This window comes from Rhinoderma darwinii, chromosome 2 (assembly GCF_050947455.1).
Source record: "Rhinoderma darwinii isolate aRhiDar2 chromosome 2, aRhiDar2.hap1, whole genome shotgun sequence".
Classification (NCBI taxonomy): domain Eukaryota; kingdom Metazoa; phylum Chordata; class Amphibia; order Anura; family Rhinodermatidae; genus Rhinoderma; species Rhinoderma darwinii.
In genome coordinates, this window is record NC_134688.1 from 35,399,967 (window position 1) to 35,472,055 (window position 72,089).

Below are 72,089 nucleotides of genomic sequence, written 5' to 3' on the forward strand. Positions count from 1 at the left end.
ATTTAGGTTTAGCTAATTTTTTCTCATTTCCAGAAGGACTGAAGGAGAAAAAGCACCACAAAATTTGTAAAGCAATTTCTCCCGAGTAAAACAATACCCCACATGTGGTAATAAACGGCTGTTTGGACACACGGCAGGGCTTAGAAGGGAAAAAGCGCTATTTGGCTTTTTGAGATCACATTAAGCAGGAATGATTTGCGGAGGCCAGGTCACATTTGCAAAGCCCCTGAGGGGACAAAACAATGAAAACGCCCAAAAAGGGACTCCATTTAGGAAACTACACCTCTTGAGGAAATTATCTAGGGGTGTAGTGAGCATTTTGACCCCACAGATGTTTCATAGAATTTATTAGAATTAGGCAGTGAAAATAAAAACAGTCCTTTTTCTTCAATAAGACGTAGCTTTAGCGCAAATTTTTTTCATTTTCTCAACAAATAAAGGAAAAAAAGAACCCAACATTTGTAAAGCTATTTCTCCCGAGTACGGCAATACCCCATATGTGGTCATAAACTGCTGTTTGGGCAAACCGCAGGGCTCAGATGGGAAGGACCGCCATTTGGAGTGCAGATGTTGCTGGATTGGTTTCTGGGCACCTGTGGGCCCAAAACAGTGGAAACCCCCCAGAAGTGACCCCATTTTGGAAACTACACCCCTCAATGCATTTACCAAGGGGTGTAGTAAGCATTTTAACCCTGCAGGTGTTTTGTAGAAATTAGTGTGCGCTCAATGTTGCAGAGTGAAAATGGGATTTTTTTCCATAGATATGCCAATATGTGGTGCCCGGCTTGTGCCACCATAACAAGACAGCTCTCTAATTATTATGCGGTGTTTCCCGGTTTTAGAAACACCCTACATGTGGCCCTAATCTTTTGTCTGGACATATGACAGGGCTCAGAAGTGAAGAGTACCATGCGGAGTGGAGGCCTAATTTGGCGATTTACAAAGTATTGGTTCACAACTGCAGAGGCTCAGATGTGAAATAATAAAAAGAAACCCCTGATAAGTGACCCCACTATGGAACTGCACCCCTCAAGGCATTAATTAAGGGGTGTAGTGAGAATTTTCACCCCACAGGTCTTTTCCATAAATGAATGCGCTGCGGATGGTGCAAATTAAAAATTTATATTTTTCCCTAGATATGCCATTCAGTGGCAAATATGTCATGCCCAGCTTATGACGCTGGAGACACACACCCCAAAAATTGTTAAAAGGGTTCTCCCGGGTATGACGATGCCATATATGTTGAAGGAAACTGCTGTTTGGGGACGCTGTAGGGTTCAGGGCCGAGGGAGCACCATTTGGCTTTTGGAGAGCGGATTTTGCTTGGTACTATATTTGTTTGAGTATTGCTGGTGTTTTATAATGTGGGGGTACATGTAAGCGGGGCGGAGTATATAAGGGGCATAGTCAGGTGGTATAAAAAAATAAAAATAATCCATAGATGTGTGTTACGCTGTGAAGCAATCCTTTCTGCACAGGCCGGTGTCGCACTGATAAATGGTGTCATTTCTTATCCCCCTTTTGGTCCACACTCCGCGCCTTTGTAGTTTGGGGAATTTTGCTGGGAAGTGTTGTCCTGGTATAATACGGGCACCGTCGCTTCCAGCGGTTATGTTTGGGCCCTCCCCTTCCTGGTTCCCTAATTTTAGGTCCTTGATAAATCGCCTCTTGAAACAGAAGAAATGTTCCCCTCGGGCACAACTGCATATTTTTTTATTTCCTGACTTATTGGAGCCATAACTAATTTTATTTTTCATAGACGTAGCGGTATGAGGGCTGGTTTGTTGCGGGACGAGCTGTAGTTATTATTGGTACCATTTTGGGGTACATGCAACTTTTTGATCACCTTTTATCCTATTTTTTGGGATGCTAGGTAAACAAAAAACCGCAATTCTGCCACAGCTTTTTTTTTTTTTTTTTTTATACAGCGTTCACCACGCGTTATAAACTACATGTTAACTTTATTCTGCGGGTCAGTACGATTCCGGCGATACCTAATTTATAGCACTTTTTTATATTTTACAACTTTTTGCACAATAAAATTACTTTTGTAAAAAGAATGTCTTTTTTCTGTCGCCAAGTTGTGAGAACCATAACTTTTAAATTTTTTTGTCGACGGAGTTGTATGAGGGCTTGTTTTTTGCGGGACGAGCTATAGTTTTTATAGGTACTATTTTTGGATACGGGCGACTTTTTGATCACTTTTTATTGTAATATTTGTAGGGCAAAGTGACCAAAAAACAGAAACTCTGGTAAAGTTTTTTACGGGTTTTTTTTACGCTGTTCACCGCGTGCAATAAATAATATAATATTTTGATACCTCCGGTCGTTACGGTCGTGGCGATACCAAATACATATGGTTTATTATTATTTTTCAATAATAAAGGACTTGATAAGAGTAAAAGGGGGATTGTGTTTTATTTGATTACTTGAAACTTTTATTGTTTTCAAACTTTTATTTTTTGCACTTTTTTTTACACTTTTTTATACTTTTTTTACACTTTTTCTCAAGTCCCACTAGGGGACTTGAAGGTCCAACGGTCAGATTTTTTTTTTTCTAATACATTGCACTACCTATGTAGTGCAATGTATTAGATCTGTCAGTCATTCACTGACAGCAAGCCGTTTAGGCTTCGCCTCCCGGCGGGGCCTAAATCGGCTTCCGTAATGGCAGAGCAGGAGACCATTGTGTCTCCTGTTGCCATAACAGCAGTCGCCAGTCCCGATTGCCTATCAGGGCTGGCGATCTGCTAGTAACCGCTACGATGCAGCAATCGCTTTCGATTGCTGCATCGAAGGGGTTAATGGCAGGGATCGGAGCTAGCTCCGGTTCCTGCCATTACAGGTGGATGTCAGCTGTACAGTACAGCTGACCTCCACCGCTGATGACGCCGGATCAGCTCCTGACCCGGTGCCATCTTGCCGGCAGCTACGGAAGCCGATCAGGCTCCGCCGCCGGGCGGATCTTGACCGGCTTCGGTGCTAGGCAGACCGAGAGGCCAGTATTAGGCCTCCGGTTGCCATTGCAGCCACCGGAACACCGGCAATTTCATTGCTGGGGCTCCGATGAGCTGCAAACACCTTAAGTGTAGCGATCGCGTTTGAGCGCTGCACTTAAGGGGTTAATGGCGGGGATCGAAGCTAATTTCGGTCCCCGCCGTTACAGTCGGATGTCAGCTGTAAGATACAGCTGAGATCCGACGATGATGGCACCGACTCAGCTTCTGAGCCGGTGCCAAACGTTTGACGTACATGTACGGCATTTTGCGGGAAGTCAATGCTTTCCATGACGTACATGTACGTCAAATGTCGGGAAGGGGTTAAATATTTAGGTATCTCTTTGACACCATCACACAAATCTTTATACCAAGCCAATTATGAACCCCTCTTATAAAGTATACAAGCAGAAATGACCAGACTACACAAAACAGAAGTTTCATGGATAGGTAGAATTGCAGCTTTCAAAATGCTGTTATTACCCAAGCTTCTATACATGTTTTGAACGGTTCCAATCGTTATTCCAAAAAGTTTTTTCAAATGTATTCAAAAAGCCATGCTAGGATATATATGGTCGTACAATAAACCACGTATCACAGCACATACCCTGATCAGAGACAAGAGAATGGGAGGTCTTGGGATTCCAGACATCTACAATTACTACGCATCCACGTTGATAGCCCTACTGGGCCCAAGTTGGAGGGAGGACCTCATGACTCATTGGGTTCAGATAGAATCGTCCTACGTCTACCCGTCCAGTCTGAAGGCACTTTTGTTTCTGGAGTTTTGGAATCTTAACATACCCCACAACATTTCTCCCTTAACTAGAGCGGCTTTGGACTGCTGGTCCTATATCCATAAAAATGTGGTTGACTGTTGTCCTCTGCCAAAGTCATATATTCCTATTGACATCCTAGAACTAGCGATACCTGATCTAAACTTAACAAATTGGAAGATAGGAGGATTATCTAAGATGTCACAGATATATAGCAGCTCAGGCCTTGGATCCTTTGAATATTTGAAAAATATGTTCTCTCTTCCACAATCTGATTTTTTTAAATATCTACCGATCAGACACTTTCTAGCTACGTTACATGAGGTACATCCAATATGCAACCTCGCACTGTTTGCTACGATTAACAAATCCACCAAGTTGCTGAAGGGGGTACTAAATACTTTGAGAGTTAATACAGAATTCTACAAAACGCGTAACATGCGAGCATGGGAAAGATCTCTAGATATAAACTTCAGCGAAACAGAATGGAAAAAAGCGTATAAACTAATTCACAGTACCTTTCAGTGTAGCTCGCAGGTGGAGGCCGCTATGAAAACTAACTTGCAATGGTATTACACCCCTGATAAGTTACACATAATTTTCCCAAACGTACAAGATACATGTTGGAGAGGATGTGATAACTAAGGTACGCTTCTTCATATACTATGGGAATGTCCTAGAATAACAAACTACTGGCAAGGTGTGTTTAACCTGCTGGAATCACTGATTGATATTAGGATCCCGCAATCCCCTCATCTAGCTTTACTCTTTCTCCGTATGGATATTGTGCCTGCAAAATTTAGAGGGCTAACTTGCAAAATCTTGGCTATGGCTAAACTGGTAGTGACAAGATATTGGAAGAGTCCAGAATCACCAAGCCTAAAATAATTAATAACTTTAATAAATACCTCTTATGCATTTGAAAAAATTATAGCGTATGGAAACTTTTCATATCCTAAATTTACTGAAATTTGGCAGTGTTGGTTGACAAACCCTTTATGTATTAAAATATAGGCCTAATAACGATAACAAAGAAATAATAATGAAACGAATAAAAAGTAAAAACAAAGTATATATTTGGTAATGAATAGATTTATTAATAAAACAAGTCTGCGGAAAAAGATATAAAATGTTATACTACTGCTTTTCTTTTCTGTAATGTTTCTTTTGTAATGTTGCTGTAAAGTTGTAATGTTGATGTAAATTCTTGTCTTCTTTTACCTTTGAAAACAATAAAAATGATTAAACCGAAATGTCCGTTGGGACATGTTTGATTGCTTTCCTAACTAGGAGCAATAGGCTGCTACCTAAACTCAGAGGCGTAGCTAGGTTCTCCAGCACCCGGGGCAAAGATTCAGTTTGGCGCCCCCCCCAACCTCTTTCCCAACATCTCCTTCTCCCTCGCTGTGTTTGTTTTCTCTACCAATCGACGTGTCATTTCTTTTTATGTAACGCGAGCATAAAATTATTTGTATATTTCACAAGCAATATGGTTCTATACACAACACAAGAACCAAGCTTACTACATATATACAGCCCCAGCACAAATACAGCTCAATTTAGTGCAACCCCTGCCGTATAGGTTTGTACGGCGTAAAACTACAGCTCCCAGCATGGCCCAAACAATGGTAAGGATATGCTGGGAGATGTCGTTTTACAAAAAATAAATCCTATCATAATCATATCACCCATCATCTCGCTGCAGATCATACAGGGACTACAATACTGATTAGAGGCAGAATGAACATTTACATTAAGTGACTCACCGGTGACGTCTCAGATTCTAGTTCTTTTTCTCCATTTGGTCCAGATCTCTATGATGACTTCTGCCGGTCCATTTCTGCAGTTTGCCGCTCACATGTCTTCAGCTTCTCACTTTTCCAACATTTCTGCACCTATAAATAAATATAAAGTTATCATTATACCACACACTACGCCCCTAAATATAATAGCGCCATACACTGCACCTCTAATTATAATAGCACCATACACCGTGTCCCACACACACACTGTGCCCCCTGTAGATAGTGCCTGCCATAGAGCCCCCTGTAGATAGTGCCCCCATATAGCCCACCCCTGTATATAGTGTCCCACAAATAACTCCCCCTATAGTGCTCTACAGATAGCCCACCCCTGTATATAGCCCCCTGTAGATATAGCCCACCCCTGTATATAGAGCTCTACAGATAGCCCAACCATGTATGTAGCCCCCCTGTAGATATAGCCCACCCCTGTATATAGTGCTCCACATATAGTCCACCCCTGTATATAGTGTTTCAGATAGCCCACCCCTGTATATAGCCCCCCTGTACATATAGTCCACCCCTGTATATAGTGCTCCACTAGATAGTCCACCCCTGTATATAGTGCTCCACAGATAGCCCACCCCTGTATATACTATAAACAAGGGTGGGCTATCTGTGGAGCACTATATACAGGGGTGGACTATATGTACAAGGGGGCTATATACAGGGGTGGGATTTCTGTGGAGCACTATAGGGGGAGCTATTTGTGGGATACTATATACAGGAGTGGGCTATATCTACAGGGGGACTATATACAGGGGTGGGCTATATCTACAGGGGGACTATATCTACAGGGGGACTATATCTACAGGGGGACCATATCTACAGGGGGACCATATCTACAGGGGGACCATATCTACAGGGCTGGGCTATACACAGGGGGGCTATATCTACAGGGGTGAGCTATACATAGGGGGGCTATATACAGGGGGAATATATCTACAGGGCTGGGCTATATCTACAGGGCGACTATATCTACAGGGGGGCTATATACAGGGGTGGACTATCTATGGAGCACCATATACAGGGGTGGGCTATATCTACAGGGGGGCTTTATACTATATAGCCCACCCCTGTATATGGTGCTCTATAGACAGCCCACTCCAGCATATAGCCCCGCTGTAGATATAGTCCCCCTTTATATAGCCCCCCTGTGGATATAGTCCCCCTGTATATAGCCCCCCTGTAGATATAGTCCCCCTGTATATAGCCCCCCTGTATATAGCCCAGCAGATATAGTCCCCCTGTATATAGCCCAGCCCTGTAGATATAGTCCCCCTGTATATAGCCCCCCTGTAGATATAGTCCCCCTGTATATAGCCCCCCTGTATATAGCCCAGCAGATATAGTCCCCCTGTATATAGCCCAGCCCTGTAGATATAGTCCCCCTGTATATAGCCACCCTGTAGATATAGTCCCCCTGTATATAGCCCAACCCTGTAGATATAGTCCCCCTGTATATAGCCCAGCCCTGTAGATATAGTCCCCCTTTATATAGCCCCCCTGTAGATATAGTCCCCCTGTATATAGCCCCCCTGTAGATATAGTCCCCCTGTATATAGCCCAGCCCTGTAGATATAGTCCCCCTGTATATAGCCCAGCCCTGTAGATATAGTCCCCCTGTATATAGCCCCCCTGTAGATATAGTCCCCCTGTATATAGCCCAGCAGATATATTCCCCCTGTATGTAGCCCAGCCCTGTAGATATAGTCCCCCTGTATATAGCCCAGCAGATATAGCCCCCCTGTATATAGCCCCCCTGTAGATATAGTCCCCCTATATATAGCCCTCCTGTAGATATAGTCCCACTATATATAGCCCAGCAGATATAGTCCCCCTGTATATAGCCCAGCCGATATAGTCCCCCTGTATATAGCCACGCTATAGATATAGTCCCCCTGTATATAGCCCAGCAGATATAGTCCCCCTGTATATAGCCCCCCTGTATATAGCCCAGCCCTGTAGATATAGTCCCCCTGTATATAGCCCAGCCCTGTAGATAAAGTCCCCCTGTATATAGCCCAGCCCTGTAGATATAGTCCCCCTGTATATAGCCCAGCCCTGTAGATATAGTCCCCCTGTATAGAGCCCAGCCCTGTAGATATAGTCGCCCTGTATATAGCCCCCCTATAAATATAGTCCCCCTGTATATAGCCCCCCTGTAGATATAGTCCCCCTGTATATAGCCCAGCCCTGTAGATATAGTCCCCCTGTATATAGCCCAGCCCTGTAGATATAGTCCCCCTGTAGATAGACACCCCCCGTCGATAAAGTCCCCCGTGTAGACAAAGTCCCCCCCGCAGATACAGACACACTTCTATTACAATTAAAAAAAAAATTCAAACTCACCTTATTCCCGCTCCCACGCCGTCCGGCAGCCATGGAGACCTGCTCTCTTCTGCGCAGGTCTCCAGGGGGTTGAACGCAGCGTCTATGAAAGGCGCTGATTGGCTGGGCAGGATGACTTTCCCTGTCAGTCAGTCAGAGCCTTTCATTGACGGAAGCGTTACTGGTACAAAAGGTACCAGTCGCTTCATTCATGGAAAGGCGCTGAATGGCCGGGCACGGAACGTGCCTGGTCATTCATTGCTTAATTGTACCTGTGTCCTTGCGACATGCCCCGCTTGACCCCCTAGCTACGCCCCTGCCTAAGCCAGCTCAAAAAATTTGTGTTTTTATAGAACGAGTGGGCTTCCCTGAGACTAAACCTAACAAGGGCGAGGGTTCCTAACACTAAACCGAACTAGATTTTATTTGAACTTCCCTGAGACTAAATCTAACTACGGCGACTATTCTCTGACACTAAACCTAACTAGATTATTCTGAGCTTCCCTAACACTAAACCTAACTACGGTGACGGGTGCCTGACACTAAACCTATCTAGATTATTCCGAGCTTCCCTGACGCTAAACCTAACTACTGTGATGGACCCCTAACGCTAGATCTAACTATGGTGATGGATTCCTGATGCTATACCTAACTATGCTTTTTGATGGTTCCCTGACACTAACTAACACTAATACTAAACTAACTAGATAAATTGTCTAAATTAACAGGTTTTTTTTTAGTTTTTTTTTAGTTTTATATATTTTTTTATTTTATATGTTTTATAAAGAAAAAAATAATCCCCAGGGACCAAGAAATTGGTCCTGAAGACTAAGAAGTGGTCAGTGATAGGAGATCACTGACCAAAAATGTGGGGGGAACACAAGGAGGAAGGGTAAAGGACTGGGTAGTGGATTGGGGAGGTGGGAAGCAGAAAAAAGTTGTCTTTTTTTCACTTTTTTTCACTCTTTTTCTTCTCTCCCTCTACTCACAACCGCTCTGAACGCCTCGCTATCTCCATCTCAGGGCGGGTGCGGCAGGATGTGATGTCAGGGAGAGGAAGTGAAGAGACCGATCGCCACTATTGGACAGTTACTCACTGACTGACCAATAGTGGCGATTGTGGAGGCGGGACCATCGCAATAGGTCCCGGCGTATTGAGCTGTGATAGCCTGCTGTCGGAAACAGCATCTGTCACAGCTCGTGCACGCGCCGGTGGAAAATGGCGATGCATTTTCCCTGCGACATAATATTCCGTCGCTGAGCGCGAACGGGGCGGTCAGCGCGACGGAATATTACGTTGCTGAGCTCGAAGGGGTTAAATACATTGAATACACAGTGTCAAGAAACTTTAATTTCACTTTTTCAATGGTTTTCAGTGACTTAAGTGATAAATTATCACGCTGCAGCAAGTTATCAGAGTCAGGATAAGGATTGCTATATCTGTACATGACTCCAAACAAAGAAACAAGAAGTTCATCTGCTCACCAGGCCGTCCATGTGTCCAATAAACTCTCGGTGGGCGGATAATTGTCCGGTAACTTTATCCATTAAAATGGAGACGATCCAGAACTTAGGCTACATTCACACGACAGTGAAAAAAAATGGCCATTAAAAACTGATCAACTGTCAGTTTTTCATGGCCGTTTTGCATCATTGTGTCTGCAAATTTTTATACACTTCCAGTCCGTCTGTCCGTTTTTAATGGCCGTTTGACATCCATTTTGCATCCGTTTTTCATGGCCGTTAAAAAAACTGATGAATTTCATTTGTCTGGCTTCTTTTGTCCCAACCCCCTGAAAACACCCAAACAAAGGTCATTGTCATGATTGTTTCACAGCCCCCCTGTAGATGATGCCACACAGCCCCCCAGTAGATGATGGCACACGAACCCCCTGTATATGATGCCACACAGACCCCCTGTAGATGATGAAACACAGACCCCCTGTATATGATGCCACACAGACCCCCGGGGGTAGATGATGAAACACAGACCCCCTGTAGATGATGGCACACAGACCCCCTGTAGATGATGGCACACAGACCCCCTGTAGATGATGGCTCACAGCCTCCCTGTAGATGATGTCACACAGCCCCCCTATAGACGATGGCACACAGCCCCCCTGTAGATGATGGCACACAGCCCCCCTGTAGATGATGGCACACCGCCCCATGTAGATGATGGCACACAGCCCCCTTGTAGACGATGGCACACAGCCCCCTGTAGACGATGGCACACAGCCCCCCTGTAGATGATGACACAGACACCTCTCCGGAGAAAGCACCACACCCCCCTCCCTGTGGTAATCTTCCGGGACTCTCTCTCTAAATTCAGGACCGTGCCGAAAAATTTGCTACAGTAGACAACAATGTCCCCTGTACTAGCGCCATGCTACCATAGTAGTGAGCGCAACAATATCCGTAATTTTTGTCCGCCTGAATGCCCTACATACTCACCGATGCATGACCGTCTACGTCACGAGTGATCTCTAGTCTCACTGGTTCTGCGAAGGCGACGCGAGGACGTCATCTCGTCACCTTCGCAGAACCCATGAGACTAGAGACCACACCTGTAGAGGAAGGCGCTGCATCGGTGAGTATGTGTCATTGCGCTGCCGATTACCAGCAAGGGAGCCAATAGTTCCCTTGGCTCTTGAATCCCCAAATCACAGAACCGTTTTTAACGGCTGTTACATGTATTGACGGCCGTTAAAAATTGATCCATTGACTTCTATGGGGGCCGTCTGGCCGTGAAAGCGGCCAAATATAGGACATGTTCTATTTTTGACGGCCAATATTCACAGGTGGTTAAAAAAAGGCCGTTTGAATATACCCATAGAACATCATTGCTCTGAAAGCGGACGTTTTTTACTGTTGTGTGAATGTAGCCTAAAACGAAATTCAATAAAATGTATCCTTTATTAGTTCAGATGTTGCCGTCTTTACCTTGACTTTTAACGCATTAAATAAACAATCCCTTATCTTGACTTTTTCAATGGCTTTTGTTGTGTGATATCACGCTGCAACAAATGATATTTTATTTCACATATAGCGAAAAGTAGTAATCCAAAAATAGGTTTTTAACGTTTCGGTCTATACATTCAACCTTCTTTAGACACGGATATGCGGCGCTTGTGACCTCGGTCGCTGTTGGGTAATGGCACCATTATTTTTGGATTACTACTTTTCGCTATATGTGAAATCAAATATCACTTATTGCATAATACCTTGGAGTGCTGAGTTCCCATTTTTTACACATTGGCGTGGAAGCCTACTCACGCACACTTGAAACACGGAGTGCTGCGGTATCAAGAAAGTATCACGCTGCAACAAGTTATCAGAGTCAAGTTAAAGATGGCTACATCTGTATTACAGTATAAAATCCATCTAGTAACAGATTACACGTTTCATACATTACATGTTCTTAGTCGTAGCCCCTATAACCACACATGTATCTTTCTTCCATGTTTATAAACAGCAGTCCCATGTAACGCCTATATCCAGTGTATGCACAGACAGTCTATCCAGGCAGTAGGAAATAATTAGATGATGTAACAGATACTGCAGCCGCTTATGATGTCACTGATGATGTCATAGACAGTACTAGCCGTTAGGTTCTATGTGCAGCTGGATTACATATTTTTTACAATTTCTGCCAATGACGTCTGGACCGGGACTGTGATTGACTGTGTGATTGACAGGTAAGATGCAGCATTTTATCATTAATTCTACATGTTACTGGACACATGAAATATATACGCTCTAGAATTCTCATATAAGGCCAGATTCACACTGGACATTACTGCAGCAATTTCTAACCACACCATCACCTCACCACAACTATATGATTGTAGAAGGATTTTTTTCTGGTGATTGTCGGGGGTTGTTTTTTTTTTTTAGACAAACAGTTCAAGTTCCAGTAAAATGTTTCTATTAATGCAAGTAACAACTGAACATTTTACATTCAGATTTCAAGGTTTCATATTTTCTCATTAAAGTTACAACTTAGTACAACAGAGTATGTTCACACAGCCTATTTTCAGCCGTTTTCCTGGCCGTAAACACCCCGAAAAACAGCCGAAAATACGGAGGCTGGACGCCTCCAAACATCTGCCCATTGATTTCAATGGGAAAAACTGTTTTGTTTTTTTCCGATGGTGCATTTTACGTGGGCGTTTGATAAAGCGGCGCATAAAAAACACCCTGTAAAAAGAAGTGCATTTCACTCCTTCGGCCATTTTTGGAGCCGTTTTTCATTGTCTCAATAGAAAAACAGCTCCAAGAACGTTGGTAAAAACGCCTCAAAAAATGTTTGTGGTTTAAAAAATGGCTGAAAAGCAGAGGCTGTTTTCCCTTGAAAAGAGCTCTGTATTTTAGAGACGTTTTTTAGTTAAGTGTGTGAACATACCCTTACCATTGTCTGAGAATTGCAGCTGTCAGTAATGTGGAATGTGACTTCTCAGTCGTTTTCAATATGATGTCTAATTTAATTTAATTAAATAGTCTTAAAAAGCTACCGTATATTATCCTAATAAGGCTCAGCAGTAGCCAGGGCCGGCCTTAGGGGTGTGCGACCTGTGCCATTACATAGGGCGCATCCCTCCAGCAGGTGGAACGGGGCGCTGCGCTGGCTCCCTTCCACTGCTTGTGTTTTAGAAGCGGCCGGGCAACTCAGCAGCTGCCTTTCCGCCTGGGTGCTTCTCTCACTGACATCGCGTTTCTAGCAGCGAAAATCGGGATTCCTCTAGGAGATGGGGGCATTGGGGATTGGCATTTGTAAATTGCCCACATTGTGACCCCCCCTAACGTCAGTCATGGACACCTGGGCCTGGGTGTGACTGCAACCTCTTCACCCCTATAGTTATGTTCCCTGGGTTTACACTAACATTACAAAATGTTTTCAATGTCTGACTCGTCCTGTGATAGAAAATGAAAGGTGTGAAAGTAAATATATTATTATTCATTCTAGATATGGGGTTATTTTATGTTTATTCCATTATGTATTTTACAGACATTTATGACATCTGAATATGTGGCACCAGTGACAGCCGACATGCTAGGACATACACTGTATATATGTAAGTATTATAGCAAATGACAACCTATAGAAATTCTATAATGTGATGTCATCCAGAATGTTCCTATAGAGACACATGACAAGACTGTGGGAACAAATTCCCCAATGTTGTTCATCCAGGGCCTGTCTTAGGGGTGTGCGACCTGTGCGGTTACACTGGGTGCATCACCTGTCACTAATGAATGGGGCACCACTGGTCTTGATGTCTGGGGCACCCATTGCTTGAACACTCAATCCCACTCTTCATGTAAAAAAAAGTAAAGGGCACTGCTCAGGATGCAGATACAATTCCTTGATAATGGATTACATTACAGTGTGGCAGACAATACTTGTCTGGCAGTGTTATTTGGGCACTGTATGATTGCAGTATTTGAGTACTATATTCTACGCCATAAAGCTGAATTCAGACGCTGCAGATTTGCTGCACGGCAAAATTCACAAGTGTTACAGGTGAATAGTTACAGTCTCAAAAACTCATCCACATGTAGCAAAAGTAAACGCTGGGAATTTTGCTGCAGCTTTATATGATTATTATTATAGAAATGCTCCATAAAGAAGATATTATGGTATTAGTAATATATAAGGGACTTGTTATTTATGTAATTTCCTAATACACATTTGGCTTATGGGGGAGCACACAGCGCACACAGAGTGTCTACATTACCAGTACTGCAGTCTGTGCGCCACCATACAGGTCCGTCCACATGAAGTTGCTGTGTACATGAGCCCTAATGTACATTTCCTTCATTGTTGGGTGGTCTATACTGAGCACACGTCTGTCTGGAGAAATAAAACGACACAATTATTGTTTTTTCCAGAACACCTTAAGATCGGCTGCCTGCTGCCAGGGGGACTCTCTGAAGCAATATTTCATCTATGCAAGGTGCGTCTCTTATTAGTTACTATATGCAGTATCCACCAATACCCTCCACAGTTAGAATGACACTTTTTGTATGTCCTGGGTCAGAATGCCCCTTTTGTATGGCCCCACAGTAATGAAGCCCCCTTTTCTAAGCCCCGACTCAGTCCTTTTATCCCCCATATTAATAGTGCCCCCTTTGCTCCTATAAAATAAAAAAATATACTCACCTAATAGACGACCAACCGGGTCAGACATTTCGCTTCCTCCCTGCGCCGTTATTGTTTGTCCAATTTCAGGGGCGTATGGAGGCCCAGAGCTGTGGGCCACCCCAAATCCCTGGACCCCAGCCGGTCATCCTATTTACCCCTTTGGTAATTTTACACTGGTTGGGGACTGGACTCTGTTCTAGATAGAAATGTTGCCATTGATTGAGATTTGTCCTAATACTGTTAGGGATCTGCCAGGTACTTCATCTAGCTATACTCCTGGGATTAATCAATCCACACCTGAGGCCAGACCTGTTCGACTGACACCATCTCCCACCAACCAGGGTGGCAGGCTCAGGAGTGGGAGAGCCTATCGCGGCCTGGTCTCTCGGAGTTAGCTCCGCCCCCTGCCCTTTATTACCTGCCCTGTGCTCTCCCTCAGTGCTTGTAATTCTTTTGGATTCCTGGCCCCACTGCTGCTTGCTCCAGCCTGCTTCTGCCGTGCTTCTGCCTTGCTGCAGTTCTGCTTTACCTGCTTTGCTTGCCCTGGCTTGCTTCTGTCTCCGTGCCCGCTCGGGTGTACTCACTTCGTCCTGGTCCTGACTGTTCGTTCGCCGCCCCGTTTCCTCGTGGCGTTCCGTGGCTACTGCCCCTTCCCTTGCGTGTTCCCCGTTTGTCTTCCTGTGCACTTAGCCAGCGTAGGGACCGCCGCCCAGTTGTACCTCGTCGCCTAGGGCGGGTCGTTGCAAGTAGGCAGGGACAGGGCGGTGGGTAGATTAGGGCTCACTTTCCCTTCACCTCCTTCCTGCCATTACATAATTACAAGCCCTTACCTAGTCTACCCTTTCTCCTACGCTGACGCTATCATGGACCCCCTTGAGACCCTGACCCAGCAGATGCAGGGCCTCTCCCTACAGGTCCAGGCCCTGGCCCAAAGGGTCAATCAGGGTGACGCTGCTTTAGTAGTACCCCTCACCTCACCTCTAGAACCCGACCTCAAGTTACCTGACCGGTTTTCAGGGGACCGTAAGACGTTTCTCTCCTTCCGGGAGAGTTGCAGACTGTATTTCCGCCTAAAGCCCCACTCCTCAGGTTCCGAGAACCAGCGGGTGGGTATCATCATATCCCGACTCCAGGAAGGGCCCCAAGAGTGGGCCTTCTCCTTGGCTCCTGACGCCCCTGAACTTTCCTCTGTTGATCGTTTTTTCTCTGCCCTCGGACTCATTTACGACGAGACTGACAGGACTGCTTTAGCCGAGAGTCAGCTGGTGACCTTACGTCAGGGTAGGAGACCGGTTGAGGAATACTGTTCTGATTTTAGGAAGTGGTGCGTAGCTTCTCAGTGGAACGATCCGGCCCTAAGGTGCCAGTTTAGGTTAGGATTATCTGACGCCCCGAAGGATCTGCTGGTTAGCTACCCCTCGCCTGACTCCCTTGACCAGGTTATGGCCCTAGCAGTACGACTTGACCGACGTCTCAGGAAACGTCAGCTAGAACGCTTCAGTGTGCTCCCCTCTGACTTTTCTGCGATTCCCCCCGAGGTCCCGTCTCCTCGCCCCTCCACGGAGGACTCGGAGGTACCTATGCAACTCGGGGCCTCCATGTCCCCTCGACAACGTAGGGAGTTTCGCAGAATGAATGGTCTCTGCTTCTACTGTGGGGACGACAAGCATCTACTGAACACCTGTCCCAGGCGCAAGAATAAGAAGCCGGAAAACTTCCGCGCCTAAGTGATCATCGGGGAGGTCACTTGGGCGCACAGGTATTTCCCGTTAATGTGAAACGCAATAAAATTTTGCTTCCCTTTCAGGTCTCGTTTGCTGGCCGGTCTGCCACGGGCAGTGCTTTCGTGGATTCTGGCTCATCTGCTAATATCATGTCTGTGGAATTTGCTATGTCTCTAAAGATGCCTTGTATTGATTTACCTTATCCTATCCCTGTAGTAGGAATCGACTCAACCCCCCTTGCTAATGGTTATTTTACTCAGCATACCCCTGTTTTTGAACTCCTGGTTGGCTCCATGCATTTGGAGCAGTGCTCTGTACTGGTGATGCAGGGATTATCGTCTGATCTGGTATTAGGTCTTCCTTGGTTGCAGTTGCATAATCCCACGTTTGATTGGAATACTGGGGATCTCACCAAATGGGGTAATGAATGTCTGATGTCATGTCTTTCTGTTAACTCTATTTCTCCCCGGGAGGAGGTAAACACGCTTCCTGAGTTTGTTCAGGACTTCGCCGATGTGTTTTCCAAGGAGGCCTCTGAGGTGTTGCCCCCCCATAGAGATTACGATTGCGCCATCGATTTGGTGCCTGGTGCCAAGCTTCCTAAGGGTAGGATATTTAATCTTTCATGTCCTGAACGTGAAGCGATGAGGGTATATATCCAAGAATGCCTGGCCAAGGGTTTCATTCGCCCCTCGACTTCTCCTGTAGGTGCTGGCTTCTTCTTCGTGGGGAAGAAGGATGGTGGTCTTAGGCCGTGCATTGATTATCGTAACCTGAATAAGGTCACCTTAAGGAACCAGTACCCACTTCCTTTGATTCCGGATCTTTTTAATCAGGTTCAGGGAGCCCAGTGGTTTTCTAAGTTCGATCTACGGGGGGCATATAACCTTATCCGCATCAAAGAGGGGGATGAGTGGAAAACTGCGTTCAACACACCCGAGGGTCATTTCGAATACCTGGTCATGCCCTTTGGGTTGTGTAATGCCCCTGCTGTCTTCCAGAATTTTATTAATGAAATCCTGAGAGATTACCTGGGGATATTTCTTGTTGTGTACCTTGATGACATACTGGTGTTTTCCAAGGACTGGTCCTCCCACGTGGAGCATGTCAGGAAGGTGCTCCAGGTCCTTCGGGAGAATAATCTGTTTGCTAAGACTGAAAAATGTGTCTTTGGGGTACAGGAGATACCATTTTTAGGGCAAATCCTCACTCCTCATGAATTCCGCATGGACCCTGCCAAGGTTCAAGCTGTGGCGGAATGGGTCCAACCTGCCTCCCTTAAGGCGTTACAGTGTTTTTTAGGGTTCGCCAACTATTACAGGAGATTTATTGCCAACTTCTCGGTCGTCGCTAAGCCTCTTACGGACCTCACCCGCAAGGGTGACGATGTCCTCCATTGGCCCCCTGAGGCCGTCCAGGCCTTTGAGACTCTCAAGAAGTGCTTTATCTCGGCCCCCGTGCTGATTCAGCCCAACCAAGAGGAGCCATTTATTGTGGAGGTTGACGCTTCCGAGGTGGGAGTGGGGGCCGTCTTGTCCCAGGGTACCAGCTCCCTCACCCATCTCCGCCCCTCTGCTTACTTCTCTAGGAAGTTTTCGCCCACGGAGAGTAACTATGATATTGGCAACCGCGAACTTCTAGCCATTAAATGGGCGTTTGAGGAGTGGCGGCACTTCCTGGAGGGGGCCAGACACCAGGTAACGGTCCTTACGGATCACAAGAATCTGGTTTTCCTAGAATCGGCCCGGAGGCTTAATCCTAGACAAGCTCGGTGGGCACTATTCTTTACCAGATTTAATTTCTTGGTTACCTATAGGGCTGGGTCCAAGAATATTAAGGCTGACGCTCTGTCACGTAGTTTCATGGCCAATCCTCCTTCCGAGAAGGATCCCGCTTGTATTTTGCCCCCTGGTATAATCGTCTCTGCCACGGATTCTGATTTAGCTTCTGATATCGCGGCTGATCAGGGTGCAGCTCCCGGGAACGTCCCTGGGGACAAACTGTTTGTTCCCCTGCAATACCGGCTGAGGGTACTCAGGGAAAACCATGACTCCGCTCTATCTGGTCATCCTGGCATCTTGGGCACCAAACACCTCATTACCAGAAACTATTGGTGGCCTGGGTTGCCTAAAGATGTTAGGGCTTACGTCGCCGCTTGTGAGGTTTGCGCTAGGTCCAAAACCCCTAGGTCCCGACCTGCGGGCCTACTACGTTCCTTGCCCATTCCCCAGAGACCTTGGACCCATATCTCCATGGATTTTATCACCGATTTGCCTCCATCTCAGGGCAAGTCGGTGGTGTGGGTGGTAGTCGACCGCTTCAGCAAGATGTGCCACTTTGTGCCCCTTAAGAAGCTACCTAACGCCAAGACGTTATCTTCTTTGTTCGTGAAACACATCCTGCGTCTCCATGGGGCCCCAGTCAATATCGTTTCTGACAGAGGGGTACAATTTGTTTCCTTATTTTGGAGAGCCTTTTGTAAAAAGTTGGAGATTGATCTGTCCTTCTCCTCCGCCTTCCATCCCGAAACTAATGGCCAAACGGAAAGGACCAACCAATCCCTGGAACAATATTTAAGGTGTTTCATCTCGGACTGTCAATTCGATTGGGTCTCATTCCTTCCCCTTGCTGAATTTTCCCTGAATAACCGGGTCAGTAACTCGTCAGGGGTCTCCCCGTTTTTCTGTAATTTCGGGTTTAACCCAAGGTTCTCCTCCGTCTCCCCTGGTTGTTCCAATAATCCTGAGGTAGAGGAGGTTCATCGGGAACTGTGCACTGTCTGGGCCCAGGTTCAGAAGAACCTAGAGGCGTCCCAGAGCGCACAAAAGATTCAGGCGGATAGTAGACGTTCTGCTAACCCCCGGTTTGTCGTCGGGGATTTGGTCTGGTTGTCGTCCAGGAACTTGCGCCTTAAGGTCCCGTCCAGGAAGTTTGCTCCCCGATTCATTGGACCTTATAAGATCATTGAAGTCCTCAACCCTGTATCCTTCCATCTGGAGCTCCCCCCATCCTTTCGCATACATGACGTCTTCCATGCCTCCCTCCTTAAACGCTGCTCCCCGTCCTGGTCCCCCTCGAGGATACCTCCTGTTCCCGTTCTCACCCCTGAGGGGGTGGAATTCGAGGTGGCCAAGATTATGGACAGTAGGATGGTCCAGGGCTCCCTCCAGTACCTGGTCCATTGGAAAGGATACGGGCCGGAGGAGAGGACTTGGGTACCTGCCCGTGATGTTCACGCTGGGGTATTGATCAGGAGGTTCCACCTCCTCTTCCCCACTAAACCGGGTCCCCTTAGTAAGGGTCCGGTGGCCCCTCATAAAAGGGGGAGTACTGTTAGGGATCTGCCAGGTACTTCATCTAGCTATACTCCTGGGATTAATCAATCCACACCTGAGGCCAGACCTGTTCGACTGACACCATCTCCCACCAACCAGGGTGGCAGGCTCAGGAGTGGGAGAGCCTATCGCGGCCTGGTCTCTCGGAGTTAGCTCCGCCCCCTGCCCTTTATTACCTGCCCTGTGCTCTCCCTCAGTGCTTGTAATTCTTTTGGATTCCTGGCCCCACTGCTGCTTGCTCCAGCCTGCTTCTGCCGTGCTTCTGCCTTGCTGCAGTTCTGCTTTACCTGCTTTGCTTGCCCTGGCTTGCTTCTGTCTCCGTGCCCGCTCGGGTGTACTCACTTCGTCCTGGTCCTGACTGTTCGTTCGCCGCCCCGTTTCCTCGTGGCGTTCCGTGGCTACTGCCCCTTCCCTTGCGTGTTCCCCGTTTGTCTTCCTGTGCACTTAGCCAGCGTAGGGACCGCCGCCCAGTTGTACCTCGTCGCCTAGGGCGGGTCGTTGCAAGTAGGCAGGGACAGGGCGGTGGGTAGATTAGGGCTCACTTTCCCTTCACCTCCTTCCTGCCATTACAAATACATTGTCTTTCTTTCTCCTAGAATTAATTCCTCATAAGAGTTAATGATAACCACACGTCCCAGGAGGGCAGATCAAAGATTAAGCAGAGCCCTCCACCTCACATCACATAACGTTCTACATTCAGTCGGATGTATTCAGTAGGAGAGTCCAAGGTCAGTGTATTTTATTAACTGCATCTCTAAATTATCACATAGTGTGTATTACTGGTCAATACTGAAGAGGGCACTACCACCATAGATGGCCTGGGCACCCTCAACTTACACTGCCGATCCGGCATTTAGGGCCCAAACCTATAATATAAAAAACAGAAAGATACAATCCCTAGTTTATTGACTGGGTGATGTTATTTGGGCACTGTATGATTAAATTATTTGGACACTACATGGTGCATCATAAGGGGGAGGACGTCACAGATACTGCACATGTCACCAATAAACCTAAGGCCGGCCCTGGATGTGACACAATAGCTGCCACGTGACATGCCATCCACACGGACATGACCGCTGTGGCCTAGCAACTAAAGACAACAGAACCACCAGCGCAGGAGCCACAGGGAATTTAAAAAATGAGTAGGGACAATTTGTTATTTTTAGCCATATGCGGCTTAGACTAACTTTTATGAAACTGTCAGAAAACCCCTTTAATAATTATTTTGTCTGTTGAATCCAGAAATCCAATTTACCATTTTCTACTCTCTCTACTCCAGTCCAAACGACTCCACAAAAGACAAATTAGAAGTTTTCCATTAAGGATAAGATTATATAGAAGAATAACAATAAGCTCCTGGTCCCTGATACAAAATCTATACCAGGGTCCTCCAACTATTATGTGCCATTATACTGCTGGTGTTATTTGTGTGGCAGAGGGGCATTGGACTCGCCCTGTGATAGAAAATGAAATGTGTGAAAGTAAATATATTATTATTCATTATAGATATGGGGTTATTTTATGTATGTGCATTAAACCCATTATGTATTTTACAGACATTTATAACATCTGAATATGTGGCACCAGTGACAGCCGACATGCTAGAAGATCCACTGTATATATGTAAGTATTATAGCAAATAACAACCTATAGAAATTCTATAATGTGATGTCATCCAGAATGTTCCTATAGAGACACATGACAAGACTGTGGGAACAATCTCCCTGATGTTTTCAATAGGCTGAACATATATTTGTTGATATGATGAACCATACTAAGCGCACGTCATAATATCTTCACAGTTTATACTTTTTGTTCCAGAATTTCTTGAGATCGGCTGCCTGCTGCCAGGGGGACTCTCTGAAGTAATATTTCATCTATATGTGGTATGTCCATCATTAGTTACTATATACAGTATCCACCAGTAGCTCTGTACATTGAAAAAGTAATGAGCGGGCAAAATGCCAAGAAAGGCGTAGCAGTGGGGAACCTTGGATAGTTGGTAGGAATAGGCATAATGTAAGTTAGGGGTATCTTTGTCCAAAATGCTGGCCACATGGCTCGGTTTGGGACTGAACGTAGGTGTAAGGTAATTGGGTGAGGGAGTGTAGGGGGATTTTAGACAGCTTTGGTCTGCCAAGAACATTTGCGATGTGTCAAGGCCTGGATGCAATAGACAAGGACTTAAGTGAGTTTCATTACACAGTCATAATCTGCAGGCATAGGTGATAATGGACACTGGCAGAATGTTTTTATATTTACAGCACTCAAGCGGAAAGCAATGGAAGGTGCCAGTATATTGCCACGTATAGAGCCCCCACAAATCATGCAGCACAAGGACCTGGACTTGGGGTGTACTGGATTGTTTGGAGCAAATGGCATCAAGGAAGCAAGGCAGGTATCCTCAATGGTATCATTCTAGCAAAAATTTGAGGGAACATGGCACGATGATGGGCCAAGTGCCAGGATCCTTGCGCAGGGATCCAGGGTCGATGAAGGCAGCAATATCCCAGTGGGGCCTTATAATCTCAACATGGGAGAGGGACACCTTGGGGTTGCCAAAATGTTTAGAACACGGGGTACTGGCACAATGTTTGGAATTACAGGAGCAGCGCATCTGGATGTAAAGAGAAGCAGAAGAAGGCAACAGTAGCTGGTTGAGTCTGATTCTGATCTGTCAGATGATAATAAGTGGTCTGATGTTGGGGATAGATGGGCAAATGGGCAAGACGTTTAAGATGCTGAAAAAAATGTTTACGCAGGATAAAGTAAAAAGGTAAAAGCGAGGAGGCGTGATACCGAAAGCCAATCCTTTACTGGAAAGAGGGGGTAAAGTTTGAGGCCAGGAAACATGTTTATTGATTTCTACCTACACACACTTGTCCCAGGAAATGTTGGGAAACATAAGGGAGGAAAGGCTTGTCTAGTTTTCGTGATGTCTATGGAAGATTTTGTTTAGTATTGCAGTGTTATGGTGGTGGAGCAGGACCCCCTTATTGATCAGGTGCCAATAAAAAGGGATGGTGCCTGTGAAGCAGGCTGGTAAGTATAAAAAAAAATACATCTGTCGCATCTAAAAGAGGCATCAGTAAACGATGAAATAGACAAGGAGTTGAGTGAGTTGCATCATTAATGCAGAATCTGCAGGCACGGATGACAATGGATACTTGCAGAATGTTTTTTGTGCCTACAGGACTCAAGTGAGAAGCAGTGGAAAGGACACGGATATCGCCACGGATAGGGCGTCCACGAGTCATGCAGCACAAGGAACTGGACTTCTGATGTAATTGACTGTTTGGAGGAGATGGCGTACATTTGCGAAGAATGTAGTTGGCTTTCGAAGCGCGTAAGCAGTCTTGTATCATCACTTCAACATGCCGTGTGGTTTATAAAATGTTTTTCTAATAAAGTCATCACATTGTCATGAGGATTGCTGGACCGTATTTTCTTCTGTTTACTGTATATTTATTGGACAGTGCTAACGCCATACAGCCCTCCCTGTAGAGAACGCCATACAGCCCTCCTGTAGAGAACGCCATACAGTCCCCCTGCAGAGAACGCCATACAGCCCCCCTGTAGAGAACGCCATACAGCACCCCTTGTAGAGAACGCCATACAGCCCCCACTGTAGAGAACGCCATACAGCCCCCCCTGTAGGGAACGCCATACATCCCCCCCTGTAGAGAACGCCATAGAGCCCCCACTGTAGGGAACGCCATACAGCCCCCCCTGTAGGGAACGCCATACAGCCCCCCCCTGTAGGGAATGCCATACAGCTTTCCCCCCCCCTGTAGTGAACGCCATACAGCGTTCCGCCTCCCAAAAAAATGCGTCCTACAGTGTGTCCTACAAAATACATGTATCCCCTATCCACAGGATAGGGTATACATGTGTGATCGCTGGCAGCGAAAGCTGCTTCTATCCTCTCCTCAGGGTCCCCGGCAGTCACTGACAGCCGGAGACCCGACATTCAGCAGCCCGATCGCGCGGGCAGTAAGTTAAAACCGGAGTCGTAAAAAGTCTATGGCTCGGGTTTTAAGGACCCTGTCCGCTGGCCGTAAAAATACAGCCAGCGGTCGGGAACCAGTTAATGGCAGAGCGGGGAGATACCTCCCTGCTCTGCCGTAGTGTTCAGTGGAGTCCCGCTGTAGCAGCCATAGCGGCTGCCAGCGGAGCCTCCGGCCATGGTGGGGGCCCGTGCCGGCGGGCGACATGGGCCCCCTCATGCCGCGGGCCCCGTAGCAGCGGTAGTTACGCCACTGCTCAGTACATATATACAACACCAAAAAAAATCTCAGTGTTATGACTGCGGACCTCTGTCGCTCACCCTGTGATGAACGGCCGCGACCGCAACTTCCTGGCCACCTCCCCAGAGACCACGGCTGGCGCGGCCTTCCCTTCCTGGAGTGTGCGAGGAGTGCCTTAAAGGGCCAGCGTGCGCACTTCCTAAAAGTTTTCTATCCTACCCCAGTGAACCCTGGATTATAAAAAGGTCTCTGCCCTTCCACTACTTGCTTGAGCGTTATTTGTACTTTTCCCATGTTTGTATTGCAAAGGGTCCCTTAGTATTTTCCTGCTTGTTCCCAGAGTTCCCGTTCCCTGCATCCTATTTCCTGTATCCCTTGCTGTTTCCTAACTGTGCCTGCCTTTTATCAGAGTCGTGTGGTTCCGCCGGCTGGATATGCCACGTCTGTGAGTCATCTACCATTCCTGGTGCCATCTGCTTCGTCTGGCGCAACCTGCCACACCTAGCCCTATCTGAGCCGGAGCCCACGGCCTAGTGGGTCCACATACGGATGTAGCCATCTTTAACTTGACTCTGATAACTTGTTGCAGCGTGATATCACACAAAAATAACCATTGAGAAGTCATTGAAAAGGTCAAGATAAGGGATCTTTCCACTGTGTATTTAATGCGTTATTAGTCAAGCTAAAGTCAGCTACATATGTTCCCTAGATTGTGACAGTACGCTCAGACCATGGAACCCGCTGGCCAGCCTAAGACCACAGTTCAGGTCATACAGACGTATATGCGTGACCTATATGCACGTCAGCAATTACTAAGGGGTGGACCCCAATAGTATAAATTGTATCTATATGCACGTCAGGATCAACTCCTCGCGGCTGTAAACTCCATCATCGCCCGACTGGATGAACTCCCTGTTCCTTCCCCAGAGACTGCTGCCGTTCCACCTCTACCTGAGGAACCAATGCAGGTAGACAGAGTCAAGTTGTCCAAGCAGGAGAAACAGCACTGACGCTCTTCAGGTCTGTGTTTGTATTGCGGCCTTAAAGGCCCTTTCGTGAGCCGATGTCCACAAAAGCCGGGAAACTCCAGCTCCTAGAGAGGCAACTCTAGGTGGGATGATGCCAAACATCAAAACCTCTTCCAAATTATCTATTCCTGTGACCATCATCTCGGGAGAGACATCACACTTCTCCTCTGCCTTATTTTGACTCCAGGGCAGCTGCAGATTTCATCCAGCAGGATTTAGTAGACCGACTACATCTACCCACAGTTCTTCTAGAGAGATCCCTTGCTGTTGCTTCTGTAAATGGACTACCATTGCCCGATCCTATTGTGGCTATCATGAAACCACTTACGTTACAAATCGGAGTCCTTCACTCAGAACAGATCAACTTCCTCGTCCTGCCTAAAGCCATCAACCCGGTTCTGCTGGGTCTGCCTTGGCTTCGTCTACATGCCCAGGTCCTTCACTTGAGTTCTGGAGAGGTCCCCCAATGGGGGCCAAGATGCCTTAGCCGCTGCCTGCAACAGGTCCGCCCTGTTTTGCCTCCACTGCCTCAGTCACTCTCCGATCTACCATCTCATTAAGCCAGTTTTGAGGACATCTTCAGTAAGAGCAGGTAGATTAAAACAGTGGGAACCAGGTGGGATCCACTGTAAAAAAGAGACACCATCCAGGCGCAATACTTTTTTGAGAAAAAAAATATATATAATTAATTGTCTAAAACAATAGATCATAATAAAACATACATAAAAAAGAGAGATAGAGGGTCTCTTGAGGTACAACGCATTTAGTGGAAACAGAACCACTTTATCAAGTAAACATGAGACTAGAGATGAGCGAACCGGGACAACCGAACCCGGTTTCGGTCCGAACTTCCGGAAAAGTTCGGTTCGCAGCGAATCCGAACTTCACCGGGTTCGGCCGAACCCGTTTTGACCGAACCCGGTCAAAAATATTATACAAATCGGCAGCCACTTATCTCTATCAATCACTGATAGAGAAAAGAGGCTGCTGATTAAAAATAAAATAAAAAGCATTTCATACGTACCTGGTCGTTGTCTTCTTTTCTGACGCGGCAGCCTGTGATTGGCTGCAGAGGGCTGCATCGTCATCAAGGAATGTCGGGCCGGATGTCGCGAGGGATGCGTCACCAAGGCAACGGCCAGGAGATCGGACTGGAGGAAGCAGGGAGTTCCCGGTAAGTATGAACGTCTTTTTTTTTTTACAGGTTACTCTATATTGTGATCGGTAGTCACTGTCCAGGGTGCTGAAACAGTTACTGCCGATCAGTTAACTCTTTCAGCACCCTGGAGAGTGACTATTTACTGACGTCGCATAGCAACGCTGCCGTAATGACGGGTGCACACATGTAGCCACCCGTCATTACGGGGCCTCATGCACACGACCGTAAAAACACCCGTTATTACGGGTTGTAATTACGACCCGAAATAGCGTGCCCATAGACTTCTGTTAGCCACGGGTACCGTCCCGTTTTCTCACGGGAAGATGCCCGTGCCGTTAAAAAGATAGAACATGTTCTATTTTTTTATTTTACGGGCCGTGCTCGTAATTACGACTCGTAATTACGAGCACGGCCGGCCACGGGCAGCCGGCCGCTTTTGCGAGCCGTGCTGTCATTATAAGGGTATGTTCACACGACAGCGTCCGTTACGGCTGAAATTACGGGGATGTTTCCACCTGAAAACATCCCCGTAATTTCAGCCGTTACGGCATATGCAGGCGCTTGAACGCCGCGTCCATTACGCACTAATTACGGACGTAATTCGGGCGTTTTTGCCCCGAGTTACGCCCGAAAATAGCGCCTCGATAGCGCTGACAAACATCTGCCCATTGAAAGCAATGGGCAGACGTTTGTCTGTTCACACAATGCGTATATTTACGCGCCGCTGTCAAATGACGGTACGTAAATAGACGCCCGCGTCAAAGAAGTGACCGGTCACTTCTTTGGCCGTAATTGGAGCCGTTATTCATTGACTCCAATGAATAGCAGCGCCAATTACGTCCGTAATGGACGCGGCGTTCAAGTGCCTGCACATGCCGTTACGGCTGAAATTACGGGGATGTTTTCAGGCGGAAACATCCCCGTAATTTCAGCCGTTACGGACGCTGTCGTGTGAACATATCCTATTATAGCAGCACGGCCCGCAAAATAGAAAAATAGAACATGTTCTATTTTTTTAACGGCACGGGCACCTTCCCGTGAGAAAACGGGAAGGTACCCGTGGGTAACAGAAGTCTATGAGCCCATTATTGCGGGTCGTAATTACGACCCGCAATAACGGGTGTTTTTACGGTCGTGTGCATAATGGGAGCACGGCTTGGAAAAACTACCGGCTGCCTGTGGCCGGCCGTGCTCATCTCCTGAAATACTCTGTGCTGCCTTAAACTCTGTGGACAGGTCAGGATCATGTTTCTTTTAAATGCTGCTAGGGAACCCGCTCAATCCACTATATAAGGCTGCGCTACAGTGCAGCATTTAAAAGAAACAGGATCCTGACATGTCCAAAGAGTTTAAGGCAGCACAGAGTATTTCAGGAGATGAGCGTGCAGATTCAGTGCTGCTGTGAACTCTGCTCTTACCATTACGTAGCTCTCAGTCTGTTACCTCTCCTCCACTCCTGTCCTCAAGAACACCTTCACATGATTGGCAAGTCACCACGTAATGGTAAGAGCAGAGTTCACAGCAGCACAGAGTATTTCAGGAGATGAGCGTGCGGCTCTTGTGCGCGGTGGTGACTTGCCAATCATGTGAAGGTGTTCTTGAGGACTGGAGTGGAGGAGAGGTAACAGACTGAGAGCTACGTAATGGTAAGAGCAGAGTTCACAGCAGCACAGAATATTTCAGGAGAGGAGCGTGCAGATTCTGTGCTGCTGTGAACTCTGCTCTTACCATTACGTAGCTCAGTCTGTTACCTCTCCTCCACTCCTGTCCTCAATAACACCTTCACAAGATTGGCAAGTCACCACCCCGCACAAGATCCGCACGCTCATCTCCTGAAATACTCTGTGCTGCTGTGAACTCTGCTCTTAGCATTACGTGGTGACTTGCCAATCATGTGAAGGTGTTCTTGAGGACAGGAGTGGAGGAGAGGTAACAGACTGAGAGCTACGTAATGGTAAGAGCAGAGTTCACAGCAGCACTGAATCTGCACGCTCATCTCCTGAAATACTCTGTGCTGCCTTAAACTCTATGGACAGGTCAGGATCCTGTTTCTTTTAAATGCTGCACTATAGCGCAGCCTTATATAGTGGATCGAGCGGGTTCCCCAGCAGCATTTAAAAGAAACAGTGTGTGTGTTTGGGTATGTGTCTTTGTCTGTTTTTGTTTTTATATGTGTGTTTGTGTATATGTGTATTTATGTGTGTTTGTGTATATATGGGTGTGTTTGTTTATATGTGTTTTTGTATATGTTTGTGTATATGTGTGTGTATATATGGGTGTATGTGTATATGTTTGTGTGTAGATGTTTGTGTGTGTTTTTGTGTGTGTTTGTGTATATGTGTGTATATGGGTGTGTGTTTATGTATATATGGGTGTGTTTGTGTATATGTGTTTGTGTATATGTGTGTGTATATATGGGTGTATTTGTGTATATGTTTGTGTGTAGATGTTTGTGTATGTGTGTTTTTGTATATGTGTGTGTTTGTGTATATGGGTGTGTGTTTATGTGTGTGTGTTTGTGTATATATGGGTGTTTGTTTATATGTGTGTATATGTGTGTTTGTGTGTGTGTTTGTGTATGGTTGTTTGTTTGTGTGTGCGTGTATATATGTGTGTAGGAGAGTAGAAGTATTGGTATTGTTCACATTGATAACTGTTTTTTTATGTTGTTGCAGATTTTGATGTACCGATTGGACTACATCTTCGATTCGTTGGACTACTGCGTAGATCTACGTTTTTTCAAATTTTAATAAAATGGTTAACGAGGGTTTTGTTGGGGATTTCTTATTTCAATAAAAAAGAATTGTCTTTGTGTTTTCTTTTAAACTTTATTAGTGCCTAGATAATGGCAGTTGGCTGATTGACAGCGTCCATTATTAAGGCGGTACTTCGTGTTAGCCGGTGCAGAGGCTAGCACTAACCACCCATTATTAACCCGGTACCCACCACCACCAGGGGTGCCGGGAAGAGCTTGGTACGATCCAGTACCCGACCATCTGTTGTGATGGTCGGGTACTGGGGCGGCCGTAGGCTGGTATTATGAGGCTGGGAAGGGCCAAAAACAGTGGACCTTCCCACCCAGGGGCGTAGCTAAAGGCTCATGGGCCCCGATGCAAGAATTCTCACTGGGCCCCCCCCCCCGCAAACTTCTCATGGCCGACGGTCCGCAGCTTTCAGCTGCATCGCTGGGTCTCCTAAGTGACCCAACAATGCAGCACTAGCAGCCGAGGGCTTCACTAAGGCCGGGTTTACACACCCTATTTACAGACGTAATTCGGGTGTTTTAGCATTGAATTACGTCCGAAAATGCGGCTCAAAAGCGTCGGCAAACAACTGCCCATTCATTTGAATGGGACTTACGATGTTCTGTGCCGACGGTCATTTTTTTTTACGCGCCGCTGTCAAAAGGCGGCGCGTAAAAAAGACGCCCGCGTCAAAGAAGTGCCTGTCACTTCTTCAGACGTAAATGGAGCCGTTTTCCATGGACTCCATGGAAAAACAGCTAAAATTACGTCCGTAATGGATGCGGCGTTCAAGCGCCTGCACATGCCATTACGGCTGAAATTACGTTGCTGTTTTCTCCTGAAAACATCCCCGTAATTTCAGCCGTAACGGACGCTGCCGTGTGAACATACCCTCAGGGCTTAAAATGTCTGGGGAAATAGCCCCAATACATATGTGTCCGCCCAAAAAAAAAGTGTGTGTATATGAGACAGCATAGCATATCTATAGCACTACGACCCTATAAACTATGGATAGGATTAGATACATTGGCTCAGCAGACAGTATCACACATGATAGGATTAGATACAGTGGCTGAGCAGACAGTATCACACATGATTGGATTAGATACACAGCTCAGCAGACAGTATCACACATGATTGGATTAGATACAGGGCCCAGCTCGCTGACATTGCGGCTCCAGCGCTGGACCCAGGACAGGTAAGAATAATAATTTTGCTTCTTTATGTGTTACTGATTATTTTTGTGTTTGTGTTTTTTTACAGGTTCGGTTGTTGGACTTCGGATACGAGGACTTCTATGATGGCGTTTTTTTTATTCTCAATAAAATGGTTAATGAGGGTTGTGTTTTTTTATTTCAATAAAATATTTTTTCTATGTGCTTGTATCTTTTTAAACTTTATTATCACCGCCTTAGTAATGGCCGCTGGCTGATTGACAACCTCCATTACTAAGGCGGGGCTTAATGTTAGCAGGTGCAGAGGCTACACTAACCCCCATTATTACCTCGGTACCCACCGCCACCAGGGGTACTGGGAAGAGCCGGGTACGAATCAGTACCCGACCATCTGTAGTGACGGGCAGGCAGCGGGGTGGCCGCAGGCTGGTAGTATTAGGCTGGGGAAGGCCAAAAACAGTGGCCCTTCCCACCCTTGTAATGCTGCCTGCTGCTGCTGTGTTGCATCTGGCTGGTTATGAAAATTGGGGGGGACCCCCCATCGTTCTTTCCAATTATTTATTTATTTTTTTAAATGACGTGGGGTCCCCCCCATTTTCCATAACCAGCCAGATACAATAAAGCAGCAGCAGCCTAGCATCACCACTGTTTTTGGCCTTTCCCCTCCTGATAATACCAGCTACAGATGGTCAGGTACTGGATCATACCTGGCTCTTCCCAGCACCCCTGGTGGCGGTTGGTACCGGGGTAATAAAGGGGGTTAGTGTTCGCCTCTGCACCGGCTAACACTAAGCCCCGCCTTAGCAATGGATGCTGTCAATCAGCCGGCGGCCATTACTAAGGCGGTAGTAATATAGTTTAAAAACAAAACACAAAGACATAGAAAAAATATTTTATTGAAATAAAAAAAAAACCCACACAACCCTCATTAACCATTTTATTGATAATAAAAAAAAAGCCGTCATCGAAGTAGTCCTGGAATCCGCCGTAGTCCAACGACCGAACCTGTAAGAAAACACACAAAAAATGATTAGTAACACATGTGTTAGGCTTAGATACAGGGCCCATGTGTGATACTGTCTGTGGGACCTTGTATCTAAGCCTACCACAACGTAGGCTTAGATACAGGGTCCAGCAGACAGTAATCTTATACAGTATAAGATTACTGTGTGCTGGGGCCCTGTATCTAAACCTACAGTGTGGTAGGCTTATATACAGGGCCCATCAGACAGGATCACACATGGGCCATGTATCTAAGCCTACCATGTGATTGGCTTAGATACAGGGCCCAGCAGACAGGATCACGCACGGGCCATGTATCTAAGCCTACCATGTGATTGGCTTAGATACAGGGCCCAGCAGACAGGATCACACAATCTGTGATCCTGTCTCATGGGCCCCCTAAGCCTGATACATCGTAGGCTTAGGGGTTGTGCAGTCCCTAAACATTGATGGCCTATCCACAGGATAGGCCATCAATAGCTGATGTGTCGCCCGGGACCCGCAAATCAGCTGTTTTGAAGGGGCCGCAGCACAGCACTCACTACTCGCCCACACTGTGAATCGCCGACACCGATTCACAGTGTGACCGGAATGAAGGGGAGCAGCTCTCGTACGAGTGCTGCGGCCCCTTCAAAACAGCTGATTGGCGGGTCCCGTGAGTCAGACCCCGCCAGTCAGGGCTATCTGACCTTCCTCTTCGGCCGCGGCGGGAGTTCTGTCGTCTCGATGCTGTGCGCGGCGCATAGCGCTGTGACGTCATGCGCTGCACACAGCGCTTGACGTCAGGACCTCCGCTGCCATCCGGAACCAGGAAGGTAAGTACAGTATGTTACTATAGTAACAGGGGCCCGTGGCCCGAGTTACTATAGTAACTTTTTATTGATCTGGTGCGGGGGGCCGTGGGCCCCCCTGGCTTTGGGGCCCAGTCGCAATTGCGACCGCTGCGACCCCTATAGCTACGCCAGTGTTCCCACCCTTGTAATGCTAGGCTGCTGCTGCTGTGTTGTATCGGGCTGGTTATAAAAATGGGGGGGACCCCCACGTAGTTGTTTTTTTTGAATTTAACAAATTTAACAATAGACGTTGGGTCCCCCACATTTTTAATAACCAGCCATATACAAGGCCGCAGCAGTCTGGCATTACATGGGTGGGAAGGGCCACTGGTTTTGTCCATTCCCAGGCTAATAACACTGTGTTGTATGTGGCTGGTTATGATAAATTGGGTGGAACCCCATGTATTTTTAAAAAAAAATTAAAAATAAATAAATAATTAAAAAAAATGACGTGGGGTCCCCCCCACTTTTATAACCAGCCAGATACAACACAGCAGCAGCAGCCTAGCATTACAAGGGTGGGAAGGTCCACTGTTTTTGGCCCTTCCCAGCCTCATAATACCAGCCTGCGGCCGCCCCAGAGCCCGACCATCACAACAGATGGTCGGGTACTGGATCGTACCTGGCTCTTCCCGGCACCCCTGGTGGTGGTGGGTACCGGGGTAATAATGCTGGTTAGTGTTAGCCTCTGCACCGGCTAACACTAAGCCTCGCCTTAGTAATGGATGTTGTCACTCAGACAGCGGCCATTACTAAAGTGATAGTAATAAAATTTGAAAAGAAAAAGACAAAGATATAGATAAAATATTTTATTGAAATAAAGCACCCCCAACACAACCCTCATTAACCATTTTATTGTAGAAAAAAAAACTGTCATCGAAGTAGTCCTCGAAAACCGACGTAGTCCAAACACCAAACCTGTAAAAAAAAAAAAATGAAATAAAACATGTCGTAGGCTTAGATTCAGTTTAATGTGTGATACTGACTGTTATACCATGTATAGAAGCCTGCCGCGAAGTTGACTTAGATACAGGGCGCCAGCAGACAGTATCATACATGGCCATACAGACATATATACAAACAAACATAAATGCAAACATACATACATACATATATGCAAACATACATACATATATACATGCAAACATACACACATATATACATACATACATACATGCAAACTATCATACATACATGCATACACACACACATTAAAAATACATACATACAAACATGCAAAGATACATACATACAGATATACAAGCATGCACAAATATACATGCAAACATAAATACATGCAAACATAATTACATACATGCATATATATATAAACATACATGCAAACATACATGCAAAAATAAAAACATGCAAACATACATACATACATGACAACATACATACATACATACATGCAAACATACATACATACATGCAAATATATACATGCAAATATACATACAAACATGCACATATATACATACATGCAAACATACATGCACATGACAACATACATACATACATACATGACAACATACATACATACATACAAACATACATACATACATGCAAACATACATAGAATGCAAACATACATACATACAAACATACATACATACATGCAAATATATACATGCAAATATACATGCACATATATACATACATGCCAACATACATACATACATGCAAACATACACACATGCTAACATATATACATGCATACATGCAAATATATACATGCAAATATACATACAAACATGCACATATATACATACATACATACATGCCAACATACATGCAAACATACATGCACATACATACATGACAACATACATACATACATACATACATACATGACAACATACATACATGACAACAAGCATACATGCAAACATACATTCATGCAAACATACATGCATGCAAACATACATACAAACATGCAAATATATACATGCAAATATACATACACACATGTACATATATGCATACATGCCAACATACATGCAAACATACATGCACATATATACACACATACATACATACATGACAACATACATACATTCCAAAAAAAAATAATAATACGTTCATACTTACTTTCCTCCTGTCCGGCCTCCAGCGATGACGTTTCATCCATGTCGCCGCTGCAGCCTGTGATTGGCTGCAGAGGCGGTCACGTGGGATGAAGCGTCATCCTGACGTGCGTGACCGCCACTACAGCCTGTGATTGGCTGCAGCGGCGAAAGGGATGAAACGTCATCGCTGGAGGCCGGACAGGAGGAAAGTAAGTACGAACGTATAATTTTTATTTTTTTATTACATGGAAATTGTATTTTCCGCGCGCCGAGCATGTACTGTCAAGGTTGCTGAAAGAGTTAGTGCAGCACATTAACTCTATCAGCACCCTGGACAGTAGCATTCTCGGCGCACGGAAGTGACAGGTTCGGTCCGAACTAGTTCGGTCCGAATCAAACTTTTTTGTGAAATTCGGCGAAATAGCCGAACCGAACTTTTGAAAAGTTCGCTCATCTCTACATGAGACCATAAAGTTTTTTCCAGAGAACCCCTTTAATGACCACCGTGAAAAGGCGTATTGTCATTAAGGGGTTAAATTCGCAGTGTTGGACGGTCATCTCCAGTTTACTGTTGTATCATTATTGTACCGAAATTTATATTATATAATATAATATAATAATATATTGCAAATTCACTGAAGTGATAAATGAGTAAAATGTATAACCTTTATTTCATAGCTATCTAAAAACAGGGGTACAATCACCACTGTGAAAAGCCCAACCGTGTATTTAAAAACGTATTAAACAAGATACTCCAAGTCCTGATTCGTTTGCGAACCCTATATGACTGGATATATATCAACGATATCAAAATATGGAATCAGCGTTTGAACATTGGTGTAACAGTAGTAATGGCCCTAGTACACACCGGAGCCTGCGTCAACCGCACCCAGATCACACAATGTATGGGTACACAACAATGCCACTGCCCCCTACGCAAGATTCCCTCATTACACCCGACCCTACGCGTTTCAATACTTATCATCAGGGGTCTGTCAGTCTGGCCAGGATGCCAGCGATATTTCTTCAGCAGTAGATATTCTACTGCACAACACGGAAGCATGCACGCATAGATGTCAGCGGCATGCTTCACTACGGAACTCTCAGTAACTATGAACTGTATACTCCTCCCACTGGCCTCGGCAGCATACTACGAAACAGCCAATCACACCAGCCCACCGCATCCGTGACGCTAAACAACGTGACCCCCGGCCGTCAGCTGACATACCCGGAAGCAACAATGTAAACACCACAGAACGTGCAGACTAAATGGGAGGCTGCAGAAGTATCTACTAGCTGCACAGAGCCTCCTACTCTTCAAGGATGGAGTGTAACAATGTTAAGTTGGATATAGATTGCGGATCAGCTCAAGACCGCAATTGGACTGCCATGATATAGACACCTACCCTGAGAATACATATTTTATTTTATGGATGGAAAGACGATATTTATGTCAGCCACATTAGGGACATTTGAAACACTCCTGGACTATATTTCCATGCCTGTTACTATTGTATGGTATACCACAAATGACTGTACCTGGAATGTGATACCCCTGTCTGGAGAACCAACAAAACCCTGTATCATAGTCCAAATAGTGATTTAAATAAAACAGGTATAATTTGTTTGCTCGTTTAAGCCTTCAGGCTGTACGCAAGCCAGTCTGTAAATCCATTGGGCCTCTTTACGCAAAATGAGGTTGTCCCAGTCCCCTCCCCGTTTTGGAGGACGTACCAATTCAATTGCCTGGAATTTCAAACATTCTGCCCTGCCTTGATGTTTTGCATGTACATGTTTAGATATGGAAGTATCTCTTGAATTTGTAATATCTCCAACATGTTCCCTAATCCGGCGCCGAAACTGCCTTCTTGTTTTGCCCACATAATTCAGGGGGCACGGACATATAATCAAATAGACCACACCAGCCGTTTTGCAGTTCACGAAATCTCGGATATCATACTCAACCTTGGTGGTTACACTTTGGAATTTTCTCCCACTTTGGATAAAATCACAAGCCCTACAACTACCAATCTATATGTACCCGGTATCTGCCTATCCCACCAAGTACCTTTTTGTATTAAAGGATCAAAACAACTCTGCATCACCCTGTCCCTAATATTTTTGCCTCTACGAAACGTGACTGAAGGCCATTGGGTTATCTGATCAGCCAAGTCTACATCGGCACCTAGGTTACGCCAGTACCTCTTGAGTATTTCCATGATCTCAGATTGTTTGGAGTCAAAAGTACCTATTACTTTTTGGAGTCAAAAGTACCATTACTACTGTTACACCAATGTTCAAACGCTGATTCCATATTTTGATATCGTTGATATATATCCAGTCATATAGGGTTCGCAAACGAATCAGGACTTGGAGTATCTTGTTTAATACGTTTTTAAATACACGGTTGGGCTTTTCACAGTGGTGATTGTACCCCTGTTTTTAGATAGCTATGAAATAAAGGTTATACATTTTACTCATTTATCACTTCAGTGAATTTGCAATTTTTTCCTAGTTGTGGGAGCACAATATATACCGTTCAAATACAGTGAATTAATATAATAATATATTATATAATATATATATATATATTATTATATTATACCTGTTAGGAGATGATGTCATCCCCAGATGAAGGCTGTGCAGAAACGTGGTTGGCGCCATCCCGGTTGTGTCATATAGATGGGTATATATTGAGGCATGTTATTTCATATGCTGTACTCTTTTGAACATGTGTTGCACCTATCCTAGGACCATCACTACTTGTATTTAGCTTCTTGTCCATGTCCTTGTCCATCCTGCAGTATTGTAAAGACAATTTATATTATATATGGTATATATATCCTTATTTCATATATATTGCTTAGCACTATACACTTTATAAATAAGATGTATCCGTATTGTTATGGGCATGTGTTCACCCTGTGTATTTCACTCTTGAGATGTTGCTATATCTATTGTGTGACACTTTTTATTCATTTGTCCTCTATATTTAATAAAGTTTTTTGATACTTTTCAAAAGCATCACTATTGGTGCTTGGTGCCATTATTGTTTAGGTCAGGTTTGCCCCCTGCCGCTAGGGGCTGTGGGGTAACACAGCAGGAGGCGTGTGCAGATGCCTGAGGGACTCAGTGGTGTGCCTGCTGAACATGGTGGGCGGTTCCCTGGTGAAGGGTGCGGATCCATCCCAGGTTTTCGCGTGGGCGGTCCTGTAAAACATTTTCCCTTGTTAACCCTCTTCCGGTGAGTTATGAGGCGGTTGCGGTCTCAGTCCAGACTGAGACACCTAATTAGGTAAACAGGGATAACTTGGCTGTGTATGTCTGCTTCGAGGGATCGGTGCCCATCTTAAGCAGGAGGTCAGGAAACAAATAGGGAAGGATGATTATGTGGAGATGTTCTCCCTCCTCCCCTTGGAGAAGTTCTATCTGGATCAGGGGAAGAGGGGCTAGAGCATAAAAGAAGGAGGAGGAGAAAAGGTGTTATCTCCTGATTCCGCAAATGTTTACCAATTGGTTAATATGGTGAACGTTTTCATTTGCGATTCTAGCTAGAGTGATTTGCCAAAAGACACCGGAGCACTGCTCGGCCCTTTTATGTTTTATGGATTCTATTGGGGAAGCATATAGGGTGTATAAGGGCCTGGTATGGCTCCGTTATGATAAAGAAGTCACAGTACAGCTGACACTAAGCTTTATGCAGAACATAGTGGAATGTCAAAAACAGCAAAAAAAATCAAGAGAATCAAAAGAAATTTAATAAAACAACACCAGTCCCAAGTGAATATAATTCGTAATGTTGTAGGGGGGTAAGGGAATGATAATGCTGGGAACTCTCTCTGTTATACTCTACTTAAACCCTATACACACACAAGAAACAGAGTATAGAGCCAAGTATATATGAAAAGAATAACAAATTTTATTAAATACATATAAAAACATACATGTTAAAAAGGTACATGAGTGGAGAGACTCTATATGATATGAACACAGGTAAGTAGGAAAACCAAGTGTATGGTGTGTTTAAAGTCCTTATATTAAGGACATATGAATAGGGCAGTGTGCTATCGTATATAACGTTAGTTGTTTGAGTGTGAGCTGTTTTGTTAAGGACAGAAGTGTCCAAAGGGTGTTTTCTAGAGTAAAATACTCCCAACATTAATAACTCAGATAGCCTTACCCATAATAGTAGTCCTGGTAGCCTGGATACCTGTGTGTAGAACAATAAGATGTCATTTTTTATCAAAATTTCTTATTTTCACAGGAAACAAAATACCCCATTTTGTTGCCCAATTTGTCCTTGGTGCGGCAATACCCCATTTGTGGTGATAAACTGCCGTTTGGGCCCATGTGAGGGCTCAGAAGGAAAGGACCACCATTTGGCCTACTGGAGTTTTTCTGGTGCTAAGTCATGTATTCAGAAGCCCCTGAGGTACCAGTACAGTTGAAACCCCTGAGAAGTGACCCCATTTTAAAAACTACACCCCTTAAGACATTCATCTAGAGGTGTAGTGAGCCTTTTGACCCCACAGGTACTGTGTAAAAGATAATGCGCAGCAGATGGGGCAGAGTGAGATTTGCAATTTTCTATATATATATATATGGCATGTCCGTGCCCGATATAGTGTGCCCAGCATGTGCCACTGGAGATATACACACCATAAGATGCAATGTGGGTTCTCCCGGGTACGGCAATACCCTACATGTGGCTGTTATTAGCTGCCTGGGCACACGGCAGGGCTCAGAAGGGAAAGATGAGGGGCATAAGTTGTGCGGAGTGTATCAGGGTAAATTAAAAATTAAAGGATGTATGATAAATTCGAAAACAATCTTTCATACAGAGCCCTGGTTTTTCGGGACACGTGTCGGATTCGTATATTGTTTACCTCCTTATCCCCCTCTTTGAGCAGACTCTGCACCTCTTTTGACTTTTTCCCTTCTTGCCAGTTTGGGGAACTTCTCCTGGAAAGTGTTGCCCTGGTACGATGCGTGTGGCCTCGCTTCCGGAAGTACTGGATGCTCCCTATTCTTGGTCCTAAAGATTAGGTTCTTGATAATCACCTCTTGAAATTCCAGGAAAGTTCCCCTCTGGCCTGCACATCGACGTAGCACATACGCATTGTACAATGCCATCTGTATGATGTGCACGGGCAGCTTCTTATACCACACCCTCGATTTCCGCATGGCGCTGTAGGGCTTCAGGACTTGATCTGACAAGTCAACCCCTCCCATGTACCTATTGTAGTCCAGGATGCAGTCTGGTTTGGGGGTCTCTATACTGGTACCTCGTACAGGTACATGGGTACTGGTGTGGCCATGTATTGTTATTAATACAAGGACATCTCTCTTGTCCTTGTACTTGACACACAATATGTTGCTGCTAGATTGTGCCCTGCTCTCACCCCTTCTGAGTGTTTGCCCAAGCAGAGTCTTAGGGAGGCCTCTCAGATTTTTTCTAGCAGTGCCGCATGCCGCTGGACTTCTGGAAGCGAGGCACTTGAAGAGTGGGACGCTGGTATAAAAATTATCCAAGTAGAGGTGGTAACCCTGGTCCAGCAGTGGGTGCACCAAATCCCACACAATTTTTGCATTAATTCCCAGTAAGGGGGGGCATTCTGGGGGCTGAATACTGCTGTCCTTCCCTTCATACATCCTAAATTTGTAGGTATACCCTGATGCACTCTCGCACAGCTTATACATCTTTACGCCATACCTTGCCCTCTTACTCGGCAGGTACTGGCGGAATTGAAGACTCCCTTTAAAATGTACCAGGGACTCATCAATATAAATACACTTCTCGGGGGTGTATGCTTGGGCAAACCGAGCACTGAAATGGTCTAATAGGGGTCTCAGTTTGAACAAACGGTCAAAACTGGGGTCATCTCGGGGTGGGCACTGCTCATTATTCTTATAATTTAAGAAGCGAAATATTGCCTCATAATGCATCCTGGACATGGCCATACGGTACATTGGGGGTATGGTATAAGATGTCCATGCTCCAGTAGGTCCTAATGGATGGCTTTTTCAGAAGCCCCATGTTCAAGTGAAGTCCCCAGAACTTGCCCAACTTTGCTACATTTACAGGGGTCCACCTGTAGGATTGGGCATAAAATTATGTAGGGTTCTTAGTAATATACTGTTGGACATATAAATTTGTCTGGGAGACCATAAGATCTATAAAGTCATCAGTGAAGAAGAACTTGAAAAAGCCCATTTCACTGAGCCCTGCCGTATTAAATTTTAACTCTGGGATTTTGGGCTCATAAATGTCTGGTGTGGGGGTCCAAATGGGGGCTTGAACTGCGGCGGGGTCATTTCGCTCGGGGCTTCAACTGCACTGGTGGTCAAGGGGCATCTCCTAGGAGGTTCCTCTTCTTCATCACTGGATGAGGAGGTGGATAAATAAAACAGAGTCTCACCATCCGACGACTCTGTGTCAGAGGCAAGAAATGAATATGCCTCTTCGGCACTAAATGTCCGTTGGGACATGTTTGATTGCTTTCCTAACTAGGAGCAATAGGCTGCTACCTAAACCCAGAGGCGTAGCTAGGTTCTCCAGAACCCGGGGCAAAGATTCAGTTTGGCGACCCCCCAACCTCCTTCCCAACATCTCCTTCCCCCTCGCCGTGTTTGTTTTCTCTACCAATCGACGTGTCATTTCTTTTTATGTAACGCGAGCATAAAATTATTTGTATATTTCACAAGCAATATGGTTCTATACACAACACAAGAACCAAGCTCACTACATATATACAGCCCCAGCACAAATACAGCTCAATTTAGTGCAACCCCTGCCGTATAGGTTTGTACGGCGTAAAACTACAGCTCCCAGCATGGCCCAAACAATGGTAAGGATATGCTGGGAGATGTCGTTTTACAAAAAATAAATCCTATCATAATCATATCACCTATCATCTCGCTGCAGATCATACAGGGACTACAATACTGATTAGAGGCAGAATAAAAATTTACATTAAGTGACTCACCGGTGACGTCTCAGATTCTAGTTCTTTTTCTCCATTTGGTCCAGATCTCTATGATGACTTCTCCCGGTCCATTTCTGCAGTTTGCCGCTCACATGTCTTCAGCTTCTCACTTTTCCAACATTTCTGCACCTATAAATAAATATAAAGTTATCATTATACCACACACTACGCCCCTAAATATAATAGCGCCATACACTGCACCTCTAATTATAATAGCACCATACACCGTGTCCCACACACACACTGTGCCCCCTGTAGATAGTGCCTGCCATAGAGCCCCCTGTAGATAGTGCCCCCATATAGCCCACCCCTGTATATAGTGTCCCACAAATAACTCCCCCTATAGTGCTCTACAGATAGCCCACCCCTGTTTATAGCCCCCTGTAGATATAGCCCACCCCAGTATATAGAGCTCTACAGATAGCCCAACCATGTATGTAGCCCCCCCGTAGATATAGCCCACCCCTGTATATAGTGCTCCACATATAGTCCACCGCTGTATATAGTGTTTCACAGATAGCCCACCCCTGTATATAGCCCCCCTGTACATATAGTCCACCCCTGTATATAGTGCTCCACTAGATAGTCCACCCCTGTATATAGTGCTCCACAGATAGCCCACCCCTGTATATACTATATACAAGGGTGGGCTGTCTGTGGAGCACTATATACAGGGGTGGACTATATGTACAAGGGGCTATATACAGGGGTGGGCTTTCTGTGGAGCACTATAGGGGGAGCTATTTCTGGGATACTATATACAGGAGTGGGCTATATCTACAGGGGGACTATATACAGGGGTGGGCTATATCTACAGGGGGACTATATCTACAGGGGGACTATATCTACAGGGGGACCATATCTACAGGGGGACCATATCTACAGGGGGACCATATCTACAGGGCTGGGCTATACACAGGGGGGCTATATCTACAGGGGTGGGCTATACATAGGGGGGCTATATACAGGGGGAATATATCTACAGGGCTGGGCTATATCTACAGGGCGACTATATCTACAGGGGGGCTATATACAGGGGTGGGCTATCTATGGAGCACCATATACAGGGGTGGGCTATATCTACAGGGGGCTATATACTATATAGCCCACCCTTGTATATGGTGCTCTATAGACAGCCCACTCCAGTATATAGCCCCCCTGTAGATATAGTCCCCCTGTATATAGCCCCCCTGTAGATATAGTCCCCCTGTATATAGCCCCCCTGTAGATATAGTCCCCCTGTATATAGCCCCCCTGTAAATAGCCCAGCAGATATAGTCCCCCTGTATATAGCCCAGCCCTGTAGATATAGTCCCCCTGTATATAGCCCCCCTGTAGATATAGTCCCCCTGTATATAGCCCAGCCCTGTAGATATAGTCCCCCTGTATATAGCCCAGCCCTGTAGATATAGTCCCCCTGTATATAGCCCCCCTGTAGATATAGTCCCCCTGTATATAGCCCCCCTGTAGATATAGTCTCCCTGTATATAGCCCAGCCCTGTAGATATAGTCCTCATGTATATAGCCCCCCTGTAGATATAGTCCCCCTGTATATAGCCCAGCAGATATAGTCCCCCTGTATATAGCCCAGCCCTGTAGATATAGTCCCCCTGTATATAGCCCAGCAGATATAGTCTCCCTGTATATAGCCCCCCTGTAGATATAGTCCCCCTGTATATAGCCCCCCTGTAGATATAGTCCCACTGTATATAGCCCAGCAGATATAGTCCCCCTGTATATAGCCCAGCAGATATAGTCCCCCTGTATATAGCCCCCCTGTAGATATAGTCCCACTGTATATAGCCCAGCAGATATAGTCCCCCTGTATATAGCCCCCCTGTATATAGCCCAGCCCTGTAGATATAGTCCCCCTGTATATAGCCCAGCCCTGTAGATATAGTCGCCCTGCATATAGCCCCCCTGTAGATATAGTCCCCCTGTATATAGCCCCCCTGTAGATATAGTCCCCCTGTATATAGCCCAGCCCTGTAGATATAGTCCCCCTGTATATAGCCCAGCCCTGTAGATATAGTCCCCCTGTAGATAGACACCCCCCGTAGATAAAGTCCCCCGTGTAGACAAAGTCCCCCCCCGCAGATACAGCCACACTTCTATTACATGCCCCGCTTGCCCCCCCCTGCCTAAACCAGCTCAAAAAATTGGTGTTTTTATAGAACGAGTGGGCTTCCCTGAGACTAAACCTAACAAGGGCGAGGGTTCCTAACACTAAACCTAACTAGATTTTATTTGAACTTCCCTGAGACTAAATCTAACTACGGCGACTATTCTCTGACACTAAACCTAACTAGATTATTCTGAGCTTCCCTAACACTAAACCTAACTACGGTGACGGGTGCCTGACACTAAACCTATCTAGATTATTCCGAGCTTCCCTGACGCTAAACCTAACTACTGTGATGGACCCCTAACGCTAGATCTAACTATGGTGATGAATTCCTGACGCTATACCTAACTATGCTTTTTGACGGTTCCCTGACACTAACTAACACTAATACTAAACTAACTAGATAAATTGTCTAAATTAACAGGATTTTTTTCGTTTTTTTTTTTTTATATATATATTTTTATTTTATATGTTTTATAAAGAAAAAAATAATCCCCAGGGACCAAGAAATTGGTCCTGAAGACTAAGAAGTGGTCAGTGATAGGAGATCACTGACCAAAAATGTGGGGGGAACACAAGGAGGAAGGGTAAAGGACTGGGTAGTGGATTGGGGAGGTGGGAAGCAGAAAAAAGTTGTATTTTTTTCACTTTTTTTCACTCTTTTTCTTCTCTCCCTCTACTCACAACCGCTCTGAACGCCTCGCTATCTCCATCTCAGGGCGGGTGCGGCAGGATGTGATGTCAGGGAGAGGAAGTGAAGAGACCGATCGCCACTATTGGACAGTTACTCACTAACTGACCAATAGTGGCGATTGTGGAGGCGGGACCATCGCAATAGGTCCCGGCGTATTGAGCTGTGATAGCCTGCTGTCGGAAACAGCAGCTGTCACAGCTCGTGCACGCGCCGGTGGAAAATGGCGATGCATTTTCCCTGCGACATAATATTCCGTCGCTGAGCGCGAACGGGGCGGTCAGCGCGACAGAATATTACGTTGCTGAGCTCGAAGGGGTTAAATACATTGAATACACAGTGTCAATAAACTTTAATTTCACTTTTTCAATGGTTTTCAGTGACTTAAGTGATAAATTATCACGCTGCAGCAAGTTATCAGAGTCAGGATAAGGATTGCTATATCTGTACATGACTCCAAACAAAGAAAGAAGAAGTTCATCTGCTCACCAGGCCGTCCATGTGTCCAATAAACTCTCGGTGGGCGGATAATTGTCCGGTAACTTTATCCATTAGGCCTCATTCACACGACAGTGAAAAACGGCCATGTGATGGCCGTCCTTTTAACGGCTTTCACATGGCCGTTTTCAGAACAATGATATTCTATGGGTGCATTCACACGGCCGTTTTTTTAACGGCCCGTGAATAATGGCCATCAAAAAATAGGACATGTCCTATTTTTGGCCGTTTTAACGGCCTGACGGCCCCCATAGAAGTCAATGGATCCGTTTTTAACGGCTGTCAATACATGTAACAACCATTAAAAACGGATCTGTTACATGGGGACTGGCAAGGGAACATGCTCTCGTGAGTATGTGGCACAATCTACAGGGCGGCTGGTGCGGCATCTACAGGGAGGCTGGTGTGGCATCTACAGGCAGGCTGGTGTGGCATCTACAGGGAGGCTGGTGTGGCATTTACAGGGAGGCTGGTGTGGCATCTACAGGGAGGCTGGTGTGGCATCTACAGGCAGGCTGGTGTGGCATCTACAGGGAGGCTGGTGTGGCATCTACAGGGAGGCTGGTGTGGCATCTACAGGGAGGCTGGTGTGGCATCTACAGGGAGGCTGGTGTGGCATCATGTACAGGCAGGCTGGTGTGGCATCATGTACAGGGAGGCTGGTGTGGCATCATGTACAGGGAGGCTGGTGTGGCATCATGTACAGGGAGGCTGGTGTGGCATCATGTACAGGGAGGCTGGTGTGGCATCATCTACAGGGAGGCTGGTGTGGCATTATCTACAGGGAGGCTGGTGTGGCATCATCTACAGGGAGGCAGGTGTGGCATCATCTACAGGGAGGCAGGTGTGGCATCATATACATGGAGGTGTGTGGCATACAAGAAGGCTGTGTGGCATCATGTACAGGCAGGCTGGTGTGGCATCATGTACAGGGAGGCTGGTGTGACATCATGTACAGGGAGGCTGGTGTGGCATCATCTACAGGGAGGCTGGTGTGGCATCATCTACAGGGAGGCAGGTGTGGCATCATCTACAGGGAGGCAGGTGTGGCATCATATACAGGGAGGCGTGTGGCATATACAAGAAGGCTGTGTGGCATCATGTACAGGGAGGCTGGTGTGGCATCATGTACAGGGAGGCTGGTGTGGCATCATGTACAGGGAGGCTGGTGTGGCATCATCTACAGGGAGGCTGGTGTGGCATCATCTACAGGGAGGCTGGTGTGGCATCATCTACAGGGAGGCTGGTGTGGCATAATGTACAGGGAGGCTGGTGTGGCATCATGTACAGGGAGGCTGGTGTGGCATCATCTACAGGGAGGCTGGTGTGGCATTATCTACAGGGAGGCTGGTGTGGCATCATCTACAGGGAGGCAGGTGTGGCATCATCTACAGGGAGGCAGGTGTGGCATCATATACAGGGAGGTGTGTGGCATACAAGAAGGCTGTGTGGCATCATGTACAGGCAGGCTGGTGTGGCATCATGTACAGGGAGGCTGGTGTGACATCATGTACAGGGAGGCTGGTGTGGCATCATCTACAGGGAGGCTGGTGTGGCATCATCTACAGGGAGGCAGGTGTGGCATCATCTACAGGGAGGCAGGTGTGGCATCATATACAGGGAGGCGTGTGGCATATACAAGAAGGCTGTGTGGCATCATGTACAGGCAGGCTGGTGTGGCATCATGTACAGGGAGGCTGGTGTGGCATCATGTACAGGGAGGCTGGTGTGGCATCATGTACAGGGAGGCTGGTGTGGCATCATCTACAGGGAGGCTGGTGTGGCATCATCTACAGGGAGGCTGGTGTGGCATCATCTACAGGGAGGCAGGTGTGGCATCATCTACAGGGAGGCGTGTGGCATCATCTACAGGGAGGCGTTTGGCATATATAAGAAGGCTGTGTGGCATCATATACAGGGAGGTGTGTGGCATCATATACAGGGAGGCTGTAAATAGTGTCTAGGTGAACATGTGACCTTCCTTTGGTTGTTTTCAGGGGGCTGGGACAAAAAAAGCCTGACCAATGAAATTCATCAGTTTTTTTAACGGCCATGAAAAACTGATGCAAAATGGATGTCAAACGGCCATTAAAAACGGACAGATGGACTTGAAATGAATGAAAATTTAGAGACACACTGATGCAAAACGGCCATGAAAAACTGACAGTTGATCAGTTTTAAATGGACATTTTTTTTCACTGTCGTGTGAATAAGGCCTTAAAATGGAGACGATCCAGATCTTAGGCTACATTCACACGACAGTGAAAAAAAATGGCCATTAAAAACTGATCAAATGTCAGTTTTTCATGGCCGTTTTGCATCATTGTGTCTGCAAATTTTTATACACTTCCAGTCCGTCTGTCCGTTTTTAATGGCCGTTTGACATCCATTTTGCATCCGTTTTTCATGGCCGTTAAAAAAACTGATGAATTTCATTTGTCTGGCTTCTTTTGTCCCAACCCCCTGAAAACACCCAAACAAAGGTTATTGTCATGATTGTTTCACAGCCCCCCTGTAGATGATGGCACACGGACCCCCTGTATATGATGCCACACAGACCCCCTGTAGATGATGAAACACAGACCCCCTAGATGATGGCACACAGACCCCCTGTAGATGATGGCACACAGGCCCCCTGTAGATGATGGCTCACAGCCTCCCTGTAGATGATGGCACACAGCCCCCCTGTAGATGATGGCACACAGCCCCCCTGTAGATGATGGCACACAGCCCCCCTGTAGATGATGGCACACCGCCCCATGTAGATGATGGCACACAGCCCCCTTGTAGACGATGGCACACAGCCCCCTTGTAGACAATGGCACACAGCCCCCTGTAGACGATGGCACACAGCCCCCTGTAGACGATGGCACACAGCCCCCCTGTAGATGATGACACAGACACCTCTCCGGAGAAAGCACCACACCCCCCTCCCTGTGGTAATCTTCCGGGACTCTCTCTGTAAATTCAGGACCGTGCCGAAAAATTTGCTACAGTAGACAACAATGTCCCCTGTACTAGCGCCATGCTACCATAGTAGTGAGCGCAACAATATCCGTAATTTTTGTCCGCCTGAATGCCCTACATACTCACCGATGCATGACCGTCTACGTCACGAGTGATCTCTAGTCTCACTGGTTCTGCGAAGGCGACGTGAGGACGTCATCTCGTCACCTTCGCAGAACCCATGAGACTAGAGACCACACCTGTAGAGGACGGCGCTGCATCGGTGAGTATGTGTCATTGCGCCGCCGATTACCAGCAAGGGAGCCAATAGTTCCCTTGGCTCTTGAATCCCCAAATCACAGAACCGTTTTTAACGGCTGTTACATGTATTGACGGCCGTTAAAAATGGATCCATTGACTTCTATGGCGGCCGTCTGGCCGTGAAAGCGGCCAAAAATAGGACATGTTCTATTTTTTGACGGCCAATATTGACGGGTGGTTAAAAAAAGGCCGTGTGAATATACCCATAGAACATCATTGTTCTGAAAGCGGACGTTTTTTACTGTTGTGTGAATGTAGCCTAAAACGAAATTCAATAAAATGTATCCTTTATTAGTTCAGATGTTGCCGTCTTTACCTTGACTTTTAACGCATTAAATAAACAATCCCTTATCTTGACTTTTTCAATGGCTTTTGTTGTGTGATATCACGCTGCAACAAATGATATTTTATTTCACATATAGCGAAAAGTAGTAATCCAAAAATAGGTTTTTAACGTTTCGGTCTATACATTCAACCTTCTTTAGACACGGATATGCGGCGCTTGTGACCTCGGTCGCTGTTGGGTAATGGCGCCATTATTTTTGGATTACTACTTTTCGCTATATGTGAAATCAAATATCACTTATTGCATAATACCTTGGAGTGCTGAGTTCCCATTTTTTACACATTGGCGTGGAAGCCTACTCACGCACACTTGAAACACGGAGTGCTGCGGGATCAAGAAAGTATCACGCTGCAACAAGTTATCAGAGTCAAGTTAAAGATGGCTACATCTGTATTACAGTATAAAATCCATCTAGTAACAGATTACACGTTTCATACATTACATGTTCTTAGTCGTAGCCCCTATAACCACACATGTATCTTTCTTCCATGTTTATAAACAGCAGTCCCATGTAACGCCTATATACAGTGTATGCACAGACAGTCTATCCAGGCAGTAGGAGATAATTAGATGATGTAACAGATACTGCAGCCGCTTATGATGTCACTGATGATGTCATAGACAGTACTAGCCGTTAGGTTCTATGTGCAGCTGGATTACATATTTTTTACAATTTCTGCCAATGACGTCTGGACCGGGACTGTGATTGACTGTGTGATTGACAGGTAAGATGCAGCATTTTATCATTAATTCTACATGTTACTGGACACATGAAATATATACGCTCTAGAATTCTCATATAAGGCCAGATTCACACTGGACATTACTGCAGCAATTTCTAACCACACCAACACCTCACCACAACTATATGATTGTAGAAGGATTTTTTTCTGGTGATTGTCGGGGGTTGTTTTTTTTTTTTAGACAAACAGTTCAAGTTCCAGTAAAATGTTTCTATTAATGCAAGTAACAACTGAACATTTTACATTCAGATTTCAAGGTTTCATATTTTCTCATTAAAGTTACAACTCAGAGTATGTTCACATGGCCTATTTTCATGGCCATAAACGCCCCGAAAAACATCTAAAACTACAGAGGCTGAACGCCTCCAAACATCTGCGCTTTGATTTCAATGGCAAAAACGGGGGTTTGTTCCGATGAGGCGTTTTTTACATGGCCGATTTAAAAAGACTGTAGAAGGATTTTTTTTTGGTGATTGTCGGGGGTTGTTTTTTTTTTAGACAAACCGTTCAAGTTCCAGTAAAATGTTTCTATTAATGCAAGTAACAACTGAACATTTTACATTCAGATTTCAATGTTTCATATATTCTCATTAAAGTTACAACTCAGTACAACAGAGTATGTTCACACAGCCTATTTTCAGCCGTTTTCCTGGCCGTAAACACCCCGAAAAACAGCCGAAAATACGGAGGCTGGACGCCTCCAAACATCTGCCCATTGATTTCAATGGGAAAAACTGTTTTTTTTTTCCGATGGTGCATTTTACGTGGGCGTTTGATAAAGCGGCGCATAAAAAACACCCTGTAAAAAGAAGTGCATTTCACTCCTTCGGCCGTTTTTGGAGCCGTTTTTCATTGTCTCAATAGAAAAACAGCTCCAAGAACGTTGGTAAAAACGCCTCAAAAAATGTTTGTGGTTTAAAAAATGGCTGAAAATCAGAGGCTGTTTTCCCTTGAAAAGAGCTCTGTATTTTAGAGACGTTTTTTAGTTAAGTGTGTGAACATACCCTTACCATTGTCTGAGAATTGCAGCTGTCAGTAATGTGGAATGTGACTTCTCAGTCGTTTTCAATATGATGTCTAATTTAATTTAATTAAATAGTCTTAAAAAGCTACCGTATATTATCCTAATAAGGCTCAGCAGTAGCCAGGGCTGGCCTTAGGGGTGTGCGACCTGTGCCATTACATAGGGCGCATCCCTCCAGCAGGTGGAACGGGGCGCTGCGCTGGCTCCCTTCCACTGCTTGTGTTTTAGAAGCGGCCGGGCAACTCAGGAGCTGCCTTTCCGCCTGTGTGCTTCTCTCACTGACATCGCGTTTCTAGCAGCGAAAATCGGGATTCCTCTAGGAGATGGGGGCATTGGGGATTGGCATTTGTAAATTGCCCACATTGTGACCCCCCCTAATGTCAGTCATGGACACCTGGGCCTGGGTGTGACTGCAACCTCTTCACCCCTATAGTTATGTTCCCTGGGTTTACACTAACATTACAAAATGTTTTCAATGTCTGACTCGTCCTGTGATAGAAAATGAAAGGTGTGAAATTAAATATATTATTATTCATTCTAGATATGGGGTTATTTTATGTTTATTCCATTATGTATTTTACAGACATTTATGACATCTGAATATGTGGCACCAGTGACAGCCGACATGCTAGGACATACACTCTATATATGTAAGTATTATAGCAAATGACAACCTATAGAAATTCTATAATCTGATGTCATCCAGAATGTTCCTATAGAGACACATGACAAGACTGTGGGAACAAATTCCCCAATATTGTTCATCCAGGGCCTGTCTTAGGGGTGTGCGACCTGTGCGGTTACACAGGGTGCATCACCTGTCACTAATGAATGGGGCGCCACTGGTCTTGATGTCTGGGGCACCCATTGCTTGAACACTCAATCCCACTCTTCATGTAAAAAAAAGTAAAGGGCACTGCTTAGGATGCAGATACAATTCCTTGGTAATGGATTACATTACAGTGTGGCAGACAATACTTGTGTGGCAGTGTTATTTGGGCACTGTATGATTGCAGTATTTGAGTACTATATTCTACGCCATAAAGCTGAATTCAGACGCTGCAGATTTGCTGCGCGGCAAAATTCACAAGTGTTACAAGTCAATAGTTACAGTCTCAAAAACTCATCCACATGTAGCAAAAGTAAACGCTGGGAATTTTGCTGCATCTTTATATTATTATTATTATAGAAATGCTCCATAAAGAAGATATTATGGTATTAGTAATATATAAGGGACTTGTTATTTATGTAATTTCCTAATACACCGTTGGCTTATGGGGGAGCACACAGCGCACACAGAGTGTCTACATTACCAGTACTGCAGTCTGTGCGCCACCATACAGGTCCGTCCACATGAAGTTGCTGTGTACATGAGCCCTAATGTACATTTCCTTCATTGTTGGGTGGTCTATACTGAGCACACGTCTGTCTGGAGAAATAAAACTACACAATTATTGTTTTTTCCAGAACACCTTAAGATCGGCTGCCTGCTGCCAGGGGGACTCTCTGAAGCAATATTTAATCTATGCAAGGTACGTCTCTTATTAGTTACTATATGCAGTATCCAACAATACCCTCCACAGTTTGAATGACACTTTTTGTATGTCCTGGGTCAGAATGCCCCTTTTGTATGGCCCCACAGTAATGAAGCCCCTTTTCTAAGCCCCGACTCAGTCCTTTTATCCCCCATATTAATAGTGCCCCCTTTGCTCCTATAAAATAAAAAATTATACTCACCTAATAGACGACCAACCGGGTCAGACATTTCGCTTCCTCCCTGCGCCGTTATTGTTTGTCCAATTTCAGGGGCGTATGGAGCCCCAGAGCTGTGGGCCACCCCAAATCCCTGGACCCCAGCCGGTTATCCTATTTACCCCTTTGGTAATTTTACACTGGTTGGGGACTGGACTCTGTTCTAGATAGAAATGTTGCCATTGGGGGGGGGGGCGGAGCTAGCCGCTGACTGGAATGGCGGTGTAGTGCACTCTCTCCTGCTTCAGCAATAGCATTACAGCGGCTCACAGCGGCATAAGACCTGCTACGACAGTCTCACTTACCTGACCAGATCCCGGTCACAGCCGACATCGATGTGGAACATGACCAGGAGGCGACAGTCCAAACCGGAGCCCAAAAAGCTTCCGGACTATTTCCCTGCGACTAGCCGGTCACAAGATGGCGCCGACTCCCTGTCTGAGCCGGACACGCGGCAACGGTGCAAGCAGCTATCGGCTGCCTCAGGTCAGTTTGCTGATGGAGATACACAGGGCAGGATGGAAGAGGTGTCAGGCCCCGGTAAACGGGGAGCGACTGGATCGGGCCCATCTTCACCCAATAGTAAAGGCCCTACGGTTAAAAAGGCGCTCTTTCCTCAGAGTTTACCATCACACGATACTCACCTCATGGCTTCTGATATGTCCGGGATGTCTGAGATTTCAGATGATGCTCCTTTGACCACTGCCGTCATGAAAGGGTTAATGCATACCTTGCAGACTTCCATTTCTGGAGTGATGGATCGGGTATTAGCACAAATACATGCGACTGTGGATGACCTAGGATTCCGCACGGATCATTTAGAACGCAGCATGGGAGACCATGCCAAGGCCCATAATGATCTCATTGACGCACATGCTGAGCTTAAAGATGAGGTGAAGTGGATAAAAGACAAGCTCATGGATCAAGAAGATAGGTCGAGGCGGAATAATCTCAAAATTAGAGGGATCCCTGAAGAAATCTCAACCTCTGAATTACCCAATTTTTTGCAAGTCATGTTCAAAGCTTTGGTTCCAATATTCGCCCCACTGGATCTAACTCTGGACAGATCACATAGAATCCCTAAATCTAGGGCTGCTCCGTAAAATGCTCCAAGAGATGTTCTCTCGAGGGTACACTTCTACCAAGCCAAAGACCGTATCATTCAGGAATCCAGAAAATTGGGGAAACTCCCACCTCCATATGCTCACATTTCAATATACCCGGATCTGTCGGCTTCCACCTTGATGCTACGAAAGCAATTCCACCCGATCACTTTGGCTCTTAGGGAGCACAATCTGAGATATAAGTGGGGATTCCCGGTCAAGTTATTGGTCTCTAGGAATGGCTCCACACATGTGATTCCTACTCCTTCGGATGGGATTGATTTGCTTCGCAAGTGGAACATTCCTGTCCAGTCCATGGGACCGGAGTCAGCTGACAAGCCACCGAGACGTCTCCGCCCGGAATGGGAATTGGTACAGGGACACTCTGCCACCTGATCTTTCCGCTGGTAGTATGGTCATGTCATAATGCTATTTGTTGTGGTTATCTTTATTCTCTCTCCCTGACGAAGGTCTATACGGCGCAGTGTAGGCGCCTTGTTTTTCCTTTTTGCACTGTTGTTCTTATGTTTTTATTTTTGAATTTGGTAATATTGTTCTGTACACTTCATGGTCCACAAGATCCTATATCTTTGTTTCGAATTCATGTTCCATGCCCAGCCAGACATATTCTCTTACGCTGTCTCATGCCGCTTAACTTATCCTCTTTAAATGTAAAGGGGCTCAATAGCCCTTTTAAAAGGAGACAGATGTGGAAGGAAGCTTTGGCCCTCCACAGTGATGTTCTCTTCGCCCAGGAGACCCATTTCTCCTCCCTTCACCCTCCGAAATGCACACATTTTAGATTTCCTCACATATTTCAAGCATCACATTCCAGTAAATCCAAGGGTGTCTTGATAGCAATAAAGGATTCGGTTGCCTTTCATTTGCATCAGGTCATGCTGGACCCTCAAGGTAGATTTGTGATACTCATATGTGACATAAATAATATCACTTTTACGTTGGTCAACATATATCTCCCTAACTCACATCAACTTAAGGCTTTTCACAAAATCCTCTGAAAAGTAAATAAAGTGGTGAAGGGGATGTTGATCATAGGGGGGGATTTTAATGACGTTATGCATCCCTCAATCGATTCCTCGAATGCTCACAGACCTCGCTCAAATCTACACCACACGGTACACTCGGAGGAGTTATATGATGTGTGGCGTTGTCAACATGGTAATGAACGTGATTTTACGTATTTTTCAGCGCCACACAAAGTATACTCTCGCATAGACATGTTTCTGGTGAGTAAACTCAGTCTCAGATGCATCTCCACATCCACTATTGGAGACATATCGTGGTCAGATCATGCTCCCATCTCTATAAAGGTCCTGGATCAATTGCCAGCGCCTCCTTTCTCCTCTTGGAGACTGAATGATCTAGTATTAGACCATCCTCTCACAAAAGATTTGATGGATACACACGTCCAAACATACTTTGAGATCAATGCCCCTTCCTCAACTAACTGCTTTTCTCTATGGAATGCCCATAAGGCCTACATGCGGGGGATGGGGATTCAGGCTGCCTCCAGATTAAAAAAAGATAGGGAAAAAAACACTAAGGATATCCTCACTCAACTACATAATTTGGAATCCCTTAATAAATCTAAAGTGACTCCGGACACGTCGCAAAAAATCAAAGTTCTTAGGGATCAACTGCAGGCGGTGCTTATGTCTGGGCATATGGCCTTATTTAAAAAATTACAATTCGGCTTTTACCTTCACGGTAATAGACCAGGGGCACTCTTAGCTAAAATGCTTAAAATGAAGAGTGCTAAACAGAGAACAGCATTTCTCATGGACAAAAACGGCAATAAGGTTACTCACCCCCAAGAAATTAGTGATCAATACCGGAGTTTCTATCACAAACTATATAACCTCAAAGAAGATAAAGCCACCTACCAACCTTCAGTATCGGACATTAATAGCTTTTTGAGTGGCCTGAATCTTCCTTCCCTGTCTGTAGAAGACAGTGTTCATCTACAATCCCCCTTTACGATACTTGAAGTCTCACAAGCTATTAAAAGTCTAAAGTCAGGTAAAGCCCCAGGACCAGACGGGTTTTCTAATCAGTATTATAAAAGGTATGACAAGACTCTAGCTCCACATTTAGTTAAAGTGTTTACTGAAGCTGCAGGGATGGGGTCCTTTCCACAGGAGATGCTCGCTGCCACCGTAGTCACTTTGCCGAAGCCTGGGAAAACGCCTGATTCTCCTGCTAACTTCCGCCCAATATCTCTTTTAAATACTGATGTTAAACTTTATGCTAAAATATTGGCTGGTCGGTTAGCTACATTACTTCCTGAATTGATACATGAGGACCAAGTGGGATTTATTGCTGGACGGCAGGCACCAGACGGCACCAGAAGGCTTATAAACCTAATTCCTAATACCTAATTCATTGGGCGAAGACCCGTCGAGTGCCTTCCGTGCTTCTTGCTTTGGATGCGGAGAAGGCATTCGACCGGGTCCATTCGGGATACCTAGAGGCTGTTTTGTGCAAATTTGGATTTGGTGGGTGGATAAAATCTGCTATTATGGCATTGTATTCCAATCCGTCAGCTAGAGTATTGGTCTCAGGGTTCATGTCTGCCTCGTTTCCTATTTCCAATGGCACCCGTCAGGGGTGTCCGTTGTCACCCTGATCTTTGCGATGGTTATGGAGCCTCTAGCCATGTCTATTAGGCAGAACCCGTCCATCACAGGCATCACGATTGGCACCCTTCAACACAAGATAGGGTTATATGCCGACGATGTTATCCTCACACTCTCCAACCCCTTAATATCCCTACCGGCAGTGCAACACACCCTAGACAAGTTTGGGACAGTGGCTTACTACAAAATCAATGCTAGTAAATCACATTTGTTAGATGTGGGACTTTCGATGCAAGTAGGGAATACAATCCGTAAATCCTTCCCTTTTCAATGGAGCTCATCAAAAATTTCATATCTGGGTATACAACTTACTAATTCAACGAATCTCCTCTTCAAACATAATTTTACACCTCTCTTAACAAGTATTCCCCAACTGCTATCTAACTACAGTGGAGTTTGTACATCTTGGGCGGGGAAAATAGCAATCATTAAAATGATGGTTTTGCCGATTATGCTGTACACGTTACGTGCACTGATTATCCCTCTTCCTAGTTCCTTTTTGAGGAGTCTCCAAAGAATACTTAACAACTTTATATGGGCACATAAAAAGCCTAGAGTGAGGATGCACACATTATTTAGACACTGGAGACACCGAGGTATGGGAATGCCGGATGTCCAAAAGTATTACTGGGCAGTTTCATTAGACCAACTGAAATCTTGGTGTGCACGCTTCCCCTCAAAGAGGTGGACACATATTGAACAGGCAATGGTAGGTCGCCCGCTTATATCACTGTTAGGGGTTGCTTCACACTCTTCTCCTAATACCTATAATTGCGTGTCCCCCACTGTCTCAGCTTCTCTGAAGGCTTGGAAAAAATATACCACCCGGCTTCCCTCCTTGGCCCTCACTCCACTTAAAAATCTGCCCTTACGTTACTTACTTACTTATTTACCTGAGATATCGTTGGATAACTGGATAAATTCAGGGATCTCCCATATTCACTTGCTATTTACTGGCCGCACATTATTAGCCTTTACTGACTTAGTGAAGGTTTATGGTATCCCTAATAGGGACTTCTATAAGTATTTATGTATAAGACATTTATTTACGTCTTTAGATGTCAACGCCTCAGTATTCCCCTCCATGGCCCGCCAGCAATACTTTGATCCTGAAAGTAGGAAACAGGGTATTTCGAGATTTTATGGAAATTTGTACGAGCATCTCCTTCCCAGCATACCTTCTTATTGCGCTAAATGGGAAGAAGACTTTGACTCTTCCTTTTCTCTGACAGAGTGGCAGAAAGATTTTGCATGGCCCAAAAAAATATCTAAGGGGGTTAAACATTGGGAAGCTTCCCAAAAACTGTTTTTGCGAAATCTGACAACTCATACCCGGAAGTATGCTGGAAGGGATGTGGCTGCAAAGGGTCGTACTTTCACATGTGGTGGCAATGTCCGGAAGTCTATGCGTTTTGGAGACAGGTATTCGATATTATTTCCCAAATTTCGTCCTGTAAGGTTGAACCTGACCCGGCCCTGGCCTTATGTTTCCTCAATATGCACAATATCCCGAGCTCCTCTCAATTGGTGTCCAGCCATATCATTATAGCGACACGTTTGCTTTTAGCTAAATACTGGAAATTACCCAACCAATACTCCGTTTCAGAATTGCTCAATCAGGTCAATGTTTCCTATACCATGGAACGCATGTATGCATTGAGATCCCATAGACTTCCTCATATTCTTACACTTTGGGAACCATGGACCAAGTATCTGTCCATCTCCGCACAGGGAGTTAAATTGCTTCCTCTAATTTCAATTGTCACTTGACAGCAATTAGACAAGGTACAAATATTTAGATTTCTATAAATAGGTTACTAGACTCATGCCACGGGTCTTACCATATGTTCTTTTAATGTATGATATGATTTATCGTCTAGGTAATTTCGGTGGTATTGATGTAACTCTTTGACATGTGAATATAAAATTATATTATGAATAGTATGAGGGGGATTGTTACTTCTCCTCCCCAGGATGGGGGGAATATCTGTATGCATGTGGTCGGCACCATCTCGGAAAGAGTCTTATTCTCAAGACCACTAATATCAAGGGATAAATTAGATAACATAAGGCACTAACATAATGTATTTGTACAGATGTATGCTGATGGAGAGGTAGGGATGTTGTGTAATTGTACATTCAACTTCCTATATATTGTAAAGTGACAAGAGGTCTGAGTAATGCTATTACCATAAGGGTTATATGGGTTTGGAGGTTCCTGCGTGGACCTACTGTTGATAATGTCAGATATTTTTGTTGTTGTTCTTTTTTCTTTATTCTGTACTTCTGAAAAAGTTAATAAAAATCTTAAAATTTAAAAAAAGAAATGTTGCCATTGATTGAGATTTGTCCTAATACATTGTCTTTCTTTCTCCTAGAATTAATTCCTCATAAGAGTTCATGATAACCACACGTCCCAGGAGGGCAGATCGAAGATTAAGCAGAGCACTCCACCTCACATCACATAACGTTCTACATTCAGTCGGATGTATTCAGTAGGAGAGTCCAAGGTCAGTGTATTTTATTAACTGCATCTCTAAATGATCACATAGTGTGTATTACTGGTCAATACTGAAGAGGGCACTACCACCATAGATGGCCTGGGCACCCTCAACTTACACTGCCGATCCGGCATTTAGGGCCCAAACCTATAATATAAAAAAACAGAAAGATACAATCCCTAGTTTATTGACTGGGTGATGTTATTTGGGCACTGTATGATTAAATTATTTGGACACTACATGGTGCATCATAAGGGGGAGGACGTCACAGATACTGCACATGTCACCAATAAACCTAAGGCCGGCCCTGGATGTGACACAATAGCTGCCACGTGACATGCCATCCACACGGACATGACCGCTGTGGCCTAGCAACTAAAGACAACAGAACCACCAGCGCAGGAGCCACAGGTTTATGAAACTGTCAGAAAACCCCTTTAATAATTATTTTGTCTGTTGAATCCAGAAATCCAATTTACCATTTTCTACTCTCTCTACTCCAGTCCAAAAGACTCCACAAAAGACAAATTAGAAGTTTTCCATTAAGGATAAGATTATATAGAAGAATAACAATAAGCTCCTGGTCCCTGATACAAAATCTATACCAGGGTCCTCCAACTATTATGTGCCATTATACTGCTGGTGTTATTTGTGTGGCAGAGGGGCATTGGACTCGCCCTGTGATAGAAAATGAAATGTGTGAAAGTAAATATATTATTATTCATTATAGATATGGGGTTATTTTATGTATGTGCATTAAACCCATTATGTATTTTACAGACATTTATAACATCTGAATATGTGGCACCAGTGACAGCCGACATGCTAGAAGATCCACTGTACATATGTAAGTATTATAGCAAATAACAACCTATAGAAATTCTATAATGTGATGTCATCCAGAATGTTCCTATAGAGACACATGACAAGACTGTGGGAACAATCTCCCTGATGTTTTCAATAGGCTGAACATATATTTGTTGATATGATGAACCATACTAAGCGCACGTCATAATATCTTCACAGTTTATACTTTTTGTTCCAGAATTTCTTGAGATCGGCTGCCTGCTGCCAGGGGGACTCTCTGAAGTAATATTTCATCTATATGCGGTATGTCCATCATTAGTTACTATATACAGTATCCACCAGTAGCTCTGTACATTGAAAAAGTAATGAGCGGGCAAAATGCCAAGAAAGGCGTAGCAGTGGGGAACCTTGGATAGTTGGTAGGAATAGGCATAATGTAAGTTAGGGGTATCTTTGTCCAAAATGCTGACCACATGGCTCGGTTTGGGACTGAACGTAGGTAGGTGTAAGGTAATTGGGTGAGGGAGTGTAGGGGGATTTTAGACAGCTTTGGTCTGCCAAGAACATTTGCGATGTGTCAAGGCCTGGATGCAATAGACAAGGACTTAAGTGAGTTTCATTACACAGTCATAATCTGCAGGCATAGGTGATAATGGACACTGGCAGAATGTTTTTATATTTACAGCACTCAAGCGGAAAGCAATGGAATGTGCCAGGATATTGCCACGTATAGAGCCCCCACAAGTCATGCAGCACAAGGACCTGGACTTGGGGTGTACTGGATTGTTTGGAGCAAATGGCATCAAGGAAGCAAGGCAGGTATCCTCAATGGTATCATTCTAGCAAAAATTTGAGGGAACATGGCACGATGATGGGCCAAGTGCCAGGATCCTTGCGCAGGTATCCAGGGTCGATGAAGGCAGCAATATCCCAGTAGGGCCTCATAATCTCAACATGGGAGAGGGACACCTTGGGGTTGCCAAAATGTTTAGAACACGGGGTACTGGCACAATGTTTGGAATTACAGGAGCAGCGTATCTGGATGTAAAGAGAAGCAGAAGAAGGCAACAGTAGCTGGTTGAGTCTGATTCTGATCTGTCAGATGATAATAAGTGGTCTGATGTTGGGGATAGATGGGCTAATGGGCAAGACGTTTAAGATGCTGAAAAAAATGTTTACGCAGGATAAAGTAAAAAGGTAAAAGCGAGGAGGCGTGATACCGAAAGCCAATCCTTTACTGGAAAGAGGGGGTAAAGTTTGGGGCCAGGAAACATGTTTGTTGATTTCTACCTACACACACTTGTCCCAGGAAATGTTGGGTAACATAAGGGAGGAAAGGCTTGTCTAGTTTTTGTGATGTCTATGGAAGATTTTGTTTGGTATTGCAGTGTTATGGTGGTGGAGCAGGACCCCCTTATTGATCAGGTGCCAATAAAAAGGGATGGTGCCTGTGAAGCAGGCTGGTAAGTATAAAAAAAATACATCTGTCGCATCTAAAAGAGGCATCAGTAAACGATGAAATAGACAAGGAGTTGAGTGAGTTGCATCATTAAAGCAGAATCTGCAGGCACGGATGACAATGGATACTTGCAGAATGTTTTTTGTGCCTACAGGACTCAAGTGAGAAGCAGTGGAAAGGACACGGATATCGCCACGGATAGGGCGTCCACGAGTCATGCAGCACAAGGAACTGGACTTCTGATGTAATTGACTGTTTGGAGGAGATGGCGTACATTTGCGAAGAATGTAGTTGGCTTTCGAAGCGCGTAAGCAGTCTTGTATCATCACTTCAACATGCCGTGTGGTTTATAAAATGTTTTTCTAATAAAGTCATCACATTGTCATGAGGATTGCTGGACCGTATTTTCTTCTGTGTACTGTATATTTATTGGACAGTGCTAACGCCATACAGCCCTCCCTGTAGAGAATGCCATACAGTCCCCCTGCAGAGAACGCCATACAGCCCCCCCTGTAGAGAACGCCATACAGCCCCCCCTGTAGAGAACGCCATACAGTTCCCCCTGTAGGGAACGCCATACATCCCCCCCTGTAGAGAACGCCATAGAGCCCCCCCCCCTGTAGGGAACGCCATACAGCCCCCCCTGTAGGGAACGCCATACAGCCCCCCCTGTAGGGAACGCCATACATCCCCCCTGTAGAGAACGCCATAGAGCCCCCCCTGTAGGGAATGCCATACAGCCCCCCCCTGTAGGGAACACCATACAGCCCCCCCTGTAGGGAACGCCACACAGCGTTCCCCCCCCCTGTAGGGAACGCCATACAGCGTCCCCCCTCCCAAAAAAATGCGACCTACAGTGTGTCCTACAAAATACATGTATCCCCTATCCACAGGATAGGGGATACATGTGTGATCGCTGGCAGCGAAAGCTGCTTCTATCCTCTCATCAGTGTCCCCGGCAGTCACTGACAGCCGGAGACCCGACATTCAGCAGCCCGATCGCGCGGGCAGTAAGTTAAAACCGGAGTCGTAAAAAGTCTATGGCTCGGGTTTTAAGGACCCTGACCGCTGACCGTAAAAATACAGCCAGCGGTCGGGGACCAGTTAATGGCAGAGCGGGGAGATACCTACCTGCTCTGCCGTAGTGTTCAGTGGCGTCCCGCTGTAGCAGCCATAGCGGCTGCCAGCGGAGCCTCCGGCCATGGTGGGGGCCCGTGCCGGCGGGCGACACGGGCCCCCTCATGCCGCGGGCCCCGTAGCAGCCGCTACGGCTGCTACGGCGGTAGTTACGCCACTGCTCAGTACAGATATACAACACCAAAAATAATCTCAGTGTTATGACTGCGGACCTCTGTCACTCACCCTGTGATGAACGGCCGCGACCGCAACTTCCTGGCCACCTCCCCAGAGACCACGGCTGGCGCGGCCTTCCCTTCCTGGAGTGTGCGAGGAGTGCCTTAAAGGGCCAGCGTGCGCACTTCCTAAAAGTTTTCTATCCTACCCCAGTGCACCCTGGATTATAAAAAGGTCTCTGCCCTTCCACTCCTTGCTTGAGCGTTGTTTGTACTTTTCCCATGTTTGTATTGCAAAGGGTCCCTTAGTATTTTCCTGCTTGATCCCAGAGTTCCCGTTCCCTGCATCCTATTTCCTGTATCCCTTGCTGTTTCCTAACTGTGCCTGCCTTTTATCAGAGTCGTGTGGTACCGCCGGCTGGATATGCCACGTCTGTGTGTCATCTACCATTCCTGGTGCCATCCGCTTCGTCTGCCGCAACCTGCAACACCTAGCCCTATCTGAGCCGGAGCCCACGGCCTAGTGGGTCCACATACGGATGTAGCCATCTTTAACTTGACTCTGATAACTTGTTGCAGCGTGATATCACACAAAAATAACCATTGAGAAGTCATTGAAAAGGTCAAGATAAGGGATCTTTCCACTGTGTATTTAATGCGTTATTAGTCAAGCTAAAGTCAGCTACATATGTTCCCTAGATTCTGACAGTACGCTCAGGCCATGGAACCCGCTGGCCAGCCTAAGACCACAGTTCAGGTCATACAGATGGATATGCGTGACCTATATGCACGTCAGCAATTACTAAGGGGTGGACCCCAATAGTATATATTGTATCTATATGCACGTCAGGATCAACTCCTCGTGGCTGTAAACTCCATCATCGCCCGACTGGATCAACTCCCTGTTCCTTCCCCAGAGACTGCTGCCGTTCCACTGCCTAATACTCCTACTGTCTGTTTTCCGGATCCACAGTTGCACTGCCTCTTTTTCCTCACTATGACTGCGTGCTCACCATTTCTCCTCTGATGAGGCCAAGGTAGCGTTCATTAATTCCCTCCTCGCTGGCAAGTCCCTCGCATGGGCGAACCCCATCCTGGAATGACAGGGGCCCAAATTTTCAGACTTAGCCCTGTTCTTACAGACTTTTTGTGACGTGTTCAAGAAGCCGGGTCGAACATCCTTAGCAGCAGCCACTCTGCTAACCCTCAAGCAAGGGGGTCCACAGCAGGAGAGTATGCCATCTCCTTCCGTACCCTGGCAGCAGAGTTGGCATGGAACAATGAAGCATTGGTGGCGACCTATGGCATGGACTGTCCTCACACACCATGGACGAGCTGGCAGCCCGCGACCTCCCACCTACCTTGGATGCCCATATCCTGTTGGCTACCCGGGTCAACATGAGGATCCAGGAACGCGATGAGGAGGTTCGGTGGAGAGACGTTTTCACAGATTAGTACCCTCGTTCCAGAGACCACTACTGCCCCCTCTTGTTGCTCTACCTGAGGTACCAATGCAGCTAGACAGAGTCAAGTTGTCCGAGCAGGAGAAACAGCGCTGACGCTCTTCAGGTCTGTGTTTGTATTGCGGCCTTAAAGGCCCTTTTCGTGCGCCAATGTCCACAAAAGCCGGGAAACTCCAGCTCCTAGAGAGGCAACTCTAGGTGGGATGATGCCAAACATCAAAACATCTTCCAAATTATCTATTCCTGTGACCATCATCTCGGGAGAGACATCACACTTCTCCTCTGCCTATTTTAACTACAGGGCAGCTGCAAATTTCATCCAGCAGGATTTAGTAGACCGACTACATCTACCCACAGTTCTTCTAGAGTGATCCCTTGCTGTTGCTTCTGTAAATGGACTACCATTGCCCGATCCTATTGTGGCTATCATGAAACCACTTACGTTACAAATCGGAGTCCTTCACTCAGAACAGATCAACTTCCTCGTCCTGCCTAAAGCCATCAACCCGGTTCTGCTGGGTCTGCCTTGGCTTCGTCTACACGCCCAGGTCCTTCACTCGAGTTCTGGAGAGGTCCCCCAATGGGGGCCAAGATGCCTTAGCCGCTGCCTGCAACAGGTCCGCCCTGTTTTGCCTCCACTGCCTCAGTCACTCTCCGATCTACCATGTCATTAAGCCAGTTTTGAGGACATCTTCAGTAAGAGCAGGTAGATAAAAACAGTGGGAACCAGGTGGGATCCACTGTAAAAAAGAGACACCATCCAGGCGCAATACTTTTTTGAGAAAAAATATATATATAATTAATTGTCTAAAACAATAGATCATAATAAAAACATACATAAAAAAGAGAGATAGAGGGTCTCTTGAGGTACAACGCGTTTAGTGGAAACAGAACCACTTTATAAAGTAAACATGAGACCATAAAGTTTTTTCCAGAGAACCCCTTTAATGACCACCGTGAAAAGGCGTATTGTCATTAAGGGGTTAAATTCGCAGTGTTGGACGGTCATCTCCAGTTTACTGTTGTATCATTATTATACAGAAATTTATATTATATTATATAATATAATAATATATTATATAATATATATATTATTATATTATACCTGTTAGGAGATGATGTCACCCCCAGATGAAGGCTGTGCCGAAACGTGCGTCGTGGTTGGCACCATCCCGGTTGTGTCATATAGATGGGTATATATTGAGGCATGTTATTTCATATGCTGTACTCTTTTGAACATGTGTTGCACCTATCCTAGGACCATCACTACTTGTATTTAGCTTCTTCTCCATGTCCTTGTCCATCCTGCAGTATTGTAAAGACAATTTATATTATATATGGTATATATATCCTTATTTCATATATATATTGCTTAGCACTATACACTTTATAAATAAGATGTATCCGTATTGTTATGGGCATGTGTTCACCCTGTGTATTTCACTCTGGAGATGTTGCTATATCTATTGTGTGACACTTTTTATTCATTTGTCCTCTATATTTAATAAAGTTTTTTGATACTTTTCAAAAGCATCACTATTGGTGCAAGGTGCCATTATTGTTTAGGTCAGGTTTGCCCCCTGCCACTAGGGGCTGTGGGGTAACACAGCAGGAGGCGTGTGCAGATGCCTGAGAGACTCAGTGATGTGCCTGCTGAACATTGTTGTTAGGATTCTCTTGTTGCACTTTTACTCCTTACCACTGGAGCCCGCTGTTTTGCCCTTAAACTTGCCCTTAACCAAGATGGCAAATGTTGCATCGTGTGGAACCATCTTGTTTCCTGTTGGGCCTACTTCAGACCACATGGAATACCAAACAGTGCTTGAGTATTGTGTCTTGTTCCAGTCTCCTGCTCCTGAGAACTGCAGCTATAGTCTTAGCACATACTTGTGCACTTTGCACATATCCTTGCACATACTGGATTAAAATTAATTAGATTTATGTATATTTTTATGTACATTAATTTTTGATATATATTTCTTTTGGTCATCGTTTTGATTGTCATTTTTGGTGTTTATTCACCTTTTGTTTCATTCACCGCATATTCACAATCTTCGGGTCATATGTACGCTTTTGTATTGCATCAATACTAATTATATTGTTCTCTCTTTTTTCCTCTTCAGCATCAATCAATTAACACTTGTTGTTTTATTTTATTATCATTTTATTATCATTTTTGTTGCTATTTTTTCACGTTTCCTCACCTCTCTCACATTCACAACCATTCACTTTGATTATATATATATATGTATATCCTTGGTCTCCTTTATTTTCCTTCCTCCTTTTTTCATTTTTCACTCTTCACAGCATTACTGGTCAGTTCCGGTACTGTGTTTCAGCTCTGAAGCGCTATATGGACTTGGATAGTCAGCTTCAGCACCTTGGACAGTGACTGCCCTGACTCTCCCTGTTATTTAGGTTTGACGGCTGTGCTGAGTATTTCAGCACGTTGGACAGCGACCTTGGCTTCTAATGCTGTGCTATGCTCTCCAGCGTGTCTAACAGCAATCGCTGTTTTCACGCTGGACTGTCACCTAGCAACGGGACGCTTCGTCCCGCTGCTGTTGTTTAATGAGATCGGCTGGGCTTTTCAACCTATTTTTCACCTTAGTGTTCAGGATATATGTTTTTACCTTGGGCCAAAACTGGATTGCCACTAAACTTTTAGTTTCATTCATCTTCGTCTCCCTGTTTCTGACCTTTTGCGATTCCGCATCGAGCAGGCGGGTGGAGTTAATTCCCCCGCCCGCCTGGTGTGGTTATGCCGATGGAGGCGGTTCTGGGAGGAGGATTGATTTGATATAGGACTGCACGATAGGACGCTATCGTGGGTGGGCGGGATGTATCAGCGTCTGTCATGGGTGACCGACGCTGAACACCTAACCACCCGATAAGAAACAGCTGTGATTTTACCGGTAAAACATCATTGAGGAAGGTATATCTAGGGGTAACTGGGGCATTTGGACATCAACCCCTGACGAAGCACCAGCGAAACGCGCATTGGGTTAAGCAGAGGTCCCCCTCCTGGTCCTGATCTCCTATTTATCTTCTTATATGCAGGTGTAGGTATACTACTTTGCATGTTGTTTTTACTTAGATTGTACTTTATATATATTCTCTATACTTATTTATGTGTTCATCTGTGCAAAGCGTACCATGCCTAGTACCTGCTCATTAATATGTACTTATGCACTTTAGCCATATATAGGTTGTGTCAGACCATTTTTACATCTGGGGGGCTACTCTGCTTTTACGTTCGGATTCCGTTTGTGTTCGAGGGTCCATGGCATTTTATTATGTCTAAGTGTTATACGTTCTCTCCATGTGTCTAATTGACTTTAATAAAGATTATTTGTATTTTTTCAAACACCTGGTCGTGACTTGTTTCTTTTTCTGGTTCAGCTTAAATTAGTCACTAGGACCACTAGTATCATTCGGGGTATTGTTCGGTTTGCTCTTTTCTAATTCTGCAGAAGAACATCAGAATCATGTGAGAATGGTGTTGGAGCGTCTGAAAGCATATCAACTCTATATCAAGTTGGAGAAATGTGAATTCCATCAAACGGAAATACAGTTCTTGGGTTATATCATTTCTCCCCTAGGGTTACACATGGATTCTAGCAAGATTCAAGCAATTAGAGACTGGCCAACTCCAAAAAATGTGAAAGAGGTCCAACGATTTGTAGGATTTGCTAATTTCTACAGGCGTTTTATCAAGAGTTTTTCGGGCATTATTACACCAATTACCCAATTAACAAAGAAAGGGATACCTTTTGTGTGGTCTCCTCAGACACAAGATGCTTTTTTCTATTTGAAAACAAAATTCACAACAGCCCCTATACTGGTTCATCCTAACCCTGAAAATGCGTTTATTGTTGAAGTGGATGCTTCAGACTGTGCAATAGGGGCTATTCTATCACAGAGAACTGGAGAGAAAGATTTGCTGCACCCTTGTGCTTACTTTTCTCGAAGTTTGACTTCTGCTGAAAAGAATTATGACGTGGGGAACAAGGAACTCCTAGCCATCATTGCTGCTTTCAAAGAATGGAGACATCATTTAGAAGGCACAGCTCAACAAATAGTGGTTCTAACTGATCATCGTAACCTTGAATTTTTTAGATCTGCCAAATGTTTGTCTCCCCGCCAAGCCCGGTGGAGTCTGTTTCTAAATCGTTTCAACTTTGTGACCTCTTACAGGCCTGGTGTAATGACTGGGGGGTAGGGAAACGGACAAGTGAGCCCTAATCTACCCGCCACTCTGTCCCTGCCTACTTGCAACGACCCGCCCTAGGCGACGGGGTACAACTGGGCGGCGGTCCCTGCACTCAGTAAGTGCACGACAAACACGACAAACATACAAGGGAATACAAGCAAGGGAAAGGGGCAGTTGCCCACGGCAATACCGTGAGCAACCAGAGAGGTGAACGAGCCGAGTCAAGCCAGGAGTGTGCGAGGTACCAAACGAAGAGCAGAAGAGTAGTCAGTAAGCCAGGGTCTGTATGGAGCAGGAACAAAATAGAAGGAGCTGTAGCTGGGCCAGGAAACCACACGAAAAAGAATAACAAGCAAGGAGGAACAGGAAATGCAGGTATAAATAGACAGAGGGCGGGAGCTAGCTGAGTCTGGCCAGGCTGCGATAGGCTCTCCCACTCCTAAGCCTGCCAGCCTGAGTGGTGGAAGCTGGAGTCAGTCTCAGGGATGTAGATTCAGGTGCTGACTGATTAATTAAGGGAGTTAACCCCGAAGCTGTGCCTGGCAGATCCTTTACAGTACCCCCCCCTTTTATGAGGGGCCACCGGACCCTTTCTAAGTGGACCTGGCTTACTGGGGAAACGCAGGTGGAACCTCCTGACCAATACCCCAGCGTGAACATCCCGGGCGGGTACCCAACCACAAGAAAAAGAATAACAAGCAAGGAGGAACAGGAAATGCAGGTATAAATAGACAGAGGGCGGGAGCTAGCTGAGTCTGGCCAGGCTGCGATAGGCTCTCCCACTCCTAAGCCTGCCAGCCTGAGTGGTGGAAGCTGGAGTCAGTCTCAGGGATGTAGATTCAGGTGCTGACTAATTAATTAAGGGAGTTAACCCCGAAGCTGTGCCTGGCAGATCCTTTACACCTGGTTACCGAAATGGTAAGTCCGATGCCTTATCTAGGTTGTTCTCCAATGATTCCTCCTCGACAGTACCACCAACAACTATTCTTTCCGAGTCCAATTTCCTGGGGGTGATCCATAGCAAGGACTTGCTTGATGAGATAAAGGAAGCCTATGAGACCGACCCAATTCTTTTGCACCCACCAGATGAAGTGTCCCTAACTTTCAAAAATCAAGTATGGACTAACAAGCACTGCATTTACGTTCCAGAAACTGTAAGATTAAACGTGCTAAAATTAATGCATGACTCTAAACTAGCAGGTCACAAGGGGATTCAAAAAACACAAGAATTTATTTCCCGCTTCTTTTGGTGGCCCAATTATCAAAAAGATGTGAAGAAATATGTTTCTTCTTGCAACACCTGTGCCATGTACAAAACTCCTCGTACCTCACGCATGGGATTATTGCAGCCTCTGTCAATTCCATCTCGTCCTTGGGGATCTATCTCTATGGACTTTATTGTCGACTTACCAGTCTCCAAAGGGAAGAATTCCTTAGTAGTGGTTGATCGGCTCACTAAAGCAGCCCATTTTATTCCTTGCCCTGGACTACCTTCTGCTAAAGAGACTGCTGATCTTATAATTCAGAATGTGTTTTGTCTTCATGGAATACCAGATGAAGTGGTTTCGGATCGCGGAGTACAATTCACATCAAGATTCTGGCTGAGTTTTTGCACAGCACTCGACATAAATGTCAGTTTGTCTTCTGCTTTTCATCCCCAGTCTAATGGTCAGACTGAGCGCACAAATCAAACGTTAGAACAGTATCTCCGATGTTACATCTGCCATTTACAGGATGACTGGGTCGATTTGCTTCCGATGGCGGAGTTCTCCTACAATAATTCTCAGAATGCCTCCACTAAACAAACACCGTTTTTTGCAAATTTGGGTTACCATCCCAGTATTCTTCCTAATCTTCCCAGAGAAATTTTTATTCCTGCAGTGACTGACAGAATACAATCACTTCAACAGAATCTGGAAATGCTAAAAATTACATTATCAATTGCCCAGGAGAAATATAAGGAAACAGCAGATAAATCTCGTAGACCTTCTCCAACCTTCAAAGTGGGAGATGAAGTATGGCTTTCCACCAAGAATCTGAAACTTCACTTACCTTCAGCAAGATTGGGCCAAAAATTTATTGGTTCTTTCAAGATTATTGGACAAGAAAACTCAGTGGCTTTTCGTCTCAAACTTCCCAGACCAATGAGAATACATCTAGTGTTCCATGTATCCCTACTGAAACCTGTTGTTTCAAATCCATTTCCAGGACGCCACCTGCCTCCCCCTGATCCTATCGAAGTTGATGGACAAGAACATTATACTGTTGAAAACATCCTGGACTCCAGGATATTCAGAATTCGGTTGCAATATCTAATAAAATGGCAAGGATATGGCCCTGAGGATAATTTGTGGGAACCCGTAGGCAATCTCAATGCTCCTCGACTGGTTAGGGATTTTCACCAAAGATATCCAGATAAACCAAGTCAAACATCGTCCTGAGGCCGCTGTCGAAAGGAGGGAGTAATGTTAGGATTCTCTTGTTGCACTTTTACTCCTTACCACCGGAGGCTGCTGTTTTGCCCTTAAACTTGCCCTTAACCAAGATGGCAAATGTTGCATCGTGTGGAACCATCTTGTTTCCTGTTGGGCCTACTTCAGACCACATGGAATACCAAACAGTGCTTGAGTATTGTGTCTTGTTCCAGTCTCCTGCTCCTGAGAACTGTCTTTGCCAGACGGTTCCTACTTCCTTGCTATTTACTACTACTCGTGTTCCACCCTCCAAGCACTGTCCCTGGGGACGTCTCACCGGGTTCTGCACTGTGCTCCGCTCGCTACTTCTGACCATAGGATTCCAGCAGTGTTCGCCAGTATCGTAACAATGGTGGGCGGTTCCCTGGTGAAGGGTGCGGGTCCATCCCAGGTTTTCGCGTGGGCGGTCCTGTAAAACATTTTCCCTTGTTAACCCTCTTCCGGTGAGTTATGAGGCGGTTGCGGTCTCAGTCCAGACTGAGACACCTAACTAGGTAAACAGGGATAACTTGGCTGTGTATGTCTGCTTCGAGGGATCGGTGCCCATCTTAAGCAGGAGGTCAGGAAACAAATAGGGAAGGATGAGTATGTGGAGATGTTCTCCCTCCTCCCCTTGGAGAAGTTCTATCTGGATCAGGGGAAGAGGGGCTAGAGCATAAAAGAAGGAGGAGGACAAAAGGCGTTATCTCCTGATTCCGCAAATGTTTACCAATTGGTTAATATGGTGAACGTTTTCATTTGCGATTCTAGCTAGAGTGATTTGCCAAAAGACCCCGGAGCACTGCTCGGCCCTTTTATGTTTTATGGATTCTATTGGGGAAGCATATAGGGTGTATAAGGGCCTGGTATGGCTCCGTTATGATAAAGAAGTCACAGTACAGCTGACACTAAGCTTTATGCAGAACATAGTGGAATGTCAAAAACAGCAAAAAAAATCAAGAGAATCAAAAGAAATTTAATAAAACAACACCAGTGAATATAATTCGTAATGTTGTAGGGGGGTAAGGGAATGATAATGCTGGGAACTCTCTCTTTTATACTCTACTTAAACCCTATACACACACAAGAAACAGAGTATAGAGCCAAGTATATATGAAAAGAATAACAAATTTTATTAAATACATATAAAAACATACATGTTAAAAAGGTACATGAGTGGAGAGACTCTATATGATATGAACACAGGTAAGTAGGAAAACCAAGTGTATGGTGTGTTTAACCCCTTCGCGCTCAGCGACGTAATAATCCGTCGCGCTAACTGTATCGTTAGCGCTCAGCGACGGATTATTACGTCGCGGGGATAACGGCCATTTCGGCCGTCCTCCCGACACATGCAGGAGCTGTGACAGCTGCTGTCTCGTACAGCAGCTGTCACAGCTCCTACAGCGGGGACCGATCGCTGTGTCCCCGCTGATTAACCCCTTAAAAGCCGTGTTCAATAGTGATCACGGCTTTTTAGGGGTTAAGCTACAATCGCCAGCCTGCTACGTGATAGCGGCTGGCGATGGTGGCTATGGCAACCGGACACCAAACAATGGCGTCCGGCTCTGCCATCGACGGAAGCCTAGTGGGTCCTGACGAAGTCAGGACCCACTATGCTTGCTGTCAGTGAGTAGCTGACAGTTCTAATACACTGCACTACGCATGTAGTGCAGTGTATTACAATAGCGATCAGGGCCTCCTGCCCTCAAGTCCCCTAGTGGGACAAAGTAATAAAGTTAAAAAAAGATGTGTAAAAATAAGAAACTAAAAGTTTTAAAAGTATTAAAAGTAAAAATCCCCCCTTTTCCCTTATCAGTCCTTTATTATTAATAAAAATATATAAACAAACAAATAAACTATACATAATTGGTATCGCCGCGTCCGTAACGGCCTGAACTACAAAATTATTTTATTATTTATCCTGCGCGGTGAACGCCGTAAAAGAAAATAATAATAAACCGTACCACAATCACAATTGTTTGGTCACTTCACCTCCCAAAAAATGGAATAAAAAGAGATCAAAAAGTCGCATGTACCTAAAAATGGTCCTGATCGAAACTACAGTTCGTTACGCAAAAAATAAGTCCTCGCACCGCTTTATTGATGGAAAAATAAAAACGTTCTGGCTCTTAGAATAAGGTAACACAAAAAGTGAATGATTGTTTACAAAACGTATTTTATTGTGCAAACGCCATAAGACATAAAAAAAACTATAAACATCTGGTATCGCCGTAATCGTATCGCCCCACAGAATAAAGTGAATATGTCATTTATAGCGCACGGTGAACGCTGTAAAAAAAATAGAATAAAAAAACAATAGTATAATTGCTGTTTTTTAGTCACCACACCACCTAAAAATAGAATAAAAACTGATCAAAAAGCTGCATGCACCCCAAGAAAACTACAATGGATTCCTCAAGGGGTCTAATTTCCAAAATGGGGTCACTTTTGGGGGTTTTCCACTGTTTTGGCACCACAAGACCTCTTCAAACCGGACATGGTGCCTAATAAAAAGGATGCCTCAAAATCCACTATAGATATTGGGATGCACTCCTCAATCAATTGGCGTGGTGCTAGTAAGGTAGGGACGAGAATCCCACAATATTGAAAATATACAACCCCAGCACTCACAGAGGTACGCAAAAGATCCAGATGCAAACAAATTTAAGTTTTATTGCAACAAAAGATGGTAAAGTTGAGGTGGAAAGCGACTTGGTAAAGACGTTTCGGCCGAACCTCGGCCTTTGTCACGGTCGCTAAAATGATAAAGAATAAAATGCTTTTACAAAGTTGGCAATAAAATTTACAAAAATACAGTATGAACAAATGAAAATAATAATATGAAAATAACATATATAGATGAGTTATCTCTGTTTACATGAAATTATATAGCGCTGTCACCTCAGATATACACAGAGAACAATTATTATACATTATAAGGAAAAATAAAAATATTTTAATACTGAACTGTATAAAGAAAATTGCGTGATCAATTAGTGGAACACGTAACACAAGAATTAAGGAAATCATAATCATCTATGAAAGAATAAGTCATAATGATCTATAAAAACAAGACTAGGGGCTGAATAGTCAGAACAAAATTAAGTTAAATATGCTCAAGGAGGATCTAGCAGTATATAACTGTATGTGGCATAAACAATCTGGAAACCTCTGATGGTGATGCAATACCTAGGTTACATATATTGATTTAGTTTTGTTATTGTGGTGGGGAGAGGAAAGAGTCCTCACTGTAGACCATACCATAAAGTACCGGTAGAAAATAAAGGACAGTGTGAAAAGGAACAAACACTAGAGGATAAACTAAAGGGAGAAAGTA

At 45.2% G+C, this 72,089-nt stretch overlaps 2 long non-coding RNA genes across 4 annotated transcripts; both read left to right on the forward strand.

Annotated features, from left to right (window-relative positions):
* Positions 1-11,561: 11,561 nt before the first annotated feature.
* On the forward strand, positions 11,562-59,272 carry LOC142740455 (uncharacterized). 3 transcript variants are annotated; one of them, XR_012880693.1, is made up of 7 exons: positions 47,964-48,007; positions 49,633-49,699; positions 50,517-50,581; positions 56,940-57,071; positions 57,843-57,909; positions 58,108-58,172; positions 58,555-59,272. It is a non-coding gene; the product is annotated as an uncharacterized LOC142740455 (long non-coding RNA). The 3 variants fall into 3 exon arrangements; XR_012880694.1 differs by lacking the exons at positions 47,964-48,007; positions 49,633-49,699; positions 50,517-50,581 and adding exons at positions 11,562-11,603; positions 12,914-12,980; positions 13,798-13,862 and having other exon boundaries at positions 58,108-59,272; XR_012880692.1 differs by having other exon boundaries at positions 58,108-59,272.
* LOC142740454 (uncharacterized) lies at positions 19,710-21,402 on the forward strand. Its single transcript, XR_012880691.1, has 3 exons — positions 19,710-19,837; positions 20,669-20,735; positions 20,934-21,402. It is a non-coding gene; the product is annotated as an uncharacterized LOC142740454 (long non-coding RNA).
* Positions 59,273-72,089: the final 12,817 nt, after the last annotated feature.